The sequence below is a fragment of the Dermacentor silvarum genome, chromosome 3, assembly GCF_013339745.2.
Source record: "Dermacentor silvarum isolate Dsil-2018 chromosome 3, BIME_Dsil_1.4, whole genome shotgun sequence".
Taxonomy (NCBI): domain Eukaryota; kingdom Metazoa; phylum Arthropoda; class Arachnida; order Ixodida; family Ixodidae; genus Dermacentor; species Dermacentor silvarum.
This window is the reverse complement of record NC_051156.1, coordinates 204715489-204787577: the sequence shown is the minus strand read 5'-3', so window position 1 is coordinate 204787577 and position 72089 is coordinate 204715489. Positions and strand designations below refer to the sequence as shown.

Genomic DNA, 72089 nt, shown 5'->3' with positions numbered 1-72089 from the left:
ACGTTGATGCGGAAAAGCGTCAAGAAGGTACTGGGTATTCCGGTCACGGCGAGCACGGACAGGCTAATGCAGCTCGGCGTTCATAACACCACCCTCGAACTAATAGAGGCGCAACAAGCGGCGCAGATCACGAGGCTTTCGGGCTCCAGCGCGGGTAGGCGCCTCTTGGATGCGGCGGGCTTGCGGCCGCGTTACAGTCACAGTGAGGCGGTTCAGCTGGACGAGAGCTCCAGAGGGACCTACGTCGTCGGTCCCTTCCCTAGAAACGTTCATCCACAGCATAATGCGGGCAGGCGAGCAGCTCGTGCCAGGACGATTTTAAAGACAACGGTCGGCCTGGAAACCTTCGTGGACGCAGCTCAATATGGGCGCTCCGGTAAATTCGCGGTCACTGCGGTCAGCGAGAAGGGCGAGCTCCTATCTGCGGCCTCGGTAGGCGCTGTCACGGCCGACGTGGCAGAGCAGGTGGCGGTAGCGCTGGCGATGCAGGATTTTAAAAGGCCGTATATCTACACTGACTCACGCGCGGCCGTCAGGGCTTTCGCTTCGGGAATGGTTGCGAGACAGGCGGAGGCGCTTCTGAAGAGCAAGTCAAGAACTTATTCTGACCCCGTGCATTACATTACGTGGTTCCCCGCTCACATGGGTGACAACGTGCTGCCGGGCCGTCCGAATCCCAATGAGATTGCTCACCGCCGTGCGCGAGAATTCACGCGCCGCGACGGCGGTGAGGCTTCATTGGATCCGGAGGAGCTCGGCCACAGCGACCCGTTATTAACATTTCATGAAATCGTCTCCCACTATAAAGAGGAACGCAGGCGCTTCCCGCCTCCACACCCAAATCTATGTAGAGCTCAATCAATCACGCTTAGGATGCTTCAGACGAGGTCATATCCCTCGCGAGGTTTCCTAAGCAGGATTAATACAGAAATTGACCCACAGTGCCCGGATTGTGGGGAGGTGTTTAGCACTCTAGCACATATGCTCTGGCAGTGTCCTGCGTTACGGGATACGTCACTCACCAGCGAACAGGACTGGGACGAGGCCATCTCAAGTACGGAACTCAAGTTCCAGTCCATGGCCGTCCAGAGGGCCCGTGAAAGAGCGGAGAGGCTTGGCCTCCCGATTCCGACATGGGAGCAGCCAGCGGCGAGCCGGGGGCCCCAGCGGGTCTCCACCGGCTAGTCCCTCAGGACCTCAATAAAAGTTCATTGTCTGTCTGTCTGTCTTGGAGAACCCGCACCTCCACCAAAATTTTACGGGCAAAGAGGTCTAAAATATATTTACAGGATATTTACAATGCGGCCACTGGCATACAAAACATACAAGATGGAAAACAAATTCGTGCGACATCACAGAGTGTCGTCGTCTTCCGTACTGTCCTCAGCTTCGTCTATAGCAGCGCTTGGTAACAATATGATCAGTGAAGGTGGCCAGCCATGTGGCAATGAGCATTTATGAACGAAACGCTTTTTTCATTCGGCCCCCGTATCCGATTCGGCAGGAACACGGACAAGTGTCCAAAGTTTTGGTTTATGAGAGTAAGGACGTTTACGGCTCTGACACCCGGGATGCTGATACTTTCCTCCAAATACTTCTTGTCATAGGCCGAGCGAAGGACACTAAAGCGTAGTGTTGACTGTTTGGACACCCGCCCCTTTTCGGAAGCAAAGGTTTTAGGCACGTGGCGAAGAGTTGATCATGCCCAGCGCACCATAAGATCACTTTTGAACTTTATGTGTGAGACGGGCTTAGACGGTCGTCTCTAGGACCTGTGCAGTGTGCAGTGTGCGAAATGTGTTTGTGCGATGACGTTTTGTGTGGACAACACTACTCCTGCGTGTAGTGTGTGAAAAGTGCACAACCGCGTATTGGACAACGTGTGTATGTAGTAGCTCATTGTACGATATCATAATCACCTGCCACCTACCTCTACCTGTATCTCCCACTTCCCTTTACCCCAGTGAGGAGTAGTAGGCTAGAGACACGCTCTCCAGGCCGACTTCTCCTCCCTTCTCTTCATTAAAATCTACTCTCTCTCTCTTCTTGTCATAGCTTACCAGGCACATCTACATGTTGCTGTTTGAGCTGCAACATCGGCAAGCGAGCCGACGTCTTTCACCTCTCATAGGAGTGCTTAGCCTTTACCCAGCACGGACGCAAGATTATGGGCACTCTGTACGCAGCCATCCGTCCCGGAAGTTTTCAGCAATTGAGGAGGTTAAGGAGGGGAGCCACAGCGCGGAATGAGGATCCTGGACTGTGCCAGAATCTCTCTGCGAGAAGTCTTTGTCCGCTCAATTTTAACTGGCCCTACGCTAGTTCCTCTTTTATCTCCCATTTCTCCCAAGAACATCATGGCCAAGAGGGCAAGTCACACCCGTTTATTACAAATAAAACTGTTACAGCGACACGGGATAGTAGGCAAAGAAAGCTTTGCTTTACAGATCACGTGGCGGAAGCAAATGTCAGAAGAAATATGACATTTACGAGAGTTGCCCGTAAAATAAGGTCCCCGAAGAGCTGCAGTCGCGAGGAACGCTGTTACGCGGGATCCGGCGACACTGGCGTCTAGCTTCGTTCCCGCTCTCCCAGTCCCCGACCCGCGGCGAGCTGTCTGCGACGCTCAGTCTTGGCTTGGCAGCTGTCAGAGTTGGAGCTCCCACTCGCTTCTCCCGCCGGGTGCGAATTACGCTCCGCGATTCGTTTTTGTGCGCAAAAAACACTGCGCCGGTGGACTTTCATTGCCAACTGTGTGAAGTCTACGGGGAAAAGTGTATGGTCGTACAACACATGCGCAAATGGTGCAGAGAATTCAAAGACGGACGTACAGACGTCCATGACGAACAGCGTTCTGGACGGCCGTCGGTTTCGGACGAAACGATTTCTAAAGTGGAAGAAACAATGCTGAAAGATCGAAGGGTGATGGTTCGGGAGCTCTGCGAGATGATCCCTGATGTCAGCAAGACCTGCAATGAAAAAATTTTGACAGACCATTTAGGGTATGCCACGGTTTGTGCAAGGTGGGTCCTGAGAATGCTTACGGAAGACCACAAACGGCGACGTGTTGAAGTGGCCCGTGAATTTCTTCAGGCCTACGAAACCCACGGCGAGGAATTCTTGGACTCTATTGTCACTGGGGACGAGACCTGGGTCCACTACACGACACCGGAAGCGAAACAACAATCCGGTCAGTGGAAACATCCAGAGTCGCCAAAGCCGCGGAAGTTCAAACAAACACTGTTTGCCGGCAATGTGATGGCGAACCTCTTTTGGGACAGGAAGGTGTTATTGTTGTGCGAATTCATTGTTACCAGTACAACAATAAATGTGGACCGCTACCGTGAGACGTTGAAGAACCTTAGCCGCGCGATTTCAATTAAGAGTAGAGGCATGCTCACGAAAGGAGAGCGTTTCCATCAGGACAACGCTCGATCGCACATCGCTCGTGTAACAAACCATCTCATCAACATAATTTGGATGAGATACTCTCACACATCCGCCCTACAGCCCAGACATAGCCCCAAATGACTACCATCTCTTCCCTGAATTGAAGAAGCACCTGGGTGGGAGTGAGTGAGTACGATCTTTATTGAGGTCCTGAGGAGAAAGAATTAAAGCGGGGCTGGAGGCCCCGCCAATCAATCCGGTTGCTCCACCCAGGTCGGGGCCGGTAGACAGAGTCCTTCGGCGACGGCCCGGGTGGGACGCATTTCAGAACCGGAGAAGAGCTAAAAGAAGAGGTGTTAAGCTGCCTTCACGGCGCGACGGGAGAGTTCTACGATTTAGGCATAAAGAAGATGGTGCACCACATGCAAAACTTCATTGATCTCAATGGCGATTATGTCGAAAAATAGGGGAAAGTCTAAGCTCTCCTAAAATGTAATATGCAATGCCAATAGACATGTTTTTCATTGGGAAAAATCATTGGGAACCTTGTTCTGCGGACAACCCTCGTATATTACACCTACTTCAACCTGTTCTCTTAAAGTCACCAGCCAGTTAGGAAGTTGGGAAAGGTTTATTTAATTCAGCGGTCATATACAAAGCTTCCATTAACGCAACAAAATTCAATTCAACACAACACCGCTTCGTGTCTTTTCTTTAGAAGAAGGGCCATAGAGTGGTGTGTACACGTTTTCACTGGATGTGGATGACTTATATTATGCGATTCCTCATGAAGGAATATTATGTGCCATTAGGAACAAGGTTGAAGACTTTGGTGAAATTAAGTTCAATTGTCTAACTGGAGTAAATAGTGAGCGGTTTCTAGAACTTCTGAACTTTTACCTTCAATCCACCGTAGTTATTTACGAAAACCAACAGTACGTACAATGCCAGGGTATATGCATTGGATCGTCGCTCGCTCCCAGTCTATCGGATATTTTATTGCGATAGCAATTATATGGACACTCAAAAGCAGATTTCTGCCGTCGGCGTCGCCGTCGCCGTCGCCGTCGCCGTGAGGTTCCGTATGACGTCAATGGAGATGAAATCGTGGCCGCGCGCCGCCGAACGCTGTATGTGCGAGTGAAAGGGCGCGAGGGACGCGCTCTTTCACGGGGAGTGAACGCACGGCGGAGAACAAACGCGCGTTCTGCGCCGTGCTTCCTTAAGGGCTGCAGAAGTAGGCGTCTCTTTCCTCCTTTACAATCACCATATATGTAGAGCAAACGCGCCTTCTTCCGATGCGCGAGAGGCCGTGGGGGAGGGGGGGAAGGGGGAGGGAAGGGAGGCGACGTTTAGCTGCGGCACCAAGTGCCTATTTATATCAGAGGCTCCGGCAACAGTCACCAACGCCGCACGCATTTTGAGCGAACGCGGGCAAAATGCCGACGGCGTCGGCAACAGTTCGGCGCGTTGCCGGTGCTGCTGCATGTCCAAGTTTATACAGCTGATAAAGCTAATATCATTACTCCGTATATCTCTCTACAAATTTGCTATCGCAATTTTTCTTGGCATCTTTGACAAATTTGTGAATAGCATTCTGTATCAGTCATGCGCTCCTACAGTACTGATGTACGTCGACGACTACCTGGCGGTCCTTAACAAGGTGCCACACTCAAGGCTAGATGAGGCGGTCAAGTGAAAATTGCATTCGTTTCTTGGATTTGAAGCTCACGTTAAGGAACACGCATGTGGGTTGAGAATACCAGCCAAGGTTCGACAAGCAGTTGATATCGTATGAGTGGCCACTCCAAATTAGCAAAAAGAAGAGTTGCAATGGCGTCTCTAAAGGAAGCACTAAATAAATCTTGCGTTCACAAAGTAGAAAGCAGCTTTAACAATCAGCTTACAAGGCTGAGCTAAGCCGGTTTCCCGTCTTATTTAGTTGCTAGCGTCTGCTATAAGCTTCTTGAAAAGATTGAACACGTAAGAAAATGTCACAGTTTCGCCCTAAGGGCGAAGCAATGAATGCGATAGCAACACAGCAATGTCATACGAAGTAAGGTGAGCGGCTTTGGTAGCAACAACACGCAGAACTGTTGTCGACGCCATCGGCGTTTTGCCCGCGTTAGCTCAAAATGCGTGCGGCGTTGGTGACTGTTGCTGGAGCCTCTGATATAAATAGGCACTTGGTGCCGCAGCTAAACGTCGCCTCCCTTCCCTCCCCCTCCCCCACGGCCTCTCGCGCGTCCGAAGAAGGCGCGTTTGCTCTACATATATGGTGATTGTAAAGGAGAAAAGAGACGCCTACTTCTGCAGCCCTTAAGCGAGCACGGCGCAGAACGCGCGTTTGTTCTCCGCCGTGCGTTCACTCCCCGTGAAAGACGCGCCCCTCGCGCCCTTTCACTCGCACATACAGCGTTCGGCGCGCGGCGACGATTTCATCTCCAAATGACGTCATACGGAACCTCACGGCGACGGCGACGGCGACGGCGACGGCGACGGCGACGCCGACGGCAGAAATCTGCTTTTGAGTGTCCATATAATTGCTATCGCAATAAAAATGTCACAGTTTCGCCCTAAGGGCGAAGCAATGAATGCGATAGCAACACAGCAATGTCATACGAAGTAATGTGAGCGGCTTTGGTAGCAACAACACGCAGAACTGTTGTCGACGCCATCGGCGTTTTGCCCGCGTTAGCTCAAAATGCGTGCGGCGTTGGTGACTGTTGCTGGAGCCTCTCATATAAATAGGCACTTGGTGCCGCAGCTAAACGTCGCGTCCCTTCCTTCCCCCTCCCCCACGGCCTCTCGCGCGTCTGAAGAAGGCGCGTTTGCTCTACATATATGGTGATTGTAAAGGAGAAACGAGACGCCTAATTCTGCAGCCCTTAAGCGAGCAAGGCGCAGAACGCGCGTTTGTTCTCCGCCATGCGTTCACTCCCCGTGAAAGACGCGCCCCTCGCGCCCTTTCACTCGCACATACAGCGTTCGGCGCGCGGCGACGATTTCATCTCCAAATGACGTCATACGGAACCTCACGGCGACGGCGACGGCGACGGCGACGGCGACGCCGACGGCGACGGCGACGCCGACGGCAGAAATCTGCTTTTGAGTGTCCATATAATTGCTATCGCAATAAAACCAGATGATAGTAGGAGGTTACACGGGATCCCATGCTGGCACAGGGTGTTCCACAACCTCAAGAAGGTTCCGCAAAGGCACAATGTTAATCTTGTCTTTAGTGCGCCATGTAAACTGGCCAAGATATGCCCTTTCGTGACCAAAGCAAAACCAGACACATGCTCTAAGAAACATGCAGCGCCATGAAATCCCCCTAAGCTGCAAACAGGTACATATTAGGCAAACGGGGCGCTGTTACAATGAAAGGGCGCGAGAGCACAACTGGGCCGTAAATGACAATGCGGGCGGTCATTTGGCTGAACCTTGTAAACGTCACAAATGCCGTCCGAACCTTTATGACATCACGGTTCTGTCACATTCCGGAGATAGTTTAGAAAGGGAGATGCTAGAAGCTTTTTACATTGCGGGGGCCGAGGTTATGTGCATTAGATGCCCGTCAGTGTCACTTGCCGACGAAGAGAGAGAATTAACGTCTTTATTAGGTAAACGAATATTGTCTTTCTGATGCGATAGGGAGTTCATGACATCATGGTGGTGCAATCTATTTCTCATGTATGTAAACCTTATTTCTTCAAATAAAATTTAGTTGGAAGTGTACTTCCTGTACACATGTGTACGCATCTATCGACTCGCGGGTATTGCGTGTTTGAATCATTAGTACCTCATCGCTTAGCTGATATTCCATTGGTTCGGGTACCTTATAATACAGGCCGATTCCCAAATCCAAACGGCAGACGCTTTGACGAAGGGGTCTGGTCATTAAAGTTAGCCCTTCATCAGCTTTAATCACAACCGCAAGATTTCGGAAGCAAATGGTTCTGCAGAGAATACTCTGGGCCGTGTAGCACAAATGCCTCGGATTGTAACCACGTATTCGCCCCTGGAATCTATGCCAAACGAGAAGACGAAGTAGCCACTAGCAGGCAACACAGTCTCATGTCATCATAATTTGTTACATAATCAGGCCTGTCTAGTACCCTCCCCGATTTGTTCTGACTCAGTGAAGAGGATGGGCCAAGAATCGGGTGGCCAAGGGTAGCCAATCATCATCATAAGCATCTTGTCTTGTTTCCTAAACGTTGACTCATACCCACTACGGGGGATTGGCCAAGAAACAGGCGGTTTCAACTATGTTTATGAGAAATTTAACAAAAACTTAATCTGCATAGCAGTCGTTAGAAAAATGCTATTAAGAATTTTGAAATAAAGTAATTTTGTCATAAAGAAGTGAAATAATAGGAATAATTAATAATTCTACAAATTCAGCAAGGTACTCGTTTTGTATCTCTAATGAAATTGTAAACTGCAAGAAAAGCATCCCTGTGACTGTGTCCCAGTGAAGTCGCCCCAAAGGAGAGAATGGTCGGTGAGGTTAATAATAGGCCAAGTTTTCGAAACGCAATTTCTAAGATTTTTCTTTCTCTTAAAAATCGGCGGCACGAAAGAATGAAAAAAAATGCTCAATGGATTCGGATTCATTGCAAAAAGAACATAGAGGGAACACAGCGAGACCAGACCTGTGTAAGTAAAAATTTAGAGGCGGTATACGGCATCTAAATTTTGTAATGGAAACTTCCAATTGCATTGAAGTACACCAATTATTATTCCATGAGAAGCAAATATGGTGGAAATCAGATGACGACTTTAAAATAGATTTTGTGGAATTTTGCGATATAGAGAAATTTCTGTACATGGCCGCGGTGACATAAGCTGATGTCGGCAAAACAGATATGACAGGGCCATTAAGTGATGCTCGTGCGAGTGAATCAGCCATTTCATTCAAGTGAGAACCGCGATGTCCCGGTACCCAAAGCAAGTATACTTGCCGCAAGTACGAAGGAACCATTGAACAAAATGTTCGCAAAATTTTCGAATTTGACGAGGCTGTAAGTGCTATGCATACAGACAGTGAGTCAGTCACAATAACAGATAATGAATCGTTATGGGGAATCTTTCGTAGGGCTAATATAACCGCTATTAGTTCGGCCTGAAAAATGGGTGTGAAGTCGGGAAGGTGAACAGAGTAAGACCATTGAAGGGATTCAGACCACCGCCACCTCCACCGTCATCGTCGTCGTCATAATCATCATCACATCCAATAGTGTACATCTACATATCACGAACGGTCAAAGGCTCAAGAACATGGACGACCGATACCGTCTAGGTTCTTACGCGGGCGGAGAACCCGGCTGCTTATATCTACCAGTACGCTATATAACAGACAGGTATGTGATTTAGCCATCGTTGATCTTGAAATACGTTGATTTAGTGAGCGTTCTGGCCAAGCCTAATGCAGTCAGCATGCAATGACTTTGCCCGTACAGCACGCGAAACGAAACGTCAACTAGTAATAGGAAGCTCCCACGCGCGGGAACGGAGAACTGGTTTTGCTTGGCGTACATTATAGTGATTTCGCTTAGGTGTGTTAATTTAAAGAAAAAGTTGGAACCTACAGGCTGTTGCGAGATTTTTCGTCCATATGTTATAGCGGTGTCACACGGCCGCTTTCGATCGCAACCAAGCCTGATCCGGATCGAAATCCTCGACGGTGATTGGCTCTTGCAGCGTTGTGCCGACGGGGCCGGACGCGAGGCCTACGAAGTGAGGCCTAACGCTCGGGGCACAGAGCACCGCAGAAAGACGACTTCCTTGTACGGTGACCAAACGACGACTTACTGTATTCAACTCGAGAGGAGTGGGAATACAGTCGGGTACACTGCTGTAACAGGCTTGGCCTAATTGTCATACAGCAGTGAGCGCAGGGTGGCGCCAGTGATCAAGTAATTTAAAACCGAAACTCAAGATACATCACCTTTCCCTTAAAAGAAAGTGTGCTATCTCTCCTCGCTTAAGAAAACCATGAGTGCTAAAAGACAACACAAATGTCTTTTGGAAGACAATGCAGGAAATGCATGCAGCTATGCACTGAATAAAGTTCTAAAAATCTGAAACAACTTATGGACGATGTTAAATAAACGTAGTGGAAATGCTGGCACTCTACATTGCAGTCTGTTTTATACCCTGGAAAGAGCTTGAGACTATACATCACGGTAAACACCGTAACACTCCATGTGTTTGGTGGTGGACTGGATGCATCCTTATACATTAGAATATTCATAATGGAAATATCGCTCACATGTTCCTGACTGAGTTGTATACTCTGGAGCCTATTATACAATGGAAAAAACAGAAAATAGTATTTCATTTATTGCGAAAGCATTATATATATGGCTCATGAGGCGGAAAAGCTTGCATAGTTGTCGGCGTGACCACCGATGGCGAAGCCGAACCCACGACCCGTGGTGGTAATTAAGGTGAAGTTAATTAAGGCGCAGTAATTAAGATGTAATTGAGACACTCGAACTCACGGCCAATGGTGGGAGTCGAACCCAACCTTTGGTGTTAATTAAGACACGGTTAATTAATATAGGGTTCATTAAGGCAGGCGAACCCACGCCTTTGGTGCGATTCGAACCCACGACCTTGCATTGCGGCATAATTGTTCGTCATAATAAGGTTACAAATGGGGATTATACAACCATACAGAGGGAGCTCCCATAGTCAACAAACTTTACAGGGGACCTGCCGTTAGAAATGAGTAGGATATAAATACAAAGCAGCTATATGCGAACACACAAGCCACCGTATTAAATGATTCACTAGCTAACACTAAAATATTTTAATAACACACAGGAATTAGTAATAAAATGGTAACGGTGAAAGATTATATTGAGTGCAAAAATTTACGGAGGTTTGACGTGAATGTGTAAAAATGAGAGAGTATCTTAATATGATACGGTAACGAGTTCCAAAGTTGCGTGGCTGAAAAAGTAGTCGTTTACCATTATTAGCTTTAGGTTTTGATAATACATAGCTGTTGGTAGAAGCGAATCGGGTAGACGTGGAGTGAGGATACTGGCTGTTAGTAACCATAGGGAACGGGAGCTTTCCGTTAACAGAGTTATGGACAAGTATCCCAAGTCAGTATATTTAGTTACTTTCTGTAATGATAAAATACCGTTAGAGCTGAGCAATGGAGATGCTTCTGATGTATAGCTGCTACGTGTGATGATGCAAACTGCTTGATTTTGGGTACGCTGCAGTGGGGGATAAATGAGCCGGATACGTGTGCCCCCGTGATGATATGCAACAATTAATATCGTATGACTGAAAGCGTAGTAAAGGGCGATGAGTGCCTTCACATTAAAGAAATTGCGAAGTTCAATTAATATTCTAATTCTATAAGCTGTCTTCTTTGTTAAGGATGAAACGTGCTCATCAAATTTTAGGTGTTTAATATGACACCAAGAAACACTGCACTGTCAGTAGGATAAAGTCTGCTGGAAGCAAAGGTTAGCGATGGAGACCCTGAGATAATTAGCTTTTGATTAGCTGAGAAAATGACGACGCTAGATTTTGTAGTAATAATGTGTAGTCTGTTTGGTCGGCACCAGGTTACAATGTTTGCCGCATTGTAGTTGGGCTTGCGCATTAATAAATGAACACTTTTGTCTGAAGAGAAAATGGCCGTTTCGTTGGCGTGTAAAGGATACACGTCAGATGACTTTAGACACTGTGAGAGGTCATTAATGTATATTAAAAACAAGAGAGGTCCTAATATAGATCTTTGCGGTACACCAATGTTAGCTGTTTTAGGGCGTGAGTAAGTCCTAGATTTTGATACAGTATATTCTCTGTCTCGCAAATAGTTACGTAATAACCGCAATGCGGGGTCAATTATACCAATAGAGTGTAATTTAGCAAGAAGTACGTTATGAACAAGTGAGTCGAACGCTTTACAAAGATCAATAAATAATGCACCACCATAATTTCCAATGACAATTACTTGCCGAATCTTATATCTGTTCGAAATAATAATGCTAAATCAGTTGAGTATCCCTCCCTCAACCCAAATTGATTCCGTGAACCCAAATTGATTGGCTTTGTTCATGCTACGGGATCACGAGTCCCTCGGAAGGTTCAAGAAGTGCCGGCCAGGCAATAACAGCGTCGTGAGGGGGATCAGGCCGCGCCGGTGAATAGATGTGACGTGTAGACTGACGGTCTGCGGAAGGAGGTGATTCCCCGGCAAGCTAACCGAAGAGCTCATTGAGCGTCTGCATTTCCGGAAGAAGTTCCTTCTTCGAGATTTGCTTCGAGCTATGCCGAAATCGTCCAGTTCAAGACCAGCACGGGTGCACTTGTGTATATAACTGCCTTGTTTGCAGAATATATTTTCACGGGGAGCGAACGCACGGCGGAGAGCAAACGCGACGTCTTCCGTTGCGCGAAAGGCTGTGGGGGGAGGCAGGGGGTGGCGACGTTGTGCTGCGGCACCAAATGCGTATCTTGTGACCGGGCGCAAGGGGAAGTGGAATCTCGCAGGTGAAAGGAGGAAAGTGGGAAGGCAGCGCCAGGAGGGGGGGGGGGGAGGGGCGGCTTCTATTCTGCCAACAACTGTGCACTTGTACTTGGCGTTGCTGTGAGCGGTCGCGCGCACCGTATCTTAAAAGCGATCTGCACACAGCTCCTACCTCTGTATGCGCTGTAATGTTTGCCGCTCAGTTTCCATTGAGAGATAGACCGCACGAACGTTCGCTCGCTGCTGCAAGCGCGCTTGCTTACGCCACCGTTTTGACAGTGGTTGTCTGCGGTCATCGAGTGTGATCTATTCATGTTTGCTTGTGTGCGCTGACACTATGCTTGTTCATTAACTTATAAGCGAATGCGTCCAAGTTTATACAGCCGATTTAACTGCTATCCTTACTACGTATAGCTCTCTGCTAATTTGCTATCGCAATTGATGCTTAGCCTTTCGGGTGAAACTGCGTCTGTTTCTTTTAGACTCCACATTTTTTATAGAAAGGCTATAAGCGCAGCGAACACGGCGTTTTGCAGATGAGTTCCAAGGCGAGGCGGATATTGCCGCTGATAACGTGAGATTCAGAAGCCGAATTAACAAAAATTTATTATAATTTTTTAATACAATTGTTGAACTGGCGATTATGAAGACACTCACATTTTAACGCACCTTCATTTTTTTACCTTGAAAATCGGACCTAAATTGAGATATTTATAATCGAATTTTAACGCTATAGCGTTGAAATTCGATTAATCCGATGAATTGCATGATCAATTCGGGCAATATCGAAAGTGAGCGCCGCGGGAGCGCAGAAAAGGCGGCCCCGCTGTCATATCAGGCCAAAACGCCGTGACGACAAGCGCGAGGAAATAGCAAACCGAACGTATCGGCTATAGTCGCGGCAGCTACTGACGCGTCACATTTATGCCTAGCAAGGATGTGCGGCTGTGTGTCGGGTTTTGATTTACTGCGGCATGCTAACATTCAAACCTCGCCGCACACATCTTGAATATCTCGAATTAGGTGCGATTTTCAAGGTCTAAAATATGGGTGGGCACGAAAATGTCACTGCCTCCTTATTTGCCATTTATGCAACTGTCCCCAAGGCACGAATAAAAATTTTAATCAATAAAATTTGCTAATTAGTCTTTTGAAGCTCACGCTATTAGAGGCAATGTCCGCCTCGGGTAGTAACTCTTCTGCGAAAACGCCACGTTCGCTTCGTTCATTACTTTTTTTTATAACAATCTGTATTGTCTGAAAAAAAAAGACTATATATAGCCAGCTTCACAGGTCCATACAAATTAGGCATTCTTATTCCCTATTATAAAAAAGTCGCCGAATAAGTATACTTAAAAAATCCTACGTTGCAATGAGCTGGACTTTCTTAGAAAACGAATGTAGTGCTCCCTTTTCCTGAATTGAACCACCGGAGGTTCGAGACTCGAAACAAAGCTAAGCTGGTACGTAAGCTCAAACGCAAGCAGCAAGCAGTAAATAAGCCTTCTTATAGTCAAAAGAAACCCTAAACAAGAAATAACCTTCCTACACGAGAACTTTACTGCTCCTACGGCTTTATAAATACAAAAAGCGCAGCAGCTCCCTTGTGAAAACATGGCGGGCTATGAAGAGCGGGTGGCGCCGCGGCACCCACCTGCATTTGCAGCGCACCTAGCGGCAGCCGCCGACACTTATTGCATGCGGTGCCACAATGGAGGCCGCGTTCGGCACACTAGCCAGTCTATTCTTGGCACTATAGTCAAGGTATTGCAGGACTAGTACCCGGGACAGAAAGAAATGGCGGCGGAGGAGGTGCGAACGCCATGTTGGGAACGCCGGCCAAAGCAGGAGTGGAATGCGCAGTCGGCGAAGGACAAATAGTAGTGGCAAGCAGTGAATCGTCCATGCTTGCAGTAGTACACGCAATCGTCCACGCAAGCAGAATCAGCAGTGACAGCAGAAGCAGCAGCCACGGCGCCGACGACGGCAAAAATTCGCTTGGAGCGTCCATATAATTGCTGTCGCAATAAGGAACCTCAGTGATAGTGTGGCAGTATGAATTGATGAAGTACCTGTATACATAAGCTCACTAAGTAAAAACGAGCTGCTGGGTTTTGAGTCCTTTGTTTAAATTCTGCCATTGAATAATTTCATTTACGTTTATTAATTAACGCTAATCTCTTTCCTCGCGACTTTACCACCGCTTCTCCGTATCAGGTATGTTTCTCCGTTTTGATACGGCACGTGCCTAACGACGCACGCACTAGGCCACATCTTTAGTGAGCCAGATGGCTGCGACGTGAAATGTTCAATGACGCACGCACAAGGCATACCTTTAGTCAGTCGGAACCGTGAAGCCACCGTGGCTTCAAGGAAGCGTGCTCGTCTCCTACCCGGAGGCCCGGGATCGATTTCCACCCAAACCGAAATGTACCAAATTTTTCTTTTCAAAGCCTTTCATTTCCTAGTTTATAGGAACCTCCCTGGGAAACTTGTCGTCAATCCCGGCATCTTTTGACGTGTGTTTGCGCTTTGCTCCGTCACCATTTTTCATACCCTCTCTCGGTGACACCGCTGACGCCGCCGCCGGATTTTGCCGTAATGGGGCCTATAATGCTTTCGAATTAATAAAGCTTTACGTGTCACTTTGTGCGGACATTCAGTAAGCACAAACTCGTGTTTCGACTCTTTTTGCACTCACACAAAGCTTCGCTGTATATATAGATTCAAACTGGATGGAACTTTGCATTATTTCCTTTAAAAAGGTACCATTCTAGTTTTAATGCGATAGCATTATATTCCCAATTACGCGAAAATCCGTCGGCGTGACCGAAAGATGGTACCAAAAATGGCCGATTTCGCTAAGAGGAAAAACACCTAAAAATGCTCGGACTGATTTCAAGCTTCTCAGGGAGGTTCCTGTCAACTAAGTAAATTGGCGGCATTGATAAAAAGAAAAATAGGAAATTTTGATCTGTATGGGAATCGAACACAGGCCTTGCCTGGTACGGTGGCTTCACGGTTCTGGCTGACTAAAGGTATGCGTAGTGCGTGCACTGACGCCCGTGGAGAGATTGACGGTGTGCGAACGCAGCCAAATCGTCAGCGACGATGCCTTCACGTGCGCTCTCTACTTCGACCACATCGTACGGGGTATTGTATCCATTCTGTCCAATAAGAACATTTCACCATTTGCGCTCTATTACGTTGTCGAACATTTCAAGCGTATAGAGTTTCATGCATGTCGAAAACATAAATCGAACACACTTCACCGAAGCGACTATAATTTCGCATTCGCACACGTAAGCAGTCTGAAGTGTCTCTGCCGATTTTTTTTTTCACAATTGCTTTTCTAACTTGTTATATGGACTCATCTTCAATTGTATGCTCATGTGGTAATATCAATTCCGAGGAAATGGCAGAATTATCGCATCTTCGCAATATTTAAAGGATTTAGAACCCGTTTTCTGAAACACCCTTTATATGTTTAGTGTGACTGGATCAATCAAGACTTCCAAGCCACAGCAATTTTATACTGCACACAACGCTCAATTATACCACTTACACCTTGTGCATTTTTAGAGAGCGGCCATGCCACTTATTTCAGCATATTGTAACCATTTTACCAGTTCCCCACGCTTACATATATTGGTCCACCACAGGCACTATCACAGACACCAATCACATTAAATCGATAGCACGATTTTGGTGTACAACTGCGAAATAGTAAACGTAGAGCTTGAAACTACGTTTTTTCTCACTCCAAGCGCATTTCTGCCGTCGTCGTCGCCGTGAGGTTCCGTATAAAGTCCAACGTCGATAAAATCGTCGCCGCGTGCCGTATTCTTTATGTGCGAGTGAAAGCGTGGGAGGGTGAGCCGGCGATCGCGGCTCTATCTCGCGCACGCAAGAGAGCGAAGCGGGAACGACGCGCACCGTCTTCTAGTCACGCGCACCGCTCCGGAGGGAGGGAAGGAAGATAGGGGGGGGGGGGGAGGGGGCGTTTTCCGCCGCGGCGTTCGAGCAACCGCGCGCGCCCGCCGGGCTGCAGGGCTCCGGGGGCAGGGTAGGGAGCGGGAGGCCGCGCACTACGCCGCCGCTTCCTCCTGGGCGGCTGTATCTAGAAACCCATCTGCGGCGGGCGGGGGCAGTCTTTCCTTGCTGCGCAGTGTTTTTGCGGCTTGGTTCGCGTTGATGCGAGCGGCGGGACTAAGGTCAATTGGCTCGCTGCTGCTGCATTACTCACTACAGCGTTTTGACAGCGAGTTTCCGCGGCCATCGAGTTGGATGCCTTCATGTTTGCTTGTGCGCGCGTGGCACCATGCTTGTTAATTTAGTTACTATGCTTATGTTTACAAGTTTATACGGCCAGTAAGACGGCTATTCTTACTTCGTATAGCTGTCCTCTAGTTTGCTATCGCAATCGATGCTTCGCCTTTCGGCCGAAACTGCGACTATTTAACAGCGGAGCTGTTTAAGCTCTTGGTTAGGCCGCGTAGTGCAAACAAAAACTGCGCCTGGCGATGACGTCACCGCGCGTTGCCTAGCAACCACTTCGTGGAGCAGCGTGTGATTCGCCTCCTCTCCGTGCCGTGCACATGTTGCCTTGACATGGGACGTTAAAGGGACGCTAAAGGCAAATGTTAAGTCAATGTGGAATGTTAAAATACGATCACAGAAACCTCGAAACCGTTGTTTCGTGCCAAGAAAAGACTTATTTTATGAGAAAATTGTGTTTGAAGCGTCCGCGTACTTCTAGCGCCATTCAAATCACCCGCCCTTCTGAGCGAGGAGTGGTGACGTCATGTTCTCATAGTGACGTTGTGCCGCCGGTATAGTAGAATAGGGGAAGTGTGATTACCGCCCGGCGGCTCCTATGGCAACCGCCGTCGCCGCCTTGTGATGCATCCGCCGGGGGGCACTCTCACTCGTTTATACGTCGAGCTGAGCGCCCGATACAAATTGGTCCGCGAGTCTCTCCCGCTTTTTGTTGGGAATTCTTGTGCAAAGTTATGTTTCCTGCGGTGCTGACAAGTGCTCAGGGATCAGCCGCCGTCAAAGTCACTGTTTTGTGCCTGGCTGCACGACTGGTTACAAATCGTGCAAAACGAAGAGCGGGCATCCACAAGAGAGAAAAAAAAAAGCACTTGAAACTTCGCAGGAGGACATGAGAACCATGAAAGGGAATGTGTATTGTGTTCAGTTACGCCCTTTCGTGTTAAATATTAAGTACAGTGGCTACAGTAGTTTCAAGTGTGTTAATCGGCTTAGTGCTTTCCTTGCTTTACAAGAATGGTGCTTAAAATATTTTTTTTATTCTTGGTTCTTCACTCATGTCTTCTCTCGGCTGTGCACAGTTGTTATTGTTTCTCTTTTGTGTATGCGCTGCGTCGAAATCGGTATTTATACCTCGCTTCAAGTTGTGCCCACCACGAATGTGACTGTCCTGACATTTCCTGCATGCTTGAAAACGCTCGTCTTCTGATACGCCGACACCTCCTAAAGCAGCACCCAGACCGGCGTGTTGCAGACGGATCGTTCCCTCCCCGTGTTCGTGGTCGAGGCTTGCCCCGTCGTGCTAGAGCACTGCTATATAAGTTAAGGGTTGGGTCTGTGTTGGTGCGCGAACGCCTATACCGACAAGGACGTGTGGACAGCCCGTCGTGTACATTTTGTGGCTCCTGTGAGGCACTTGAACATCTTGTTTTAGAGTGTCCCGCATTCGTTGAGCAGCGCGCATTGCTAATTAAGGAATATGGACTTATTGGACTGCAATGTGCGACCCTTGACGATTGCCTCTTTCCAAGAGGGTGTGCTTCCCGACGTGACCAGGCCCATCGAGCCCTGCTAACTTTTCTTAAGGACACGGACCTTGGCCTCCCGTTTATAGACATTATTTGTATTTTGTTTTGTTCTGTCTGTGTCTCTCTTTTCCTCTTTTCTTTCCTCATGTTTTCAATTCCTCTATTCCCTCCTCCTGAAAGAGTAGGCAGGCGTTGTGCCCCTCTCGGTGGCAGTTGTCAGCTTGCTCCCTCCCTATTTCCTTCTTGTCCTTATGTTGCATGTACACAAACCAAATAATAATACCTTTGCTTCATGCGCATTACCATTACATGAGGGCTGCAGTAATTTTGTCTGTATTGTTGATGCTTCATGATGCTACTTTGCAATGTAAGGGGCCAGAACCTATCAACTTGAGCACTTAAGTTTTGTTCCTGGTCGCGGGATCGAATCCCGGCCATGGCGGCCGCATTTTGATGGGGGCGAAATGCGAAAGCACTCGTGTACTTAGATTTAGGTGCACGTTAAAGAACCCCAGGTGGTCCAAATTTCCGAAGTCTCCCACTACGGCGTGTCTCATAATCAGATCGTGGTTTTGGCCTGTAAAACCCCATAATTTTTAATTTGTGTCCCCTTGTTATCCCCATTGAAACTGGGCAAGCAAAGGAAATAAGAATTCTAATGTTTTCATTATTATTTTAAATGCACCATCAGCATTTTTCGGTGTTCTCGTCAAATGTGCTCCTTTATTTATGTTCCTTCAACCGAACCTGTTTTCTTTTTATTCTTATCGAGTATATGGTGTTCTGTTTGTTCGAAACGAATTGAAATTAAAAGTTTGTTATGAGCGACGAGCTCGAAACTAATTATGTTTCCTCGTAACATTTATTGAAGTGACACATTACAGTACACGGCAACACAGTGATTGATAAACATTATCAATAATTGCACCATATTTCGCTTATAATATCCCAGTTTCCAAGAAATCGCGCAAACGTGAAAATATTGAGTGACCTAAGGCAACTTTCTATGTAACACAATCATGGGTGCATTCCAATTAAGGGCAGTTACATATTAAGTGAAATCCAATTGCATATTTCTTTAACGAACAACTCAGGGACTAAATTCATCTTTGCGAGCAAGAACAGTTGTTTTAGTTCAAGCGCGCGTTTATGGACAGCAATTTGCGCGTAAAATAAGACCGCAGTGAAGCAAAACTCGAGGCGTGTCTGCACGGCCTTCGAGGTGCCAAGACGGCCAAGATCTCGCAAGCAAATGACGTGTTATACGCGAACTTATAGGGCGCATATGTCGCTATAATGTTGCTGCGATCTTCGCGAACACGACCGGCTCAGCAAGATTTACCATTCGAGGTAAAGAAAAGGAAATTCGCATCGCGAATCTGGGCGCTTATCCGGCTAGTCGATCGTCGGGCTTGGTCGGGCGACGACGATGATGATGATGATGATGATGATGATTTATTGGCATCCCCTTTGAAACGGGGTGGCGACAAATAGTCACTTAGCCTGCTTAATTTAATCAGGTATACTACACATGTTCTTTATCTAGCATTTTTGTATACCCCCCCTCTCATTATCTTTCTTTTTCAAAAATTTAGCTTGTACCGCTGCCTATGATTTTAAGAGATCAGGTCGTATCCATCTTTTCCCTGCTTTTATTCCACCAGTACTCCAATCGTCTCTTGCTGATCTCTACGGCTGATCTGTTTATGTTTCCTTCCACTTTGAAACCAAGCGCTTCTGGGAGTTTCACGTTACCTACGGTTCTCGCTGGGTGGATCCCGTCGCATTCCATTAGGATGTGCTGAGTGGTCTCTGGATCTTTACTGCAGCATACACATGTCTCATCTAGTTCCGAATATTTGTTCCGATATGTTTTCGTCCTTAGGCAACCGGCTCGAGCCTCAAATAGCAAGGCACTGCCCTTTGTGTTATCGTACAGATTTTCCCTTCTAATTTCTTTCTTCTCATTCTTGTAAATCTCCATTGTCCTTTTCGTTTCCATTCTTTGCATCCATTTCACGGTCTCTATTTCTCTCACTTTCTTTCTGATGACCCCTGCTTGTCTATTTACAGTTTCGATTATCCTGTACTTGGTTGCCAACTTCCTTGACCTCTTCCTCCATTCTGTGTCCACGCTTTTCATGTAGAGATACTTGTGCACTTTAGCCGCCCATTTATTTTCATCCATGTTCCTGAGCCTTTCTTCAAAACTAATTTTGCTTTGTGCTTCTCTGACTTCAAAAGAGGCCCAACCCATCTCTCCATGCACTTCCTCATTTGTCGTATTACCGTGTGCTCCCAAAGCCAACCGGCCTACTGATCTTTGGTTAACTTCCAAACCCGCCAATATATCCGATTTTAAGCATATAATGGCATTTGCGAATGTTAGCGCTGGCACCATTACTCCTTTCCAGATTCCACGCACCACCTCATACTTATTGTGGCCCCACAGTGCTCTGTGTTTCATTAATGCTGCATTCCGCTTCCCCTTTATTTTCAGATTATCTTGGTGGTTGCTTGAGTAATTCTTTCCTTCGTTTACGTGTACGCCGAGGTACTTATATTGCTTCACTATGGGTATTACTTGCTGTTGAATTGACACCACGAAGTTACTCGTGTGTTCATTAAAGATCATAATCCCTGATTTCTCTGTGCTAAACTTAAGGCCTAGATTTGTCGCTGCGTTCCCACAGATATTCGCAAGTATCTGTAAATCTTTTTTATTGTCCGCTAGTAGCACAATGTCGTCTGCGTACATCAATCCAGGGACCTTCTGTTGCACCATTTGTCCATTACGCATGTAGGATAAATCAAAACCTAATTCGCTGTTTTCCAGTCGTCTTTCTATGCCCTTGACGTAAAGCGCGAACAACAATGGTGACAGAGGGCATCCTTGCTTCAATCCTTGGTGAATTCCCACCATTTCATTTCCTTTTCGGCCTTCCCATGCCACTTGTACTTGGTTGTCTCGATATATCTCCCTCAGCAGCTCCACGAAATCGTCATCTATGCCTTCGTATTGAAGAATATCCCACAACAATTCCCTGTCTACGTTGTCATAAGCTCCTTTAATATCTAGAAATGCTACCCATAAAGGTCTTTTCTGAGCTACTGAAATCTCTATGCACTGAGTTAGTACAAACATATTGTCTTCTAAGCGTCTGCCTGGCCTGAACCCATTCTGTAGTTCCCCCAATACACCGTTTTCCTCCACCCACTTCGACAGTTCTAATTTTATGGCTTGCATTGCCATTCTGTATATCACCGACGTTACTGTAACTGGCCTGTGCGAGCTCGTCTTATCCTTATCTCCTTTGCCTTTGTAGATGAGATTCATCTTGCTTTCACGCCATCCAACGGGAATATTCTTTGTTCTAATCACTTGCTCTATGGCATTAGTCAGCATTGCCTTGCTTTTTGGACCGAGGTTTTTGATTAGCTGTATTGGGATTTCATCGGGTCCTGCTGCCGTGTTGTTAGGGACATTTTCTGCTGCCTTTTTCCAATAAAAGCTTTCTATGCTGAATTTTGATCTCTCAAGCCTCTCTGTTGTTGCTGGATCTGGATCTACGCTTTTTCTCGTACCGAAGTTATGCCTGATAACGTCTGTGATGTACCGCAGCGCATCATCGCCTTCATAGATGTTACCGTCTTCATCCCTTATAGCCGTTTGCGAGTTTCTAGTTGGAGCTCCGAGTGCTTTTATATGGTTCCAGAATCTTTTTGGGGCGCCTTTGTCTCTTTTGTGAATGTTATGCACCCAACGTTCACTTGCGCATTCAATTTAATTAATTTAATGCGAGCGTGAGCGCCGCCTTGCGGCTGCATCTGAAACGCTCACGCGAGCGGCGGGGCCTTCGGCACACTTCCCTATTCTAGCCGCTGTACCGCCGGTGAGTAATAAATGCCTCCCGCAGACGGAGCTACGGTTTTAGGGGCGAAGCTCCTTAGGGTCGAGACTTGTCCCCCGTCGCGCCCTTGTAGCCACGCTAGTACTCACCGCTCCCGCTAGAGGCGCAGCTGTGCTCTCGTTTGACTTGAATGGCGTCCACTAGATGGCGCTTTCTCCTTCGCCGGTCGACACTCAATGCGCTTCGATACTGCTACCCTGCTACTATGAACACCGAAGAAGACTCGTTTGCGGCGCTCGCTCCACTCGCTCTTGGCGCGCTTCCTCAGCGCGTCTTCCACGGACGTTTGGAAGCCCAACATCATTCAGAAGTACGAGGCCAGGCGACGTCTGTCTGAGGACTTTGTCAGCAAGTACAGGCGCGGAAACGGCGGCACATACGTCCTTCGCGACCGCCCCGTGGCTTTGTACTTTACGGACCACAATGCCGTTATACTCAAAGGGAAACGTTCTCCTGAGCTTAACGTCATATATGACTAAAACAGAATCAGGGGAACCACCTCCTTGTGGTCCGTAGTGCTCTTGAACAAAATCATCATCTACCCCATGTGTAAATAATGAAACATTGTGTATACACTGTATCAATCTGTAAATAACAAAACATTGTGCATATACTGTGTATAATCACACCACACCCCCGTGTTTCTGTGTCACCTCTTTGTATGATGATCGAGTGGGCAAAATCTACGGAGGATTCACGGTTTACCAGATTACCTCCGGAGTTTCGCCCACTCATCATCATTCACTTCGTGATATGGCGATCTTTTTTTTTTTTTTTTTTTGCGGAAAACGCAGACGCGCGGCCAGAAACAGAGCCAACACAACCGACGGCAGTGCGAAAGGGAAAGTAAAGCCTGCGCCGAATTGCAAACGTAATGATCGCCGACGCTCGTCGCAATGGACCTTGTTGACGACACTGACGACGACACATTGGCTCGCGATACTGGGCTCGATTTCAGCGATTTAAGCTCCTTTGAGCGTGACATGCTGCTGAGGGCTCGCGCTGCCGGCGTCGTTGTGTATTACGAGGCTATATTTTGGGCCCCTCGAAAATGAAAGAAACCTAAATAAAAGTTAGGGAAACCTGCATCACCAAAGGTATGGCAGGTTTTGGCAGGTATGGCAATTAAACATAAATGAAAAGGGGCATACACCAAAAAAAGGTTTTAGAGAAAAGCCAATTAAGAAAAGAAAAGACGCGAGATACAGCCAAACTAAATGTCAAAACGTGATTCTGACCAACTAAAAGTTCGAGGCACCAAAGGTCTGCATCAGCATGGTGGGATGCGTCTCGACAGCGTTTATCAAAACATATTAAGCAAAAGCACTTGTATGAAAAAGGGGGAATGAAATCGAAAAGAGAAGGCCTTTAAGAAAGAAAAGACAGGTGTCCAAGGCGGCAAGGCAGGCCACCAAGAGCAGAGGTCAGGCAGGTGCGGACAGGTGGTTGGCAGGTGACCCAAAAAGTCCAGGGACATGGGACGTCTTTGATGTGCTGGGAAATGGCTGGAATCTGGGGTATAACTGAATATTAGGCCGAAGTTAAATTGAAACAGAAAAATCACCAATCAATATGATGTGCCATAGAAGAACGATGAGGAAATCAAAAGGCGTGGTCAGGGGGTTGAGTCGAATGATGATGATGATGATGATGATGATGATGATGATGATGATGATGACAAGTATGAGGATGAAATGCAGACATTTCGCGAATAGTATCCCCGGAAAAATGCTCCACCATAGTCAGCGCAACCAAGGACACTAAACAGCGAAAGCTGACTAGAGAGATGAAAGAGAAAACAAAACAAATGTGTGAGGGTGAGAGGGAACGAAAAGGGACGCACGCATTACGAAGTAAAATAATCAAAGAAGAAGCCGGGAAGGTGAAAGGGGAAATGAGGCGTTAAAGACGGATTAACAGTGCTCTCTTCTGTTGGCTAATTAGAAGTGAAGTATAGTGTGCAGGTGTGAGAAAAATGTCGCGGCGATCTTTAATTAAACTAGCAATCATGGAAGTTAAAGGGCGATGATTAGAGTAATGAAGTAGGTCGGTGCAGGTATCTCCGCAGGCACAGGTACTATGATGGGAGAGATGAAAGCGAAAAAAAAAAAAAAAAACAGAAAGGTAGGTGGGCATGAGAGGTAAGTAGTTGAGTGAGAGGTTTACGTGGCGGGAAGAAGGCGGGTATCTTTAGGACATTTGGCACCCAGTGGTAAAGTGCCGTGTCCGCGCTATCGCGCGACCAGGCAACATTCCACTGGGCGTACGAGGACGCACACATTTTAATTTTGATAGAGGCCTGTGTAGAAAGAATGAATCTGGAAATTCCATGTGATGCGGCGAAATTGGCGATGTTGTCAGCAAGTTCTTTGCTGTCAACACCCCGATGGGCGGGCACGTGAAATAAGAAGACAGGACGCAACGACATTACGTACAGGAGGAGCATTACGCCTGCGGCCTCGACACCGGCTTTTCTGAGCGCGAAAGCAGCAAGGACTATAGCAATATGACGTCAGGCGACGAAGCTGGTCACCGTCTAGGCATGCTGTCGCGCGGACCGTTTGGGCATCCCGTGTTATCACCTGGACGCGGCATTCTCTGCTGCTTGCAGTTTCAAGGGCGAGTTTAGCGAGCTAGTAACACCAGCGCAGCACTACGCGATAACGGAACTACTGAAATCTGAGAGCGCGCGGCGCAGAGTTGAGCGAAAACGAAACATTTACACCACCCATGTCGTTTTCAAGGGTAAAGCCAAAAAGTTACTTTTTCTAAGAATCTAACAGAAGTAGACAAGTAGCATTTTCTTCCGTCTTATAATTCAACGAAACGATCGTTTTTATCCGAGTGGTTGAGCACTAGTGACATATTTTTTTTTTTTGAGGAGTTCCATAAGTACCTGAACATGTCCCTGGGGAGTCTCTTATCGTGTCCTGCATTTACCACAATTTCTCGATTACTTAAGTTAAGTTCGCGATTATGTTGATGCCTTAAACGTTCTAGAGCATTACTCTATCACTTTAGCTTGACTTTTTATTTGCCTTTAGTGTCCCTTTAAGGAGAAGGAAGGAGAGCATGCGCGTGGCGCGCGCTATGCTCGGGAGAGAGAAAGAAAAAATGAAAGTGAGAGAGAGAGAGAAAGGAAAATTGTAGCAGCACCAATGAGGCAATGCGCAGAGCTGCTGCCGACGCCGTCCGCGTTTCCCCGCGTTCGCGCCGAATGCGCGCGGTGTCCATGACTGCACTCGGCGCCTCCGGCGGCGGGTCAACAGGTTTCAACCAGCCGCCCCCCAGCAAGTGTGAAGGCGCAGCTTGGCCGTGAAGTCACCGGGAAGATAAAGCTTGGAGCAGCCGCGACGGCGGCAGAATACTGGTTGACTCTGTGGCGAGTGCATGTAGTCTTCACATGAGACGACCAAAGAAGATCCGGACACCCGAAGAAGAAGCCGCTCATCTTGAAGTACGTCGCGCGGCCAAGCGAGAATCTGCGCGTCGGCGGCGAGCCGATTCGGAATACCGTGCCTAGCAGCACTTAGCGAGCGTTTCCAAGCAAAACTTAGCCAAGCCTAGTAAAACCTGGAAGCAGCTAGGTCGATCACCAGCTCCGCTGTTTACTCCAGCCTTGCACCACTAGTGCAAGCTGCCCACATTTTCTCTCTCTCTCTCTCTTTCTGTGTGTGAGGCGCGCAACGCGGGTTGGTTGCCTCCTTCCATTTCTTTAGCCGATCTCAGGCAATCCCTGCTGTGTGCTCAGCTGATCTCGGTAGAAATCGACTTGATCAATTAAAATGAAGCGAATTTTATTCAAATCACCTCGCAAGATAGCCTTGAAAGCCTAGGTGGTGTTCACATCGCAGGCTTTCCCCTACGTTCTCCCACCTTCCCACTGGCGGAAGCTTCGTCAGAGTAATGAAAATCAATCACGGAGGCCATCCTTCCGGCGTACTGCGGGCGCGGCAAGTGACTGTTGACGCCATGACCACCATTTTTGTGTTTTTGTGGAAATGCATTTGCATAGCAAAGTCAAGTTGACCCCGAGCTAAAGCTTGTAACTGTTGGATTTTCTCATGGTAATTGTCCTTTTCTTCCACCTTCTGTGCGCAGGTGCATGAAAATAGGGTGGTATATTTCGCCTGCGCAATTGTGCTTCTCCCCTTGGCCGTGGTCACCAGCGCCCTGTCTTGGTACTTCTACTTCTTCCCCATTCATCGCACGCCATATGACATTGCGTTCAAGAAGTGGGCCGCCGTCTGCGACGCGCCACACTGTGCAGAAGCCGCCAGGTGAGATTTCGAAATGTGTGCCGAATTAAATCTAGCGCTTGGTTTGAATAGATAAATCTAAGCTCACGGTTAGAATATTGCGCTGGATGCACTTGAAATACATGTATAGGTGCATAACTTGCCCTTTCCATCGAGAATGATGCTAAAGTAGAGCCTGAGCTCGAAAATGAGTTAAATGGTGGCTGATGTGGTAATCGTTTAACATCAACATATGTCCGCAATAGCTTTTTAAAATGGTGCTCTAATAGCAAAGTTATACAGCCGTTTGATGAACGAGCACTCTGCCGGCGCTGTTTCTCAGCCTGCTTCGCTACTCTCTCCCCCTTGCCGGATACCCTCACCAACTCTTCGCAGGGCAGTGTGAGCTGCGGGTCGCGTCAGGCACGCCGGAAGAAAAGCTCCTCCACTGTCCGCCCCTTATCGCCCTCCGCGCGAAGCTGGCTGAATGCAAGATTCATAAAATGCTCAGTGGCGCACAATGGGCAAACCAGGCTGTTTCATGCAATAGTTACTAGAGCAAACTCTGGTGCAAGTGTCTGCGGCAGCTGCAAGTTCAGCCAGCGTCTGAATGATGGCTAGTACGTGGATTTGCCTAAGCTTCGCCCTTCTTACTTCAGACGGCTTTGTGATTTTGTGAACTAATCACTTTAAGCAATGTACTGTGTCACAAGAGGATTTATTAACGGCAGGCGTTAGGCGAAATAAAAAAATAATTGGAGGACGCTTAAGCTTGGCCTCCAAGAGTGGAACGCGATAGCGTTATTGGGCCCCGTCCGCATCGCATTTTAACGCGAGAGCGTTAAGGGCCTCGTTAAGGGCCTCGGCGGGTGCACGGATGTCAGCGTCCGTGGCGGAAAAATAATTCCCAACCATCCCGGCCGCGTAGGCCCGCCACGTGGTGTAGGGTTTTGGTGAACAAAAATTGAATTTCTCGCAGTGAAATCTGTCACAAAAATGGTAAAGTACGACTTAACCACAGCCTACAGACGTGGTGGCGTCGGATTGAAATTTAAATGCACGAGAAAACATAATTCTGCTACGAGGAAACTCAAACACAAACCCATTTTCCTGCATTTCTACCATCCCAACACGGTGCGCTCGGGTAATTTACTTGCCAAAATGCTATCCAGATGGCGCTCGCATCCTCGCCAGGTTAGAGAGCCTACATGCAAGCGCTGTTTTAAAACAGCGCTTGCATATAGGCTGTCTACGCCAGGTCAAATTGTGACTTCGACTGCCTAATGCGTTTTGGACACGCGCGCGCGTCGGGGCAATAGCAACCAATTAATGAAATAATAAAAAAAATGTGGTTGATCACTCTTATATAGGAATCGGTATAGAACACGAAAGTGAAACGTGTCTTCACAGAAGTAGTGTAATGTTTATTGCACATTGATATATAATGTCTATTGGTGTTTTGTGGCTAAAGCGCCCTTAGGCGTTGATGCACCCACGCTGACGCCTGGTGGCACGTCTCCTCCATCACGACTACCAACGTCGATGACCATGAGCAACCGTCGTGCATATGGAAGCTGCACTACGCTGCACACGCTAGCACAACGCGAAAGACGAAGCACGTAACTGACACACTAATACAACGCGCAAGACAAAGCACGTAACTGAATCGTCACCGAGTCAAATCAGCGCGTACAGCGCGTCGTAATTGCAGCCTCCGCGATCAACTTCAGAAACATTTTCAGAGCTAATTGCGGAGGCCACGCTCCGCTGTGCTGAGTACGGTGAACGCCACCTAGGTGGCGTTGGTAGTGCTTCTTGATGCCAGCGTCCCTTCGAATGCTGGCATCGAGGCTACAGTGTACTAGAAGGGGCAGTGCAGCGGGCGGAGCCAGCGGCCCATAGGGCGCCTGACGCCGCCGGTGGCGAAAGAAGCGGCGGCGCTGCAATCGCCCACTCTTGAATGCGGTTGCTTGCTTCGTGGCTGGGAAGTGCTTGTCAGGGGGTGTTTCTCCCGCTTTTGTCTAAATGTGTAGTGCTAAATCGCGCGAGTGGCTCGTAAGCAACGCTTAAACCATTGCTTCGCCCCTGGGTGCAGCACAGGGTATTCGCGAAGTAAAGAAACGGTGAAGTTTTCACTGTTTAAAGCGCCCGCAGACCCGGAGCGAAGAAGCGTTTGGGAACGCAATTTGCATAGAGGCGATAAGAGGCTTACACCGGATTCCGCAGTGTGTGAGCTACATTTTGAGCAGCGCTTCATTGTTAGAGACTATGTGCATTGCATCAACGGCACGCAACTAGCTACGTTTAATTCCCCTGTCACAGCGACCAGCCGATTGCGATTATGTACAGTTAGAATCTGCTCGCTCGCGATCGTAGACTCGTCTGTGCCCTCAAGCTCTGTAAGCTTAACAAACTCGATCCTGATTGCTGAACGTGTCGAAAAAGTTCTTTTGGATGGCGTTCAGTAGCGACGAAACTGCCCGTATACTCTCGAGAGCGTGGGTACATTCAAAGCGACGAGGATAGACTCGCTATAGTTATTTCAGAGACTGCTTTTGCTTCTGTGTCAAGAAAAAAGAATAAAAAGCAGCACGCATTGTATTTTTTTATCATAAGCAGACAATACAGACTAAGTAAACTAAGTGCTTACGGGCAAAAATCTGAACAACGTTTCCAGCGCGCGCCAAGCATACACGAGCGTCGCAGTGGATACGAGTGTCGTCTGCTTCTCTTCAAGAGTGGTCGATCGCAGCGCCGCCGCTACTGGCGCCGCCGCGGGAGCCACGCGGAGAATGCCGCCCGCTGCACTGCCCCTTCTAGTACACTGTATCGAGGCGTCGTAGTGCTGAGACCACCGAAGCGTTCACTGTCGGTGCGCGTTATTGTCATAATGCAGTACTTATCTTTTCTGCTCGTAGGCGGCGGCACCGCCCCGAGCAAGAGCGCGGGTACACGGAGGAGTGTTAGATATATAAGGCGCGTCTGTGTACCTCTCTGCAAAGCGTTTGTGGCGCAATGGGTTAAACGCTCGGCGATCTATCGTCGCGGACCGAGAGGTCGTGGGTTCGATTTCCAAATTTTTCATGTTTGTGGAACTTTTTCTTCTGGTTTCTTTCTTTGTATTATGTTCTATGACGTATTTCCGTGACGGAAATACGTCAGTGAAGTCCTGGTGGTCCCCGGCATAAAACACTTTCGTGTTAAAAAAGTGCTAGGGCCTTCACACTTTAATATAAAACGCCTTCTATTGCCCCTGAAAAACGTTTTCCCAGCAATGCATTTCTCTTTCGAAGTGAAGCCGGCTTTAAGGGGATCAGTGTAAGCTTGGTCTTTGTAAGCTGGGTGGCGTCATCAGGCATTGTCGGAACGGCGGTGGGCAACGTCCGGCTTCGGAGCTCCAGGTTTGAAGAGGGTATACCCCCGGCACCTCACCACTTTGATAAGGAGATTTATTGCCGGCAAGCGACAGGCGAAAAACCAACGCAGTTTCGAGGGAACTAAGGTTTCGGCTCCATGAGCTTGTGATCTGCGCTCGCGTCCTGTATCGATGATAGCGTCCCTCTGATGCTTGCTTCCTGTTCTTCTTATTCATTACAAGTGTTATAAATAATTAAATTAACACCATTAAAATTGTCCTACGGCAGGATTCGAACATAGAACGTCTAGTACAGAAGCCTTATTTGGAAACAATTACGCCACGCACGCATGTATCTTCAAGTGGTTTAGGACACTCTTGTGAATTTCTCACGGGCAATCGAGCGCGTTGAGACGCATGGCGCCTCGATTTGGCCTTCTTGATAGGCGGAACCGCTGTAATTAGTAGCGATTGTCTTCTGCAGAGTCTTCTGCATTAATACAAGTACATATTCAATTTAACTTCAGGACAATGAAGGCAGATGAAGCATAATAAAGAAAGCAACAAGTACGTATCGTGTCACTAGCACGAAGACAAGTCCATGCACTAACCATCATTCCAATGGTTGCTCAGCGATCGCAGTGTTAGAGTAGTTCCCTCCAGTAATTATTGCAGAAGTCTATGTGGCGAGCCTCCCACCATTCCGGCAACAGACAATCGGCTCTTGTCATGTTTGAGCTGTTGTTCCACGACGACCGACCAATCGACAGCTTTTACCCCTGGTTTTCACCCTGTAAACATCACGACGTGCCAGGGAGGAAGGAAAAACTAAGAAGAGGCCCTGGCGTCATTATTTGTGTGGCTCACGGACGCCTGAAGTTGGCTTTACTCCACCATATAGTCGGGGCACATGTACATCCAGTGTAAACATGGAGCCAACGGAGACAATTGAGGCACAAAAGGGTCAATAGTATCAAATCATACGACCTTATGCTCCTCAACCTTCATGCTTGCCAGGTGGCATCCTTTTACACCCAAAAAGTGTGTTTTGTACAATTACTACAGCTTCGTAAACACGCAACAGTGCTCTTCTAACTTGTAGCTGGCTTCGTTTCACCCCGCTATCCGCAGAGAGATGTTCGACATGGACGGCGCCATTGGGGACGCCGCCGTGGCCGCGTTGCTGTGCATGGGCGTCACCGCACCGCATCTCACCGGCATCGGCGGTGGTCTGATGGCCGTATTTTATAACAAGTGAGCCGGATTACACGCACACATGGTCATGACAACTTGCGATGACACCCGCTGCATGTTTTTCGCAATTCAGGAAACTGTTATGAGCTCCTCGGAGGGCGCGCTTCCAGTCATCCATTTCGGTGATTCGAGTAGCTTTCTTGGTTAAGACATTATTTGGTCTAATTTCCATAATTATTTGTGTAACTACTACATCGAGTAATTTTTAAGCGTGTGACTTTAGGGTGAAAGCAATCTAGAGAAAAAGCATTTATTTGTTTGAAATCGCCTATTTCTTTCTTTCGGAACTTCGGATGCATTTCGTGAAACAGCCTTTACAATAACAGATAAATGGTAAACTGACCGAGCTTTAAACTATTAAATTTTAGCAATGCACAAATTAACAAGTTCAACAGAAACAGGACGGGACATTCGCTTGACCACCCTCTTTCTGTTGTCTTTGTTAGCTTGTGCACTGCTCAAATATGGATCCCGGTATAATGCCGGGACGAAAATCCCAGCTAACTGTCAGTCCATCGATGGCTGGAGTGCATCGTTTTTGACATTTATCGAGCTGGCGACGTCTTTGATCCCCTTATCATATTGTCGCCGGAATAGCGCCTCTCGTGGATAAGAAAGCTTGATGGGGCAATGATGACTGGGGGAAAAAAAACGAAAAAAAAAAAAACGAGGAAAATTATACAGGATGGTTTGTAGGTTTTAGTCGTCCCTCTTCATTCGCTCTTTCCTAACTATGAACCCATGCCAACTCGCCCAGTTCTCATACCGTCTCGGTGGTATTATGATCCTACACTTGCGCCACCATTGTTTATTGCGCGGATGTGAACTGTTTCTCATTCCTCGGTCGCACAGAGCTCTGCATCAACGCGGAAGTTCCGATTACGAATGCATTGCGACTTGTACACGCGAGTCTTCTCGAAGAAATAATAAATCACTGAATTGTTCTCTGTCGGTCTCAGTTCTACGATGAAAGTTGAAGCCTTGGACGCCCTGGGAGTGTCCCCGAGAAGCGTCACACCGGATATGTTCTCAGCCAATGCGTCTGCCTTGAAACTCGGTACGTTCTTCAAAACCAGAGGGTTGAGGATAAGCCTGATAATGTTTGGAAAATGTGGAGCACTCGCCGAGGTGGCTCAGTGGGTGCTGCTGTGGCCATGGGGGTGATTCCTATCTGCAGCAGCTGCATACCGGTGGGGATGGACTGCAAAGGCGCTCGTCGTTGTGCAGTGCCCCACATCAATTCAGTTTTGAATTTTAAACCTGAAATTTAGTAAGAATCGTATTGGATGACCAGAGAGTAACATATATATATATATATATATATATATATATATATATATAATACCTATATACCTTTAGTGTCTTTCCTGGGATAATGCACGTTGGGTAATCATATGAAAATTAGCAAAGGAGCAGGCAGCGATGCATAGGATAATGGTTGGCATGAGGGTAAGAGCTGTACACAGGCGACAACGTGGGTTATAGAAGTGAACCGTTGGCAGATGATATTGTGGGACGGAGGGTGGCGGGGAGACCTTATCTTGACGTACGAGCGCTGGGGGTTTTGGCACGACCAAAAGAGGACTTGGACATCAATTTACTTTTCTAATATGCAACTTGTTGTCGCGAAATGAAAGCATATAGCGTTATGAAAGAACACGTTTTCGGTCTCGAGTGGTTAGTGTTTTTTTCTTTATTGTCCTTTTTATCGCCGCATTCTGTCCTTCCAGGTGCCAGCGCGGCGATCGTGCCGGGAGCGCTGGCAGGAATGAAGGCTCTGCACACCAAGGTAGGGAAGCTTCCCTGGGAGGACGTCTTCCAGCCAGCCATCCGCCTGGCCAGGGAGGGTTTCACCATCGGATCGCACCTAGCCGACGCCCTTGCGAACAACGAGAATGTACTGAACGTGTCGCCTGCCCTCAGGTAAGAAAACGAGAGGTTTATTTAGCTATTTCGCGAAATTCGGATGAACGTGAACGTTAGGAGCACGCGTTTCAGCACGCATAAGAGCTGCACTGCATTGCAATTGATAGGGGCATGAACGCCCCCTTATATAGCGGGCGGTCGTTTCTTTCTTCGCAACGCGTATGTGACATTGATTAGGAACCTTATTTTAGTTGAATGAAATCGAACTGTATCGTTCTAAACAACAGCCTAACTTTTCTGTATGAATGTTTGTTCTCTCGTCACCTAGTCGCGCTTCAATCGCTGCTTCCCTAAACGCGCTTGCTAATGTCGCTGACAATGGGTTCTTCGCTTTCCGCCCGAAGCTTCGCGGCCGATTTGGATCGAAGTTGCAAGGAACGTGGCCTCCAAGATCGGACGGTGCACTGACGCAATCACAGCGCCCACGCTAATGCCGAACTAGGGGAGGAGGGTGCGCGCTATATAGGGGCCCGCCTGCTGCGAGCGTCGTATCTACAATGTGAATATCCTTGTCAAGTGGTGCTGCTAGATTGATAGCAGTCGGAAGAAAGTTGCAGCCAGGATACTAGGGGTCGTTGCGGCAGTGTTTCAACTGGAATGCTTTGACTAAACTAGATACACTGTGTCGAGGTATGAATTGGCGTTGTGATTAGTTGATAGATTGCCCGCTTTCATGGACACCGAGATTTATGCGCGCTGGCAGGTTTTGCTCGGGCAGTCCCATTCGCGCAGAGAGAGCGCAAGTTCGGCGGTGGGCGTGACTGTCCTCTTCTCCGCACCGAGGCGTTCTCATCCGAGGTCTTTTCATGCGTCGAGAAGACTTTCGCGCACTTCGGTACTGCTGCTAGTACTGCTTGGATGAGGCGAGAAAAACAGAATATTGCGCGGCTATATGATCCCTTACTGACAAGGAAATGACTGCTGAAAGTGTTCGAGGGGCAAAACGCGTGCTGGCGGCTATTGATTCTCAAATGCGGTAATCTTGTAATGTGTAACATTCTTCAGCGATTCACGCAGGAAATCTGTCCGTCGGTCAGTCCGTCCCTAACGCCTAACACGACACGATCCATAAAAAAAAATGCCGCAGATCCGATGAGTTAGAATCTGTACACAGCGAAACTTTATGCGAGTGCATAAAGAGTCGAAATGCGAGTGCACGCGCGTCCGCAAATTACCCGCAAATTACCCGCAAATTACAAATTACAAATTACAAACACAAATTACACCGAGCCTTTTGTTAAGCGGAGTTGCTGACTACTAGAGAGTACGACTGACGCCTTGAACACATCGTGATTTCAGAGGCAGCACGGACACACGTACGTAGAGCAATTAGAATCCATTCTATCCGCAATAAACGTTTCATTCCTCATTATCGCGCAGCAGTGGATGCGCGAAGGCGAACTTTCCGGCTCTGTTTATTTCTTTCCTCCGCACGGCCGGCGCCGCCTCTGCTGAGGGTGGATGAATGGATGGATGGATAGATGCTATAAGCGTCTCCTTTGGAACGGAGCGAGGGGTTTTCGCCACCAGGTTCTTGTTATTATTTTGCCCAATGTCCTGCCTATCTTAAAGAGAGAGAGAGAGAGAGAGAGAGAGAGAGAAAAGACGCCATTATTCTTCGTCGCCAAACTTTCTGAATCTATATTGGGAACTTTGCTTTTGTACGCCTCCGTTGTTTGTCGTCTCACTAATTTTTCTTCCACCAAACTTCCAATCGCCTCTTACTAATGTCTATTGCGGACATGTTTACCCCGCTCTCGCTGAACCCAGGGGCTTGAAGGAGGCCAGATAAGCCTGAATCGACCGCTGGGAAGATATCTTCACATGCTAATGAAACGTGTGCCATCGTTTCCTTACCTTTACCGCAGCACGCACATGCTTCTTCTTCTTGTTGCACCTCGCTTTATAAGTGCGCGTTCTAAGGTATCCTGATCTTGCTTCGAAAAGTAAACAGCTTCCCTTTGAGTTATCATAAATTTTTTCTTTCATGATGTCGTTTTTGCTTCTGGAGTAGTTACTCATGCAGGTTTCTTTTCCATTGCCGCCACCCATGAGATTGTCTCAGCCTCTCTGAGTTTGCGCTTGACGTTCTTTGGTGCCATGTTACTTGCTATGACGATCGCGTACTTGCTGGTCATAGGCGTATCTACTGGGGGAGGGTGGGCACCTGCTCCCCCCCCCCCTCCACTGTCAAAAAAAAAAAAAAGTGGGGAGGGGAGCAAAGTATGCCATTAGCCCCCCTCCACTCCCCCTCCACTCCCCCTCCCCCCCCCCCCCTCCCCCGCCCCCACTCTTAAAAGTGGGCACTTTCGGCTGCACGCTGGAAAGTTCAACAAAACTGCAGCTGAATAAAAATTTTATTTCGTACTAGAGTGGCCACGCAAGTAATGCTTTTCTTTACTATATACGTATCCCCTGCTTGGGTAGCGAGGATTGTCTTTTGTTCCTCCTCGTGACGCGCTGTAGCGGGCGACGCGCGTGATTCGCCATACACGCTCGCATTGCGGAGAAGGCCTGGCACTGGACAGTTCCCGCCAAAACAAATTTCCGCTTCCGCTACTTGCACCATGCCCAGTTTTTTTGGGTCCGACTAACCGTATTTCAAAACCTAATGGGCTTGCCATATTTACCCTGCGGGCGAGAGGAGGGAGAGGTCCGGATAAAGTATTATAATGAGCCGCGCCCAACGATTGGTGTGCCTTTTACGACATGAACTCGTTGGATTATCAAATGCTATAACTTTTGAATCTCCATCGAGAGATAGCTTACATAGCGTTGTAGTCTCAGTATCTTAGCACCATGAAAAATCTAACCAAACCACTTACAGGTAGAACTGTTGAATTTCATTGTGTAATCAAGACTTATCGTAGATATTCTCGTGAAAGTGACCTTAGTCGAACGTGCAGAGCCATTTCAATACCAATAGAACACTCAACTGGAGCTTTTATAAAGGCATGTGTCACTTCTGATTTTTCGATTTAATTTTCAGACCATTTCTAAATAAGAGCTATACTGCTACTCGTTTCCCGGCAGGAGCAAGAACAGCAGACATTTCATATTTTGAAGAAATAAAGGCCACTTTTTAGTGACTTGTACCGAAAATTTGGACTGTGTAGGTTGCTTAGGGCTCAAAAAACAGTTACTGAATACTCGCTTTCTTCCATTTTTTTATGCGTTACACACTGGCATTCAGTTGTCCCCCCCCCCCCCCCCCCCCCCCTCCCCCCAGTATCCTCGGTAAATTATGCGTGGCGCGGTGTTTTAAATCTGAGCTTTCTATGTACGCACTGCAGGAAAGCCAACTTACACAGTGGAAATATCTGCGCACACAATAGAACAACGGCACATGACATGCGTATCGTAGAACACTACAGTTTACATTCGCAGTTGTACCGATAAGAACAATAGGAACTGCAATGCCACGCTATCCGGACGAACTGTATATATCTGCATTGCATTACGCGCGTCACGCAATGCATTCCCGGCCGTCACCATGGGTAGGCCGCGGGTGTAGCGCACGACAGAAGAAGAGGCGCGCTGCCGTACGCGAACTGCCGTACGCGAACTGAACCAAAGGAAGCAGCCTCTTTGTGGTTTGTGACTTTGAGGACCAGGTATAATGTTTGATGTGTAGGTAAAGTTCAAAATAGATGAGTAATTCGGACTTTCGCAATAGTTTACTTATGCAAGCACTCTAGTGTGTTATGAGCCTGTCTAACGAGTGGGGCAGAATTGAGCCCACTGCCCTTACAGAACTATAAAGGGCACGAATACAAAGTTTAGTGAAATTTGGTGGTACGCTATGAAAACTGTGTGCGAAGCTAAATGAGGTTGGATCAAACGCAGTGTGTAAAAATATTCTTATTCAATAGTTATAGCTTGTGATATGGCGACTCTCTGCTATATATACACTTCCCAGTGTCCCGACACAACTGTTGGTTATAACAGATTTGTATTTCGTGGAAAGGGGAGGGAGAGGGGGTCATAGTAAGTGCCCAATGTGCGACAAAATTTTTGCGTTCCTGGTCTAGTTATAAGCGTTGCAAATAATTACTGAGCCATCGTGTTTTCCCCCTATTTTTCATGCGTCATGAGGCGTTACTAGTTGGTTTCAGCGATGTCCTCGGTGAACTAAACAATACACATTGTTTATATTTGACGAAGATAAAGGGCGTGGTATAGGCCTATGTAAGTAAGCTTCAAAGACAGGATACATGATGATATTTGCAGCAATGTACGCAAGGAAGCGATCCGGAGCTTTATGTGTTTTACGAACAAAGCAGAATTTATCCCCGCTTCCCTGGAAGAACTGTGAACTCAACCGCTATCAAACTGAATGAAATTGGCGTGGGCAAGGAGAGGGGGGGGGGCGCAGAAGAGTAGAGAGGGAGTACACAATTCATTGTAAATGTTATGGCTAAGTAACATGTGTTAATGAATTACTGGGTTTTTAAACATGTCCAACAAGCGGCGCTCCAAAGCATTACATGCAGACAAGGTTTCAGACGGAATTGTCAAATACGGGCAACTTTTAGAAGCCATGCGATATCATTACAAGAAACAAACTTTTATTTAAACTATTCGAAAGAAACAGCGTCGCTGGAAATTTGGTTTTAATTCTCCAAGGTCGCGCATATCTGCTGTCTTTCTTTCTTGTGAATATTGGAAGACATTTACGTTGATTGCGCTTTGTTGTGTAAAATCTCTACAATACTTATTAACTTAACTAGCGGTACATTTGTGCTGTATAAAAACTTAAACAGCCAAAAGCCAAATTGTCCTTAACAAATGGGTATTCTTTATGTGCGCTGCTCTGCTGCTACTGGGCGGGATCAGGGACTTCTGGGCACTCACGGCCTTTTGTCCCTGCATTGTATACAGATTTTATTTAGTGTCAAGAAATAAATGCAAATTCAAATGATTTTCGGGTCCCCATTGCTCACTATGTGTGATTGAAAAATATGTATTTGTCTGTTAAATATACAAACAACGGAGAGACTCAATTTCAGGCTTTTTCACTTATTGTACTATAGTAATTCAATATATATATATATATATATATATATATAATCAGCCTATATTTTATGTCCACTGCCTCTCCCTGCGATCTCCAATTACCCCTGTCTTGTGCTAGCTTATTCCAACTTCCGCCTGCAAATTTCCTAACTACATCATCCCATCTGGTATTCTGCCGACCTCGACTGCGCTATATATATATATATATATATATATATATATATATATATAGAGAGAGAGAGAGAGAGAGCGAGAGTCATATCGTTTGCGGTTTTCCTAGGTATATATCCCTCAAAAGCTGTATGCACTCGTTGCCTATGCCTTCCGCTTTCAGAATATCCCGCAATATGTTGCGGTTTACGTTGTCATACGCTGCGGTAATGGCCAAAAAGGCCACATATAGCAGTGTCCTTTCGTATCTGGATATTTCAATGTCACTGAGTAAGGAAAAAGATGTTATCATCCAGCCGCCAACCTATTATGAAGCCATTCTGAAGTTCTCCCGATGCGCCATTATTCGCGGATGCGCGGAGGCGAGCGTCATCTCGTGGTGCTGCCAGGAACCCAGCGGCGCGCGCGGTGCGCGTGCTTCGCTCTGATTGGTTGGCCTATCCTGCAAGGAAACAAAACTCCAGGGTAGTTCCTGCGTAATCTTTTTGGGCACACATACAACCACTGCATTCACATGGGCCTGTAGAAGTGGCATATCTCTGCAAGAGCTCGTAGGAAACGGGTAGAAAGTATGAACAGCCCCAAACGAGCCCCTTACATCGACCTTTTGAACTACGTATCTAGTGCTGGCTTTGTTAGCGAACGAATAAACCTAACTCGCAGGACTAAGTGCGCCATTTCAATGGTAAATATTCAAGTTGAAGTGTCACTGCCTTTGCAAACACACAATAAATGCTCTATTTAGAGTGCAGCAAGCTGTAAGAAAAGTCCCGTTGCGGATTAAAGAAGATCTATGCGTTCTGCTACGCGCGTTTTCGGGCCATTGCCTGTTCCTTTCCACAGATTCAAGGTGGCAAGGAGCGGAAAGAAATTGCGCGAAGCCTGAAATATTAACTTGTGCGAATATTTACTCGCTTATTAGTATAACATAGTTGTTGCTCAATCAGGCATTATCATAATTATGAGCAGTATGATCGAGACATTAACTACACCGAACACAAAACTACTAGTCTGTTATCCGCGTGCCTGCTTGCGGCATGCTTATTTTCATTTTTTAGAAAATGTATTTATTGATGAATATCTTGCAGGTCTTCGTAAAGCATTCGGTGAGAGGGAAACTACGACTTTAGCAACGTAAAACAAGCGCTATTTAAGAATTAAAGAAATAAAGCATCAAGGTAACAAAAGCTTTATTTGCACAACGTAATAGCGCGCAAGATCAATACAGTCAATGCTTCAGGTACAATTGAGATGAAAACTAACAGGAAAAAGTACACGTGGTAGGACACTAGTGAATATTATATGAAGATCATCGCACAACAGAGTATATGCGAACAACGCGGCAACTGCCATATCGATTTCTCAATAAAATGCTGAAAGAAAGAAAGTAGATAAGAATTATGAAGATAAAGATACTTATTTCTACAAGTATGGACCCCTTTCGGTGATGCAGGAAGTGGTTGAATAGTAAAAACCAGTCAAAAGACGAAGGACAGGGAAGAGACGTGGCACACACGACGACTGGACTAACAACTGTCGTCGTGTGTGCCACGTCTGTTCCCTGTCCTTCGTCTTTTGACTGGTTTTTACTATTCAGTATGTACCAACTGAGCCAGACTGCTACTCTACAGGAAGCGGTTCTCCAACAGCGAGACCGACGCCCTGCTGCGCAGTGGAGAGAAACTCGTCCAGAAGCAACTCGCCGAGCTGCTTACGAAACTGGCTCGAAGCGGGCTAATATATCTCGACGCGGGCTAATATAAGAAAGCGCGAGAACTTTCATGTCCCGAAGACAAACCCATACAATCTCTATGTACGTTCAAACGCATCAAATGTAATGTCTGTCCCTTCGGCCCTACCTTAACCGCAATTTGGGCGCTCACGCAGTCACGCGCGCCAATTTTCCTCTAGTACTTCACTGTGTGAAACTTTATCACAAGGCGATTGTAGCACAGACCGCGCGAGCAGCAATGTGGGCACTGCCATCGCTTTGGCGCGAGACTCGAGCTGAGTTTGTTTGCGCCGTGAGTTCAGACTGTTCGTTCTTAGACCCTTTTAAGCGCTTGTGAAGTATAAATTGATGTCCCCATTATGAAGATAAAGATACTTGGTTCGACAAGTATGGCCCCTTTCGGTGATGCAGGAAGCGGTTCTCCAACAGTGAGACCGGCGCCCTGCTGCGCAGCGGAGAGAAGCTCGTCCAGACGCGACTTGCCGAGCTGCTGACGAAGCTGTCCGAAAAGGGGCCGGAGTACCTGTACAAACAGGAACTCGCCGATGAGATCGACACGAACATCAAGAATGCAGGTAAAGCGCTTACGGAGACATATTTCACCGTATTTACGCTGTTCGCGTTCAATTTATGGGCTGCCTTATACAGACATGTCTCACTTCATGTTCCTATAGACTCAAGTTTCAGCGTTTTGGGCTTTCTTTTTCCAAAATTACGCACACATTTGTTGCAGTCAGTATTCTCTGGGGACTTCTTGTAACCCGTTAAAGCGGGGGGAGGGGGGGGGGGGGTCCGGTCTCAGAAAAAGTGCAGTCTAACATAGCTGCGAGAACCAACTGGTAAAACGCTACCCTCTTGTGGTGCGACCGGGTGTTACCGATGGTAGCATGCGGTTAGCTGTTCGGGAGATTTTCGCATTCCTCCCTCGTGAGAGCTTTTGGGGGCAAGGACATACGCTGGCGCTATCTTCCGGGCGCGCACTTTCGACATAGTATAAGGCATAACACGGTGCACTCCTGATATAGTTTGCCTACCTGCGCTCAAATGAAGCACCGCGTTGCTCTCCAGGACAGTTTTGTGTGTTCCTTCATAGCAAAGGAAGTTAGTAAACGCAATATGGAATGGTCATCTTCGAACTGCAAACCTGGAACATTGCATATACACCTGACGTATCTTCGCAAAATACAATCCATGGACACTGAGTTCGGTCATCGCAATGCAGTCCGCCGAGCTGGTTCTTTTGCGTGAAAGAAGCCATGAAATTGATTCGTGTTGTACACAGTACGCAATAGCAGTTAATGTGTCAGTGCAGCGATCGCATGGATTCTCATCGAGTAGTTGCATGCGCGAGTGTATGTTACCGTCTGATATTTCCATTTCTTTCACACCTGTACCGCCTGCCTGTCTTGTTTCTTGGTTGTTTTGTTTTAGATGGGACGGATTTTTGCAAGATCGCTTGTGAAAGATAACGCACTTCAATTCGTTCAGTTGGACATATACAGGCGGGCATTACGAGCATCACAATCTAAATTTACCATGTAGCTGTTTAAATGGGTAGTAATAGATGTTTTAAATATTGACAGGGAAATTCCGAAATTGAAACAAAGAGTTTGGGAAGACCAATTTTCTATAAAAATCCATAAACTAGCATCACTTTTGAGCTATTCGCTTCCAAAATGCGCTGAATTATTCATTGGCGTTGTATTTACTGTATACAGCATACTCTCTGAGGATTCCTGTATGGTGTGAAACTTTGAACAAGAACGGAAATATATTTCGTGTACACTACAATTTGGGGTCGCAGATGTCAGTATTTTCTCTAGTCGTGACATTTTCGCTATAAGCAGGCGTGACTTCGCAACTCCCTAATTTCAAAATTGCAACATCTAATAAAGTGAACAATTGAAATGTTAATTAGTGAATTTTTGCTGTAGATGCTAAATTGAATCTTGATAATTGACATTTAGATGCTAAAAGTGAATTTTAGCTGTAGTGAATTTTGTTTATAGATGCTTACAAAACAAGCGCCCAAGCGCAGCTCTGAAGCATTTATGTAAAGAGCGCAGGGGCAGACTTTCTCATTTTTTAAAGTCACAATTAGTTTGCATGCGTGGTTCTAAGCATGACTGAAACCGAAAAATAACACTTCAGTTATTTTTACGTTTATCAAAATTTCTGAGGATCGGGTCATGTCGCGGTAACCAGAACAATACTACACTCAAACCGAAATAAATGGGTGCCAGGGTAACTCTGAACCGGTAACCAGGACAATGATAACCCGATCTTCAAAAAGGGGAATCAAGATAAATCAATTGTCTAGTGTTCCGCACTAACCGCAACTGAAAAGAAGTCGTTCTGCCGGGTTGAGTCCGTGCTTAAAATTACTACTGCGTTTTTAAATAATAAATCTACGCGCAGAGTGAAACATTAAGAAGCAGTCGATACATACTTACATTTAGATGGTTTGTTCAGGTCTCTTGGTGTCCGCACAGCATTCCTCTCGTTGACGGCAGCCAAGGACCTCTTTACAAGCTTAAGCTCATCGTCTGACTTCAGGTAGCCATGGGAGTAGCCGTCTTCATGATGATGTAACTCTTGGAGGTACTTTTCGATCCCCTTCTGTCGGTCAGGAGGTTCGCTCATCGTTGCATTCCGCGCTTTCACAAGCGAAGCAAAACAACGCACGCCGCGAATATCATACGCGCGCCAAGTTCTCGATCACGTGAATGAGAGGTACTTTTCGATCACCTTCTGTCGATCAGGAGGCTCGCTGATCGTTGCATTTCGCGCTTTCACAAGCGAAACAAAACAACGGACGCCGCGAATATGATAAGCGCGCCAACTTCTCGCTCACGCGGCATGAGCTGATTCGAACTGAGGCGCCGCACACCGACCGCGCCGCCAAACAAAGAGAGAGAGAGAAAAAAAGAAAATGTTGATACGTCATCGAGGCGAGGCTACGTAATCGAGGCGAGGCCCCGCCCCTGCACGGATTTGTTGTGAAAACAGTCGCACCCAAGGGCGTTCGTTCCCGACGCGCGCTCTCTATCTCTCTTCAGCTATGGGTGATAACGGTCGCTTCTAATAACGGCGCGCCCGCTATGGATAAGGCGAGAGTGGCGGCTCAACTGCAAGCGGAGTCGAGGGCTCGCAAAGCTGCTGCAGCACGGCGACGCAGGCAACAAGCGGACCCGGAGTCTAGAGCGCGGGAAGCTGAAGCAAAACGGCAACGCCGGCAAGCGGACACGGAGCTGAAGGCTCACGAAGCTCGCGCTTGAACCGAGCATCGGCGCTACCAACCTCAGGTAGAGAGCGCTTCCGGCGTTTTGCCGCCACTTCCCGCGCTCTCGCCGCCTCTGGGTCCGCTTGCCGGCGTCGGGGGATTCACGGTTAACCGAATGATCCCCGGTGCTTCGCCCACTCATCATCATTCACTTCGTGGATATGCGGTGATTTTTTTTCGGCAGGGGAGAGGGTTTCCGAGTCGTTATTTTCCCCTCAAAAACGAATCGCCGCCGACGCAGAGCAGTGCTCTACGTCTCCGTCGCGAGCACGGTGACGGAGCCCTGCCCCTTCAGTAATGACCAATCAAAAATTAAGAAGCCGTCGCTAAATACAGCCATTTTACAAAGCTGAAGCTGGCGCAACAGCAGCGTCTGCTAATTTGTTTACATGCGTTCCACGTGTGGCACATCGAAAGATCTGCTGTGCGTCTCGGTGGTGCTCAAATGTGCGACATGGACAACACCGAAGGCCGAACTTGCGATTCATGCACATGTTTCGCCCCCACGTGCTTCTTCGGCGCCGATCTTTGCGCGCTTGTTGCTGTCTCCGCTTGCTAAGCAAGAACAGCAGTAGAAAACGGCTCAGCATCAGGAAAGTAGACCCGTCCCGCGGTACAGTGTACTAGAATATAAAGGCTCAGCGGCGCCCACTAGCTTCTGGGCAGACTAGAGCAGGACGCGCTAGCGTCTCCCTTCGATACAATATGTATATATATTGTCGTGAACATATATAGTTTCGTCATTTTAGAAGCACACATAATAGCTTCGCTGGTCGTCCTTCTTCGCAGAGTGGAAGGGAACTAAGTTTTTTTTTTTCTGTGAAAATGTTTTGCAAGGAATGTTTACACTCAAATGTGCTGTAAATACAAGGGCCCCACGATATATAAATATAACTAAACAGGAAATAAGAGAGGGCATTTCATAATTGAGCGCAAATAGAATGAGAAAAATATTTGCTGCATTAAGCGTCTAGGGATCGCAAAAAAAAATTGTTGCATCTAATACACAGAATGACAGGATTTAGTGGAGGCAGCAAATATAAAGAGCCCAACGGCATACGAATATGGCTTAACAGGAATCAAGAGAGCGCATTTGATACTCGAGCACAATTAGCATGATACATTATTACCACGGTCCCTATGGACACGTTCTAATGTTAGATCAGTTGCCTTGCCACGAAAAAGAAAACATTTATAAAGGCAACAATGGCGCTTGTTCAGAAAATTTACACAAGCAGCAAAGCAGAGTACACTGGGTTATTGCGATAATGGCTGTGTTTGTTTGCTTGAGCTCCGTTCCACTAGTCGGTGCCACCCACCCGGCCCCCGCGTAGGTAATTGGAAAACAGTGAATTAGGTTTTGCTTTATCTTAAAGCTGTAATGGGCAGTGGCTGCAACAGAAGGTCTCTGGGCGATGCATGCTGACGACATAGTGCTACTAACGGCCAGTGCAAGAGATGACACAAACTTGAGACTATGTGTCGCAATGCAGCAACAAATGTAGGTCTTAATTTTCGCACAAAAATAGGGAATTATGATGTTTAATGAAGAGATGAGTAATAACGTGTCATCGATTCAGCAGCGAGTCGTCTTCATGGTCGAGCGATATGAGTACCTGGGTTAATACATAAACGAAGTAAAGAACTACTCAAACATCCACCAAGATAAACCAAGGATGAAGCGGAAGCAGAGCGCAAGAATAATAAAACATAGGGCAATTTCGGGTTACAATAAATATGAGGTGTTGCGAGGAATTCGGAAAGGATTAATCATGCCAGTGCTAGCGTTAGCAAATGCCATTCTGTAGTTAAAATGAAAAAAAAAATGTTTGGGGCTGGAAGGTAACGAAATATCGCTTGGCTGGTTGGCTTTGGGGCCCTACGATAAAGCCACAAATAGGCAGGGCAGGGTAATATTGGTTGGGCCTTTCATGACATCCCAGAAGCGCTTAGGGAAATCAATTATGGAGAAAGGCTCAGAAACATAGGTAAATGGGCGACTAAAGTGTATCTGTAGCTCAAAGGCATGGGCACGGAATGAAGAAAACGTTCAATACCGTTAGCTGTCAAATACAGGGTAACTAAAAGTGCAACTAGACAACTAGCAGTCTTAAATTAAGCGATACAAACAGAAACAATCTATTTGATCCAAAAGATCACGGAGAAGACCACCGAGAATCAGAAGTATGGCACGAAACGAATTAGAAAGGAAAATCTGTAAATCTGGACGATAGCACAAAGAGCAGTACCTTGCTATTTAGGGCCCGAGGTGGTTGCCCGAGGAAAAAAGCATACCGGAGCACATATTCGCCACAGAATGAGGCATGTGTCGGCTGCAGCAAAAATGCGTACACAACTCGTCACGTAATAACGGAATACCAAGGTATTCCCACTGCGAGACACGTAGTTAGCGTCCATTTTCCTGAAGTGTTGGGATTCAACGAGGATAAAAGAATTAACCGGTCAGCAGTCGATATAAGCAACAGACGTTTAGAGTAATGGTGAAAAGTAAAGCAGGGAAGATATTCATTGAACCGGATTGGTTTGTGGCACAGGCAACCGTACAACGTAGATATACGTGCTTCAAGGTAGAGAGAAAAGATTAAGGAGTTATAGGCAAATTTTTAGACTTATACGCATCTACAGATTGCCCGATTAGCTGAAGAAGGTTAGGTGACTATTTGTCAGGGGCCAGTTTCGAAGTGGATGCCAATAAATCATCATTATCGTTCATCTGCCTTGTACGCACGCCTCTGGTAAGCCGGTAACGCGCAAACGGTAAGAAGTTTGCAGGCTAACTAAAACTGTCTAATGTTTCTCAGCCGTTGTCGCACTTTTTCTGCAGGCGGGTCACTCACCAAAAGCGACCTGTCGGAATACCAACCCGTCTGGCAGAATCCACTCTCTTCCAAGATGGGGTCTCACTGGCACATCCACTCGGCTCCCATTCCAGGCGCCGGCGTTGTTCTAGCAATCGTCGCGCACTCGATAAACATGAAGTGAGTTTCAATATCCGTCTCGCGAGGACCGGCGTTCCTCGATGCGAAAGAGCAACAGTCCGGATATGCATATAAACAGCGGTTAGGCCGCGTAGTGCGAACAAAAAAAAACTGCGCCTGACGATGACGTCACCGCGCATTGCCTAGCAACGCCTCGCACCTGTTGTGCGAGGCGTTGCTAGGCAATGTCTCGTCATCTCGTCATCTCGTCTCGTCGAGTATATCTTTTACTCGACGAGACGCGGATGCGGTCCATTCGGGGTGACGAAGCCGGCGCGAAATGCAGCGTGTCGCATCATGACGCCGGCTGCAGCCGGGGCACGCCGACGATCGCCGGATACGTCGGCCACGCCTCGCGCCCGACGGTAGAGTTTTGCGCTTTCGCTAGCGTGGCTTCCCCGTGCCGAACGCGCTCGCACGTCAACGCTAGGTCATACTATAAAGTGGCTCGGGGACGTTTGGCTAAGAACAAGTCATACCAAACCAAGTTAAGCAAAGGAAAACAAAGTTAAAGCTATAGGAAGGGCCATGGCCATCAGCTTCGCTGTTTGGCCAATCTTCGCACCAATTAGTGTGAAGCTGCCCCTAATTGTTTTCACTTGCGCGGCACTATAGTTGATTTGCTTAAGAGGAATTTTCAGCTCGTGGTCAACTCCTATTGCGCCTATAGAAATGCATGTAAAAAGCAGAAATGCTTTTCTGAAAATAGGCGCTGCATCAATTTGAATGGGATTTGCTGCATTTGACAGACAAAGTGGAATTCTAGTGCTTGTTCGACAGGAAATTTCGATTTAGGGCTTGGAATATTTTACAAATATTGTCGGAAATTGATAAGTTTGAAAAAATAATATAGAAGCACGTAGTGTACGAATTTATAACTAGCACCGAAACAGATATCAAAGCTCTGTAAACTGCCTTTGTCAGAGCATCTAAGCGGACCTGTTTGATTTTTGTATATCTTAATTGAATTTATTACGATGTTTACAATTTATTTCGCAAAAGTCTTACTTAAATATTAGTGGTGTAGTTTGGACTAATGTATTATATGTATGTTCTGTCCGCTTGAGACGTGCTATTAGATGCAGTTTTCAGAATCGCGAAACCATTTTTCATTGCAGAGTGAAAGAGTGGTAAACTTGATAGTTTTCAATGTTGCAATTTTCCATAGGTTTTCTTTAAAATTGATTCCCTAGATGAAGATTACGTTTCGGCTGTCACTAGATATTAAGTTTTTCTGCTAAATGCACCAAGCTTCATGAAATTTGGCGTTGAGATTGCCAAGAAAAACACTTTCTCCCTTCCCATGTATTTCTCCCTTCCCAGGCCTCTAGCTAAATTACAGCTTCGTCGGTTCAGAACGATTTCCGTGAGAGTATATCGTGGAAATTCCTGTCAAAGCACACGCACCCGCTGCACCTGACAAGGGCCCGGCCGGCCGTTAAATGGGATTAAAAAGTAAAGTTGGATTAGTAAATTGCATTCCCGCAATACCAAAGTGGCACCACCCTAATGTGAAAGGAAGTATGGCAAGCTAGAAAATGGGAACGCCAAAAAGACAGATGGCGCCACTGCTCTGAATACCCCGTGCCAGTTTGTCGTGACGTCACAAATTTTGTCAGTTTCATCAGCTTTTCATGCGTAAAAATGACACAAATACGAGAAAGTGCTTTCTAGTCCACGCCGCCGTCACGCTGAACTTCCTGCGATGAGATTTGGGCGCGAAATTGAAGAACGGGAACATTTCTTTCATTTTCTTCAGTACTGATCAGTGAATTTCATCAAAATTGGTGAAAGTAGACACTTGAAATAGTGATTATTTAGTTTACACTTACGTATTGCTGTTTAGTCGTCATTCATGATCGTGGAGCATTAGCGTGCGGGCGATTATCATCATAACGCAAGTCTATATCATCTGCAACTATCGTTCTTAACAATAGCTAACTCCACTGCGAAATGTCCAGGAGCATCATAATGTCCAGGGTTTTATTTTACGCCACCAGGGGCACATTATTATTAGTTTGACTGCGATAAAACAGTCACACATAATTGAGTGAAAGACACTGGGGCATGGTAGGAGGAGCCACCGAAGCGAATTATTTGACATTATATAATGTTTTCAAGAAGCTTAACAAGCCTGAACCAAGAAAAAGAAAGGGTCTACGCAGTTCGGTGTAGCTCCACCAATTGGCAGCCAGTCAATTCGTGGAACGGAGCCAGTTAGCGCGGAAGGCTGCTGTGAGTGCGGGCGCGCTTCGCCATGAGCGTGTGATGGTACATTTATAGAGGTTGTTAAACATTTACATTTGTTCTATAAACGTTTACAAGTGTATGTTTTTGATTGCCGCACGCTTACCCTTCGACATTATATGGCAGCGAGCGGTCCCTTAGCCGTGGTTGGAAGGAGGTGTACCCCACCATGTCTTCTGCATGGATACACGAGTAAGTGGACAGTTTTACATCAGGTACTCTTATCGTACGCGATGTACGTTATGGAATTTAAACTATCAATAATTAAGCTTTTGGTCTGTATAGCGCCACGGCAACAGTGGTGACAACGAAGTTGACGTTCGCATTGCTCGCGAAGAGAACACACTGGGCGCACGACCGAGCGGTCACCTTGTTAGATGTTCCTCAGCCGTTTCCCACACGCCATTGACCATGACCAGTCCAGCTCCAGCAATAAACTAGGTGGCTGGTCTTGACTCAACGGCTTGAAGACGGTTAATTCATGGTGCGCGCTGTCATATCCTGGATGCGCAGTGGCTGTGGTGTTGTGACTGCTGAGCATGAGTGCGGATTCGATGTTCGGCCGCAGCGGCCGCTTTCGGCGATTGACGGAAACACAAAGAGGCACTGTCAACATTCCTAGCCTTGTCTGCCCATCGGGGACCACTGGGTAGCTTAAGGGTATTAAACCACATGATTTATTTGTAGTATTGTGCCATGAGTCGCCCTACCCGGCTTTATGGGACACGTGGTACGATGGCTAAGCTAAGGCGGGTGAGTCTTTAAGTAATGTGCATTTTAGCGAGAGCACTGATACTCTCTAGCACGTTTATTGAGCTATACATCTTCAAATAGTGCGACAAATTAGACCGATTATCAACGTAGTTCCCTAGGAAGGTCTTGAAACAGGCTTGTGGGAAACGTACAGTGTAGAAGGCAAATGTATTCTGTGGTATAGACTGGGAGCGGATACTCTTCTCGAGTGACTCCAAATATGGACTCTGTGTCCAGATGCCTCGGGCACCTTCCGCCGTTCCAATATAGATGTGCGGTAAGAAAAAATGAGTAAATTATTTTATCAGTTAGACGATGGGGTGACTATACTGAAATACACCATGTTATTACCATACATGCCCTGCTTTTCTGTAATAACCCTTCTGATGTGTGGAATAGAGCCAACTGTCAGAAGAAAATAAACACCACTCCTCGCCAAAGTATGTGACGTATGGATCGATAAAGCCATTAGGACCGCAGCCCTTGAAACGTGCATTTAGGCTACGTAAATTGAATGTACCTTTGAATATAGGTGAATAGGCCTCTTAAAAAGAACACGTGTGGATTTCGTTCTGTTTCAGTTTGTTCTGGAAACGTATTTGGATTGAGATATTGTCCCTCACTTCCCGTTTTTTTTTTTCATACAGATTCGCGGAGGCCCTGAAATTTGCCTTAGCTAAGAGGCCGGAGCTTGGTGACACTAAGGAAATGAAAGAGGTGAGTATAGTTCGAATACTTTGCACGCACGCACATACGCACACGCGCGCACACACACACGCACGCACGCACGCACGCACGCACGCACGCACGCACGCACGCACGCACGCACGCACGCACGCACGCACGCACGCACGCACGCACGCACAACCACTAACGAAGAGGCTCCAAGACCACTACGTTTTGTTTCTTCAAGATTACTAAATATACTTTTCCGGTCAAGTGAAAAAAATTAAATTATGGGGTTTTACGTGCGAAAACCACGATTTGACTATGAGGCACGCCGTAGTGGGAGACTCCAGAATAATTTGGACCACCTGTGGTTATTTAACGTGCACCTAAATCTAAGTACACGGTGTTTTCGCATTTTTCCCCATCGAAATGCGGCCTCCGTGGCCGGGATTCGATCCCGCGACCTCGTGCTTAGCAGCCCAACACCATAGCCACTAAGCAACCACGGCGGGTACGTACCGCTCAAGTGAACCGTCTACCCACCAACTAGTGAAAAAGAGGGCTAATTTGTATCTGCATTACAGAGGCAGGTCGACATGGTGAAAGAAGGAATTAGATTCGCACAGGAATATTACGACGAGGAGAAGCCCCTGACATCGGCAAACGATTACGGCATCAAGTACGCCCCCCACGAGGACTTGGGAGGCGCGCAGCTGACAATTGTGGCACCCACAGGCGACGCTGTGTCTGTCACGTCCGGACTAAACGGAATGTGAGTTTCTATGGCTATGACAATGTCAAATTCATAAAAAGCAGAATGGAGAGCATGTGCTTGCGACTGTTTTGTGGTCCTGCACGAGAGCAGCTTCAACACTCGTCTCTAATATACGATTATCGGTCTTTTCTTTTGAACTATACTTTGTCCGTTTTGATAGATACTTGCTACGCGCTCTTTCGTTTTGGTGTAGACCAGAACTTCGAGCGCCTGTGCGGCCGCTACGTTTTTGGTGTGGTGATGATGACGATAATGGTGAGGGGACTGTGGAAGCAGTGCGGGCGGCAGTGGCCCACAGCAGGTTTGCGGTTGTGAGTTGCCTGCGAAGGGTGGTTCCGAACGCGCTGCAGCCGTCTTGTCATCTCTGATTGCCGATAAGTGTATCTTCTTTAATGCTGTCACAAATCAAATGATAGAAATATAGCACTGAGATAATTTAGCGAGAGCGCCCTGTGGCGCCGTCTGCTTTAACTGAGCTGCCGCGTCGACGGCTTCACTTCATTTTCAATGCCTGTCGGGCAGTTGCTCCAACGCTTTTCTGCGAGATGTGCTTAAACATGTGTTTTTTAGGGGGAGCTTGAGACATTGTATGAAAAGTACTAGACGACATCTAGAGCGCTATACTGCTACCCTGACGGCATACTTTTTTTTTGTTAAAGGCAAGTATCACAGTTTTGCTGCACTCTACCGCAGTACATTAATTCTGTTGCATTATTACCCTGCTTTCTCATCTCGATCGTTGTGAGCTCTTAGCTTAACACGATTGACATAAATACTATAAAGTTATTTTTTAATGTTTTGGACGCTGGCACGCAGTAGCTGAGAAGCTACTGCGTGTTTACGTAAGGCTCTCAGACGAAGGAAGTATGAGCAGCATTTACTTCACACTGACAAGGGACGCACTCAGCAACATAACAAATTAGTGGGTCAGTGCAGTGTGAACGAGATAGTAGTATTACCTTTCATATCGCGGGAGCAGACAGTTACACGCGTTTAATTAATTTCTACCCTCCCAGTCTATACAGAACACACAATAATTTGCGTATCGATGTACGACATCGCTCTGTTAGGAACGACTGAACATGCATCTCGTGTAGCTGAGTGTGATCATCACACTATTATAGCAGTTCAAGCACCCACACATTGCGCGAAAGAACGCAAAAAAAAAAAGAAAAAAAAAATGAAGTGAGGCATTGACGCGTAGCAGCACTGCTTCTGTGCGCAATAATAATATGCGGCTTTCTCTTTTAGCAATAACGAGCACCGGAATGCGGCTCATTTATGTGCGTGAGAAATAAAACATACATCACCCATCAAGTTCCGCGAAGTTTTGTTTATTTGCCGCAACAGGACAATCGCTGCGCAAGTTTAGAAGTCGACACGCGCGCCTGAACGCTGTCTGCTTACCTTTCTTTCGTATCCGAAACTCAGTTTTGGGTGTATGGGTCGACCTCTGTGGACTTTCCTTACGGAAAGCGAACGGGAAAGATCGACATCATGCTCTGCCAAGAAGATTTTGCTGTCTCAACCGTTTAGTTCTTTTCTAACTTATTTCTGCCCGTACGGGGGGAGTCCCACGTACATTTAGCCAAACATTAAGAATACTGCGAACGCCACGTAGCTGCACAGGACCAAGGTAATGTTGTTTGCCGTCGCTTGGAAATATTCGGATAATGTTTAGCATTGTACCTAATTATATAATTAGTCTTAATTAATTAACTTCTAAAATATTATAATTAGATGAAAATCGTCAATGAGAAAATTGTAGAGCAACATGAAAAACTCCCGATACAGCTTTCTGTTGCTCAGTACGTGCTAATAAAAGTGTATTTTCGAGCGTGAAAGGAGCCCGCGAATACACGCAACGTGCCCTCAGTGGCCAGTCGCGCGGCTATTTTGCATGTACTTATACAATGAATAATGGTACCACCATTATCCTTTAGTGTCTCCTTCACTTAGTACCCATTTCAGACCCCATTTGAGTGGTTTTTGAGTGGTAATTGTTTTCGCTGAGTCATTGTCATTTTTGCTGAGTCATGCTCATGACTATTACTTGTACCAGGGTTAATCGTTTTCGCTGAGTCATTGTCATTTTTGCTGAGTCATGCACATGACTATTACTTCTACCAGCATCCTGTAGTGTTTCCTTCACTTAGTACCCACGTCCGAACCCATTTCAGTGGCTTTTGAGTGTTAATATTTTTTCGCTGAGTCATTGTCATTTTTGCTGAGACATGCTCATGAATATTACTTCTATCAGCATCCTGTAATGTTTCATTCACTTAGTACCCACGTCCGCACCCATTTGAGTGGTTTTTGAGTGTTAAACTTTTTCGCTGGGTCATTGTCATGGCCTACATGACACGCATGTCATGACATATTTGTCATGACCTATCACTTATGTTCGTCATACACTCCTGTCATAATATATGAATTTTGGTACCTACCAAGTTAACGAAACGACCATGAGCACACCAAGACGCAGGCGGCTTCTTCATGACCTACATGACACGCACGTCATGATATTCATGTCATGGCATATAATTCATGTTCGTCGTATACTCTTGTCATAGTATGCCAATTTCGGTACATACCAAGTTAACGCAACGGCCATGAGAGCACAAAGTCGTAGGCGACTAGATAGATAGATACGGTCAAAGTCGTAAATGTTGGCCAAGAAATGCTTCGCATTTAATAAGCATGCGGTAAAGTGACTAGTATTTTTCTGTTCGATGCGATTAGCATTTTAATCATTGCTGTTTTTATTGTGATAATGCCTGGTGGGGTGGCAATTTACATAGACCAATCAAACAGAAAAAAATTGCATAATTTATTTAGGTTCAAACCGCCGTTACCCACTAGGCACGGGGCGCGAGCTTTCGCGCGTCGGCACGCGTACGTGTAGTTTGGCCTTTACTGTATTTTGCTTGTGCTTTTCGTGCGGACATTTTGCACGGCCAGCTGGTCGCACGAACATCTTTAATCTAAGAGAATTGAAGGTAGAGCTGAACTCGTGCAGTGCTCTTTAATGATACTACATGCTTCTCTTTGAACAAAACGCGATAGCATTCAAAGATCCCTGACTGCTTCTCACACTTCCCGACAACTGCACCTTATGCAACGTAATGGTTACCGGGAAAACTGGCGGCGAACGCTATACAGGAAGGCGAGCTTCCTGGTAGAAACGCGGCCTCTTGCGGGGCCGTTGGGCAATGCCGGAGACAGTGCGCATCCGCGCCAAAAAATTACATAATTTTAGATGCGAAGCAGCTTATGGTCGGGGCTATGTCCCTCCCTCCCTCCCTCCCTCCCTCCATCCATCCATCCGCCGTGCGGCGTACACACTCGCACTGCGCATGCGCATCCTCCTCCCCCTCCTCTCCTTGTATGTATATGTATAGTATATGTACGCCAAGCTCCGGCTTCCGGAAGCCGGAACCGCAAGCCGGCTTCTACTTCCGGTTCCGCTTCCGTTTCCACTTCCGCTTCCGGTTCCACTTCCGCTTCCGGTTCCACTTCCGGTTCCAGTTTCGGAAGCCAGCTTCCGGCTTCCGGAGAACGCTTCCGGCGTTTTGCCCGAATGATCCCCCGGTGCTTCGCCCACTCATCATCATTCACTTCGTCCTCCTATTCTCCTCAACGTCAACGTCTCAGCGTCAACGCCAGAGTCAGCGCCGTGGACAGCGCCGCGGAGAAGAGGGCTCGAGCCGCTGCCACGAAACGGCAGCGGCGACAGGCCGATCTGAAAACTAATGGGAACTTGAGTCGACCCCATGGCTGCTTCGTATACTACTCAGGGTTCCCCTACCGGAAGATGTAATTTTTTTAGGTTTCCGTTTTTGTTTCGTACTTTTAATATTTCAGAAGATTTAACATAAAAGGCATGCGCTGTGGGTGTATTGTTTTACGACATTTGTTTGTGGATTGTCATTCTCAAAGGCGTGGTATATACATGCACCTAAATATATTCAGAGGGCCTGCGTGGTTGGGGATGATTTTCTCGGCCGCGGACTCCGGCGCTGACGCTGACGCCGGATTTTCTGCGACACGGGGCCCTTTATGCTATCGCGTTAAAATATGGAGCGGTGGCAGTGCCAATTACGACGCGAAAGACGAAGTGCGGGACGCGAAACAATCTTGAAATCCCTCTACCAGCTACATGTGCTGTCAGCGCGTGTGGCATACTTTCCTTCATATTTCGTTCAATTCATAAATTACGGAGACTATGCGGCCCTTCTGATAGCACCATACAGAGATGCTAGGATTAAGGACTATCCATAACGACGCGAAATAACAATACCTTTGTTTTCTAAATATATTGTCTTACACCCATATATGTTGTCTTACGCCCACTCGAATAAGTTTGGACAGTAACAGTAAGCTGCAGTTCATCCGCACTATGATAAAGTGGCGCATTTGTAACACTTTTTCGCACTGGCGTCTGAATACTAAGTATCAGATATTTACATCCAAATGAGGTGATACAGTTGTGCTCTAAACATTCAAACATTTACTTAGAATGCATAAGGTGAACTGAGAATTCCATAACACCTCATGTTATGTATTTGCACATCACACTTAATAAAATCATTCAGAATATCAAAATAACAACTTTAATATCATATTATCATAATACTATCATTTTTTCATAATGTCGTTTACAAATCTAACTTCATTATGTTTTTATTGTTCCACGTTTGATGAAATTATTATAGGTTATTATTTACGGCCGGCGAATATGAGAGCCATGGAATGTGAAGCAGTTTTTATCGTTGTCACAATTCGACTTTCGGCATAATACAGGTTCGGGAGCGGCTTCCAGACCACCTCCGGACTGCTCCTCAATAATTACATGAACGCTTTCGCTAAGTCTGGAAAGCAGTTCAACCTGGACCCATCGCCAGCGAACCAGTTGGGCCCCGGCAAGCGACCCATGACGTCTATGGTACCCACCATAATCACCAAGTCCGCCACACCTTCCGCGCTCGTGGGTGCTTTCGGCGGCAGCGGAGGCCTCCCGGCCATCTCGGCAGTTGCGAAGGTAAGAAGTTGTAGTAAGTGGTTGTTTATCAAAATAAAGAAAATAAAAAAAATTACGGCATAACAAATCTCACGGTGACTGTCGGCGGTAATGCGTTAGATTTGAATCAATAGAGTGACACAATGTATTGCCACCTTCGAAGCGAGTTATGTATATGGGTGTGTACTGGAGCTACACTCCTCTCGCGCGCTTTCCTAAGAACAAACGGCGCCTCCTAGCGCCTCCGCCGCAAAGCCTGCGCGTAGCCTCCGCAATGCGTGGCGCGCCGGTGCGTGCGAACGCAGAAAAACGCGACGTGCGGCAGCCGGGCTCTTCTCTCGAATTACTTTCTACGAGCGCCGCGACATCTTAGTGGCATTGCCGAGAAGTACGCGCGTGGGCTCCGAGATGAGAAGCACGGCGCGCCGGCGTCTGCAAACGCCGAGAATCGTGCCGCCCTCGCTTTGGCGCGCACACACTGGCCCATATTTTGTGACCCTATAGGTGGCGAGAGGTTCTTTGAAGAGCGCCACATACCTACGTATTCTTGGCGTAGCTTGCTAAAGCGTTGGCCTGTGGAATCCTTGTAGACATATGCCAAGATGTTCACGTATGCCTGCTGTACTCCTTGATTACGCAATGCATCTATGACTGCTGGTATCTCTACTGAATCAAATGCCTTTTTCATTATCTATGAAAGCCAGTTAGAAAGGCTGATCGTACTCCGCTGATGTCTCGACTATCTGATGACATGGATATGATCCATCTTAGAATATCCCTTCCTCCAGCCTATTCTCTAGGTTGACTGAAGTCAAGTGTTGCCCTGATTCTATTGGAAATTATCTTGGCGAATATTTTATACAATACAGAAAGCAAGCTAATGGGTCTATAATTCTTCAATGTCTCCCTTCTTATGGATTAGTATAATGTTGGCGTTCTTACAGCTTTCTGGCGCACTTGAAGTCGTGAGGCATTGCGTATAAAGGGCCGCAAGCTTTTCAAGCATGATATCTCCTCCATATTTGATTAAATCGACTGTTATTCCATCTTCTTCAGCCACTTTTTCCTTGGTCATGTATTGCAAGGCCCTTCTAACTTCATCGCTAGTTATAGAAGGAGCCTCTGTATCCTGTTCATCACTTCTTTGAATGAAAGTATCTTGGCTGCTCTGGGCACTGTACAGGTCAGTCAAGAATTCTTCCGCTGTTTTTAGTATGTCATCGAAATTGCTGATGATCTTACCCTGCTTATCTTTCAGTGCATACATCTTGCCTTGTCCTATGCCAAGTTTTCTTCTGACTGATTTCATGCTGCGCCCATAGTTTACTGCTTCCTCAATCTTTTGCACGTTATCATTTCGAATATCCCTTACTTTCTTCTTGTTGATCAGTTTTGACAGTCAGCAAATTCTATCTGATCTCTTGAGTTTGATACTTTAATGTTTTGTCGCTTCTTTATTAGGTCCTTTGTTACTTGGGAGAGCTTACCTCCTGGTTGCCTTGGAGCCTTATCTAATAATAATAATAATAATAATAATAATAATAATAATAATAATAATAATAATAATAATAATAATAATAATAATAATAATAATAATAATAATAATAATAATAATAAACAAATTAAATCGATCAAGATGTAATGTTTCAAGTTGATGGGTATACTGGAACCGTTTGTGAACAGCAAATGACCTCACCAGCAGGAGGCATTTTAATATACGCAAAGGACGAAATGTATGTACAGCCATGCACCTTGACTCGCAAGAGGACAATGCCACCGACTGTGGGGATGTCTGTGCTGTACAAACGAAGCACGAATTTGTGATATCCACTGTTTATATATCTCCAAGCACACCTAAGTGTGATATTGAGAAGTTCATGATCACGCAATTTGTACGGGTTTATCGGGGTGACACTACCCCTGTTATCATCGTTGCAAACTTCAATGTAGACATTTCAAAACCGGACAAGAAATTGTGGCACTCAGTCTGTGCTAGAAGAGTTTAGTTTGAAGTGCCACACCAAGCCAAGTCACTCAACTACTGAACAACAATCGTGTATCGATTTAACTCTCACCAAGATTCTGTCTAAGGTTGTAACCGAAGTAATCACTGTATATCACTGTAATCACAAAGCTATCGTCACTGCCGCTACCAAATGATGTAAATAAGTGCATATACCCTTGCCTAACCCTGTGTGATGTCAGACAGCTTCGCTGGTCACGCACCTTCACACTGTGGAATGGTTCCTAAATTTTTGGAGCTTTTTGTCACGTGACGCTTCCGCTCGTACTTCAAACGTCAAATGCGTGGTGGACAAGCGTATTTCATACCGCCTTCATCGGTATGCGGCCGCAGCTGCCGGAGGTGAACTCGCGACTTCTTGCTCAGGAGTGGCTGGTAACCACACTTATTGAGGCGAAAGCCTTTATATGCCTCATGTCACCGTTTCAAGGCCGTTTCAAAACCGCGTCGTCGACACGAAATGGTCCTCTTAGGATCATCATCATCATCATCATCATCATCATCATCATCATTAGCCTACTCATGTCCACTGCAGGACGAAGGCATCTCCCTGTGATCTCTACTTACCCCTGTCTTGCGCTAGATGATTCGAACTTGCGCCTGCAAATATCCTAACTTCATCACCCACCAGTTTCCTGCCGTCCTCGACTTGCGCTTTCTTTCTCTTGGTATCTATTCTGTAACTCTAATGGTCCGCCAGTTATCCATTCTACGCATTACATGGCCTGCCCAGCTCCATTTTTTCCGCTTAATGTCAACTAGAATATCGGCTATCCCCGTTTGTTCTCTGATCCAGACCGCTTTAACGTTAGGCCTAACATTTTCCGTTCCATCGGTCTTTGCGATCGTTAACTTGTTCTCGAGCTTCTTTGTTAAGCTCCAAGTTTCTGCCCCATATGTTAGCACCGGTAGAATGCAATGACTGTGCACTTTTCTTTTCAATGACAGTGGTAAGCTCCCATTCATGATTTGGCCATTCCTGCTGTATGCACTCCAACCCAATTTTATTCTCCCGTAAATTTATTTCTCATGATCAGGGTTCCCTGGGAGTAATTGACCTAGATAAACCTACTCCTTTACAGACTCTAGAGGCTGACTGGCGATCCTGAGTTCTTGTTCCCTTGCCAGGCTATTGAACATTATTTTTATCTTCTGCATATTAATCTTCAACCCCACTCTTACACTTTCTCCGTTAAGTTCCTCAATCATTTGCGGTAATTCGTGCCCGTTTTTGTTGAATAGAACCATGTCATCTGCAAATCGGGGGTTGCTCAGGTATTCGCCGTTGATCCTCACTCCTAATCCTTACCAGTCTAAGAGCTTGAATACTTCTTATAAGCATGCAGTGAATAGCATTGGAGAGATTGTGTCTCCTTGCCTGACCCCTTTCTTGATAGGTATCTTTCCACTTTTCTTGTGGAGAGCCAATGTTGCTGTGCAATCCTTGTAGATATTTGCCAAGATATTCACGTATGCCTACTGTACTCCTTGATTACACAATGCCTCGATGACTTCTGGTATCTCTACTGAATCGAATGCTTTTTCATAATCTATGAAAGCCATATAGAGAGGTTGATTGTACTCCGCAGATTTCTCGATTACATGATTGATGACATGGATATGATCCATCGTAGAATATCCCTTCGTGAAGCCAGCCTCTTCTCTTGGTTGGCTGAAGTTAAGTGTTGCCCTGATTCTATTGGAAATTATCTTGGTGAATATTTTACACAATATTAAGAGCAAGCTAATGGGTCTATGATTCTTCAAATCTTTAACGTCTCCCTTCTTATGGATGAGTATAATATTGGCGTTCTTCCAGCTTTCTGGTACACTTGAAGTCGTATAAAGGGCCGCAAGCTTTTCAAGCATATCTCCTCCATCTTTGATTAAATTGACTGTTATTCCATCTTCTCCAGCAGCTTTTCCCCTGGTCAGTGTCTTGTAAGGCCCTTCTAACTTCATCGCTTGTTATAGAAGGAGCCTCTGTATCCTGTTCATTACTACTTCGAATGTAAGTAGCTTGGCTTCTCTGGTCACTGTACAGGTCAGTATAGTATTCTTCCGCTACTTTTACTATGTAATTGAAATTGCTGATAATATTACCCTGCTTATCTTTCGGTGTATACATTTTGCCTTGTACTATGCCAAGCTTTCTTATCACTGATTTTATGCTGCGTCCATATTTTACTGCTTCCTCAATCTTTCCCACGTTATAATTTCAGATATCCCTTACTTTCTTTCTTTTTATTGATCAATTTCGACAGTTCAGCGAATTCTACCTGACCTCTCGAGTTTGACACTTTCATGTTTTGCCGTTTCTTTATTAGGTCCTGTGTTACTTGGGAGAGCTTACCTACTGGTTCACTTGGTGCCTACTTCAATTACTGCTTCTGAGATCAGCCTAGTTGCGGTTTCATGTTGTCTTCAGTCTTCCTGTTATAAAGCTGCATATTTGTTTGCGAGCACCAGCCTGAATTTGTCTGCTTTTACCCTTACTGCGTCTAGGTTGGCCTGTTTCTTCTTGACTAATTTTATTCTTTCTCTTTTCAAATTGAGGGAAATACTAGACCTTACTAACATATGGTCACTGTACTTTACCCTACCTAACACTTCTACATCCTGCACTATGCTGGGATCGGCAGAGAGTATGAAATCTATTTCACTCTTCGTTTTCTCCATTAGGGCTTTTCTAGGTCCACTTCCTGTTGTTGCGCTTCCTGAAGAAGGTATTCATTATTCGGAGCCTATTCCTTTCCGCGAATTCTACCAACATCTCTCCTGTAGTGTTCCTAGAACCGATGCCGTAGTTGCCAATTGCTTGCTTACCAGCCTGCTTTTCCCCCACTTTTGCATTGAAGTCTCCCACGACTACAGTATACTGCGTTTTTACCTCTCTCATTGCTAATTCAACATCTTCAGAAAACTTCTATTTCTTCATCGTCGTGACTGGAGGTTGGGGCGTAGGATTGTACTACCTTCATTCAGGATAAGAGGCGATAACGCACACAAAACCGCGATTAAAGGTGGAAGAATGATAAAGCAAGTGAACTGAAGTTATAATGGGTATACAGATGGGTGAATGAGGCGAATTATGGGGTGAATGATAGTGAGGATGGATAACCGGTAGACCATTCGTGTTCTAGAATGGATACGAAGAGAGGGGAAGCGCACTCGCTAGGTGGGGTGATGAAGTGAAAGGTGGGGGCGAAAACTAGGTGAGGTGATGAAGTTAGGAAATTTGCAGGCGCAAGTTGGGATCAGCTAGCGCAAGACAGGGGTAATTGGAGATCGCAGGGAGAGGGCTTCGTCTCGGAATGGACATTAATATGATGATGATGCTGATGGTGAATTAAAGGGATTTAGTTGGGGGCTAGGAGTTGTCGCGGCTCGAGGTGGCGTTTAGGTCAGGCATCCACCAAGCCCATTGATGAGGACGTCCGGTCACTGTCGGGGCGCGCGCTGACGTACTAGGAGTTTTAACGCGATAGCGTTTGTCGCAGAAAACCCGGTGTCGGCAAACGTCGTCGGCGTGCGATGTCGGCGGGTGGCAGAGAAAATCATCCCCAACCACCCCGACCGCGCAGGTCCTCCACGTGGTGCAAGGTTTTGGTGAACAAAAATTGAATTTCTCACAGTGAAATCCGACAGAAAAACGGTAAAATACGACTTTACAATTCGGCGTCGTATTCGCCGTCGGATTGTTTACCATTCGGTGTCGGATTGCAATTTAAATGTACGAGAAAACCTAATTCTGCTACGAGGAAACTCGAACACAAACCTCTTTTCGGGCATTTCTACCAGAACTATGCAGACGCGCGTTCGGGTGCTTTACTTGCTAAAATGATATCCACATGGCGCTCGCATCCTAGGCAGGTTAGGGAGCCTACATGCAAGCGCCGTTAAAAAAGCGCTTGCATGTAGGCTCCCTAAGGCCGGTCAAATTGGGACTTCGCCTGCTTATTCGTTTTGATTGGTCCCCATGTCGCAGAAAATACGGTGTCGGTGTCGGCGTGAACGGCGTCCAATAATGCTATCGCGTTCCACTCTTAAGGGCGAAGCTTAAGCGTACTCCAAGTTTTGATCGCATTTTTCCAGGCTGAGATGTACCAAAGTCTAACGAAAGGAAGTGATGAGAGAGTGAGCTAATATACTGAAGGGTAAGCGAGAGTGAATTAAGAGTGAACGAAGGTGAACCAAGAAGTGATATGGTGAATCAAGAGTGAATCAAGCGTGAAATCAGAGAGAATCAAGGGGTTAAGAACTGGGGGAATGACTTGCAAAAATATATGAGAGATTTGAGGGTCGAAGTGTGAGTGACTCAGCAACAAAAAGTGCAGCGTCACGGTTCGAGATTGGTGAATCATAGGAAGGGTGAATTGCAAAAAAAACATGATGACTTGCAAAAATGACCTTGTGGTTTCAGAGTGATGATGACTCGGCCAGAAAAGTGCTGAGTCACGGTCCGAGTTTGGTGAATAAAGGATGATAAGTTTTGTGAAATAAGGACGTATCATTGAGTTAGCGGCGCTCGGGCTCCCGCCTTGAAGTCGTCTTTGTTGTAGCATAAGGGACCTCTAGTAATTGTTACTCGAACTTACGACGTTTGTAGCCAATAGCTCTGTAGTGTCGAGCTTGCTGCAGTTCTTAGGCGGATACCGTCATTACTAAATTATTAGGCATTCGGTGTGTGTAGTCGCACCGAAACAAGTCCCATGTTCCCAAATGTGCTCTGAAGTTAAAGCTGTTCGTAAGAACAGACGGGAGCCAATCGTTATCGTAAACCTATTATTAACTAAAACAGCCGGCCAATAACTTGCAGCTCTTACCATTAAAAAAATGTACCTGAATTAGGCCTTAGATCCTTGAACTACTGCTGCGAGTTAGCTGTTTGTAATCGAATACGTTCAAAGTGGTACTTCTGTTTTGGAGCAACCGAGCAGGACAATGCTTTCTTCGCTGCTGTTAAAAACAATCTTTACGAGGTATTAATTTTGCTAATCACTTATTAATTACAGCTTATCAGCTGCCTTGAAGAGTACTCGCTGATTCGCTGTGTGTGGAACGACACACGCTTGCAGCCCACATTTCGATCAACTACGCCCAACTCGGTGTTCGCTGAACACAAGACGGAGGACTTCGACCCGGTACGTATGCACTATAGCAGACGTTTCATGTCAAACTTCACAGCATGGCACTGTGCGCACGCTTCACCGTGCTTAGCATGTGTTACATGCGTCCCGCTCAGACAGTATACACTTCTTGAGAAGAAGCGAAGTTTCTCTACTGCACATTACCTGGCGACAGTGCAGTCAGTTAATAGGCATGTTATGAAGTTCGCAGAGATGCAACGAAGTTCTCGAAAGCAGCGAGAATTAGTTATAGTAGCGCCCATAGTTAAAAAAAAATCCGCTAGAAACATCCATAATGATTGTGAAAGACAGCTCATTAGGTTCTTCGAAATGGTTTGAAATTAGGCTGAGTTGCGGCTTCAGCAAGCAACTTTCCCTCGCAGGCATCCCTGCTTCGCAGTCTGGGCAACAATGTCACAGAGAAGACCATCCTGGCTGCAGCCACGGGCATCATCCTCGCGAAGAGTGACTTGCTCTTCGCACCGAACGACACGAAGCGCGTGGATGGTGGCCGATCGGGCGAATGAGCGAAGTCAAACTACTTTGGCGATGGTGGAATAAATTTATATATATATCGTTTGATTTCGTCACGTAGGATCTTCCTAGCGAGCCATTTATTGAAACGGAGACCCTTCTGAGAGCTGCGGTGAATGCAAACAGCTTTCGGACCACTAGCACGCGTGTTCACAGATGGGTCGGGCAGATCACTCCCGAGGCAATTTGCTATGATTGAGGAAGCAGGCTGAAAGTTAAATTACTAAGGAAACGCTTACTAATTTCCGAGCCGGAAAGCTTCGTACTTAAGCAGAAATTCGTCCTGATCCGGGGATCCGACCCGGGACAAACGCATTTGTGGGGTGGTCGCTCCAGCGTCCAAGCTATAAACCAGGAGGTCTCAATTATTTTTTACCGTTATGAGGTAGACAAGCGATGCGCTCAAAATTCTAGTTATCAGGTTTCGACACATTATAACTAAAGAGCAGTGATAGCTTTCATTTGTACAACATGAGAGACGGGTCGTGGCATTTTGACTCTAGCCACTTTCGCATTGCCACCGAACAATCCGTGCCCAAATAAAAATGACGCTTTGCGCCTTTTACGTTACACTTTAGGACAAAGAAAAGGGGCAGGTGAGGAGCTTGGATGATAAAACGCACAAATAAACCCCTGGCCAAACATGTTTAAAATTTATTTGGCCTTATGGGAAAGCTCTCTTCGTGAGGATGCTATTATTCATTCTTTTAATTCGTCCCCAAAGGTTTCTGTTGTTTTATACAGTCTTAAGATAGGTACTAAACACCATCTGAATCTCGGTCAACAAGCATTCGCCTCCATTGCAAGTAGCCTACCTTCCTACCTTTATAGATACAATCATATCATAAGAAGCCAACAAACATAGACACCAATTGAGGACAACTTTGGTGGTCCTTGGTGTCATATGATTTATAAAAATCGGGCCCCTCGATTCCTTTTCTTCTGGTTCTTTATCATCATCATCAGCAGCAGCAGCAGCCGATATATATGTCCACTGCAGGACATAAATAGAAAGGTAGGAATTCTAACATTCAACAGATCGAGAGGAGTTCGTACAAAATTAGCGTGAGCTGTTTCGAATCGAGGACAATGTAAATCTAAAAAGCAAACCAGATTGAGAAATGAAAACTCTGGTGGCGTGTTAGTTGTCATTCGTACACCCATTACGGTGTTCGCATCGCAAGACCTCCAAAAGGAGTTTGTTTATTTTGTTTGTTTATTTGATACCCACAGCGCCATAAGGCATTACAGGGGGGGGGGGGGGGGGAATACTACATGATTACAAGACAGAACACAAGCTCAATTTGCAGTAAGTACAGTACAGCCTAACCAGCTAGTAGGAAGTACACTCAATACACAACGTAACGAAGATTGACAAAAATGTACGAAAAATTCCAGCGGGTAACATACAGTAAGACGAAAACAAATACAATATGTATACCGCACAAAAAACACCCATCATCAACTGAACAACTCACTTGACTCTAACAAAGGAAAAAAAATGAATCACCACCAACAGCGACAACGATCGCTGAAGGCAATCGATTCCACTGGGAAACCGTTTTGGGGAAAAAAGAATTACTGAATGCTGCTGTCTTACACCGGTACTCCCGCACTTTGTAGATGTGATCGACTCGTCCAGACACGTAATGAGGTGGAAAAATGTAACTGTCACGAGGAATACAAGTTCGAGATAAGTATATATCATGGAAAAGCTTCAAACGCTGCTTAGCCCGGCGTGTGACCAACTGTTCCCATCCTAAAGTTTGCTTGCAGCGCGTCATGCTGAAGTTGTGGCTCTTAACAATGTTTCCCAGGACATAACGGGCGCCCATGTTTTGCACTTTTTCCAATTTATTTTTATCGAGGGCAGTGGGCGGGTCCCATACGCTACTCGCGTAATCAAGTATCGACCGCACGCATGATTTATATAGTAATTCCCGCGTGGACTGGGGAAACTCACGCGTGTTTCGCCGCAGGAACCACAGGGATCTACAAGCCTTAGCTATCGCATAATCAACATGATGGTGCCAACACAGAGTTGGCGTGAAAAATACGCCCAAATACCTGTACTCAGAAACTATTTTTAAAACCTTCTTGTTTACAGTATACGAAGGCGAAGCTTCATCCTTCTTTCTAGAGAACGTCATACACATTGTCTTCTCCAAATTAAGTTGCATTTGCCATTTTTTACACCATGTATTTATCTTGTCCAAGTCGTCTTGAACTGCGCCGCGATCACTTTCGCAGTTTATTGCTCTATAAACGATGCAGTCATCTGCAAACATTCTCATCGACGATTGTACGCCCAGGGTGATGTCATTAATATACATTAAAAACAATAATGGGCCCAGTACTGACCCCTGAGGGACCCCGGACGTCACATTGGTAGTGGATGACTGTTCACCGTTCACGACGACGTACTGCTGCCTGGAATTTAAGTATTCTGCGATCCAGTTAATAACTTTCGGGTTAATTTTGTATTGGGTCATTTTCTGCAATAATAAATTATGGGGGACCAAATCGAACGCTTTTCTGAAATCCAAAAAAAATGCAGTCAATACTGGTTCGGCTGTCCAGCGCGCATGCTACCTCATGAGTAAATTCAATTAACTGGGTCACACAGGAATGGCCCTTGCGAAAGCCATGTTGGCGTTCATTTAACAAGGAATTGGCTTCTAAGTGCTTCATTATTGATGAGTATAAGACATGCTCTAAAATTTTGCAGCAAACGGCTGTTAACGATATAGGACGATAATTTGAAGCAATTTCTCGTGGTCCCGATTTGTGAATAGGTACAACAGCAGCCAATTTACAATCACTAGGTAAGGCACAATCGCGTAAAGATTTTTCGAAGATTATTACTAAGTACCGAGACACTATGTGCGCACAGGATTTCAAGAGAGCGTTAGGCAGTCCGTCAGGTCCAGAAGCTTTTGATACATCTAGGCGCTTTAGCAGGGTTTCAACTCCTTGGCTATAAAATACAATATCGTCCATCTGAGTCTCGCCCGGAGAAGGTACAGATAAGCGGTACGCGTTTGTTTGCGTACCTGAGACGGAAAAAACAGAGGTAAAATATGAATTAAAGCTCTCAGCTTTTACAGCAGCACTTTCAATGACGACACCATTCTGTTCCAGAGCAGGGATTGAAACAGAGTCCTTTTTATTTCCTTTCACATATTTCCATAGTTCCTTTTTATTTTGTTGAAGTCGTGATTGAAATGACTGAAAATATGCAGTTTTCGCAGCTGTCGTAGCACCTTTTAATTGAGACGCAATTTCCTTAAGCTTACGAAAATTTTGAATAGACGGATTGCGCAAATGGTGGTGATAGGCCCTTTTCCGTTTCTGTGCTAAAGCATGTAACTGTTTTGTAAACCATGGCTTGCTTCTTTGACGCCTTTTAGATAGCAGCGAGGACGGCACGTGACGGTCACGTAGTTCCAAAAACTTATCTTTGAAATTTGACCAAAGCTGCTGTACTGAAAGTGATTCTGCAAGTGTCTCGAAGACAACAAAGTAATTGTCAAGCTCGGCCCCAATTTCATCGGTATTTGCCTTCGCATAATTAAATATACGCCGGCTGTTAGTAGCAGTAGTATTTTGATAGCTCATGTTCATTTTACATACAACAGCTTCGTGGTCACTAATTCCTGGTATGACTACCGTGGACAGAACTTTATCTGGTGCATTTTTGAAAAATAAATCAAGAACATGATTTTCTCTTGTGGGCTCCAGAACAGTCTGCGTAAGTGAAAATAAGCTAACAATACTGGCCATAGCAGTATATAGCCTGCCAGTAATTCCTAAAAAGGCAGGCTGGCTGTGCCAATCAAGATCTTGAAGGTTAAAATCTCCAGCTACAACAATGTAGTCAGTTTTAATTCTTTCTAATTGGCTAGTAAGCTCCGATAATGTTTCTACAGAGGCCTGCGGTGGGCGGTAAAAGGAGCACACAGATAACGTTTTACCATTCCGAAGTCTTATTTGACACCATACTGCTTCGCATGTGCTTTCCCGCACTGTAGTTTGACATGACGCAACGCTTTCGTCAACCAGAACAAATACGCCCCCACCACGGTTATTCCGATCTTTTCTGAAGCATACAAAGTTGGCTGGGAACACTTCACTGTCTGCTACGCTCTCATCAAGCCACGACTCTGTTCCTATTACGACTAACGGTTTAACAGTTTCTAAGTAACATGAATTCTTGCTTCTAGATACAGAATGTTGTTTCCTGAAAATTTAGATGGCGCTAAACACAGTCACCACGCCTGCTTCTCCGAAAGATCAAGGGGTCGAAGCTAATACACAAATGCTCGTAAGTATAAAAAGCACCCATCAAATCTACCAAATCTACACGCTTCCTATATTGCCCTTTGACAGTCAACGAAGAGAAGTGCAGAAGACGCGGTCCTATTGGGCAGAATTCCTGTTTCGGCAAAACTGATGGAACAGCCGTCCGCCTTCGGCTAATATTACGCACTTGATAATAAGCATAAACTCAGGGGTGTTATAGAATACTCTTTAAAGAAACGGCGTTGACAGATTATGGGCACTGACTTTGAGACAATATTTGTCGCTGTTCCGTCGAGCAGATTGTAAATATAGTTGGACCCTGCATATTTTTCTGAATAAGGCTCATGTCCCATTTGGGGGTCATGACTCACAGCAATGGCTGTAACGGTGTGGTTGCTGAGCACGAGGTTGGGGATTCGATACTCAACCTCGTGGCGTCTTTGCCCAAGCAATGAAGTACGCTTAAGTTTCGGCAATATTGAAAGGCGGCAGACCTAATGACCCAAACAACTATTCGCCAACTATTCGAAGGGCCTCGAGAAAATTATACACTGTCGTATGCTCAATTTCTTTGATAAATTTGTTATAACTAACGCGCAATATGGAATTAGGAAACATATCAATAGAAACAGCCCTACTGTCAGTAAACTAAAACATAATCAAAAACATAGAATATCCATAGGCCTGCGGTATTTATACACTTTAGTAAAGCATTCGACTGCCTCAGCCATAACATTTTATTGGATAAACTGAAATTTTACGGAATACGTGGTAGCTCTTTATCTCAGTTTAAATCTTGTCTAAGTGACACATTCCAGAGCGCGTATGGCAATGGTCACGTGTCGTGGTTCCTAATGAACTGATTTGGCCTACCGCAAAGAAGCGTACTAAGACCGCTTTTATTAAATGTCTACATCAATGATATTGTAAACGTTGATACTAAAGCTAAATTATTTATACATGCTGATGACAACATGATGTCTGGAAATGATGTGCACCACTTAACAGCAGAATGTATTGAACTTCTAGAAAAGTTATCGAACTGGTCAAACAATTAATACCTAGGGAGGAGCAGTGGGAGGCTGCCTTGCGCAGCTCGAGGCCCGACCTTCAAGAGGCCATCCTGGAGTGGGCTGAGATGGTAGAGGAGGCCTACTTCAAGTAGTTCCTCCCGCCACCCTCTGTCCCATTGCCCCCTTCCCTTTAAAGAGGGATAAATAAAATTTTATTCATTCATTCCCAGTCTTGTCCGTCCGTCAGAGACCAGTAGGTCGCTTAAGGATATTAAACTAGTATTTGAGGTACTAGTAGTAGTGTGCCGTGAGTTGCAGTAGCGGGATTTATAAGCCACGCGGTACGACTGCTAAGTTAAGGCCAGTGAGTGCCAGGAGTTCCCTCCCGAAGGGCTTGAGACAGGCTTGTGGGAAAAGCAGAAACGCCAGTGTATTCCGTGGCATATATTGGGAGCGGATGGCCTGGTTGAGGGACTCACAATATGGACAGTGTATCCAGATGCCTCGGGCGTATTCTTCCATTCCGAAATCGCTAGATGTGCAGTAAGGAAAACTGAGCAAATTTTTATTTCAAGAAATTCTACGTTGGGGTGTCTACTGAATTGCACAATGTGCTTGTCGTGCGTGCCTGCTTTTCTGTAATAACCCTTCTGATGTGCGGAATAGCGTTGTCATAGGAAAATAAATAAACACTGCTCGTCGCCAAATTAAGAAAGATACGCTTCGAGGAAACCATTCAGATCGCAGCCATTGAAACGTGAATTTAGACTACGTTATTTGAATATGTACCTTTGAGAATAAATAAATAGGCCTTCTCTTTAAATAGGAAGATTGTAGATTTGGCACCGTTTCATTTTGTGGTGGAAACGCATCTCTATTGAGATATTGTCTCTCGCTTTCCATTTCTTCCACAAAGCTTCGTGGAGGCCCTGAAATTTGCTTTAGCTAGGAGGCCGGAGCGTGGAGACACTAACGAAGTCAAAGCGGTGAGTAAATTTCGAAAATATCGCGCGCGCGCGCACACACACACACACACACACACACACACACACACACACACACACACACACACACACACCACACACACCACAGCACGCACGCACGCACGCACGCACGCACGCACGCACGCACGCACGCACGCACGCACGCACGCACGCACGCACGCACGCACGCACGCACGCACGCACGCACCGCACGCACGCACGCACGCACGCACGCACGCACGCACGCACGCACGCACGCACGCACGCACGCACGCACGCACGCACGCACGCACGCACGCACGCACGCACGCACGCACGCACGCACGCACGCACGCACGCACGCACGCACGCACGCACGCACGCACGCACGCACGCACGCACGCACGCACGCACGCACGCACGCACGCACGCACGCACGCACGCACGCACGCACGCACGCACGCACGCACGCACGCACGCACGCACGCACGCACGCACGCACGCACGCACGCACGCACGCACGCACGCACGCACGCACGCACGCACGCACGCACGCACGCACGCACGCACGCACGCACGCACGCACGCACGCACGCACTCACGCACGCACGCACGCACGCACCACGCACGCACGCACGCACGCACGCACGCACGCACGCACGCACGCACGCACGCACGCACGCACGCACGCACAGCACACACACACCCACGCACACACACACACACACCACACAACCCACACACACCACACCACACACACACACACACACACACACACACACACACACACACCCACACACACCACACACACAACACACACACACACCACACACACACACACACACACACACACACACACACACACACACACACACCACAACACACAACACACAACACACCACACACACACACACACAACACACACACACACACACACACACACACACACACACACACACACACACACACACGCGCGCGCGCGCGCGCTATCTTGGGGAACCTAGCCCTTAACAGCTTAAGTGTCTGCTAGTGGCACTCGCACCTCGGCGTTGGTGTAGCCTGGTGTAGGCGGGAAACCAAACTCGGAGGAGCGAGCGAACGGAACTGGCGGGAAACGCCAAGCACAGAGAAGCGGGCGAGGGAGCGAAGGTGGGCGAGGAGGGCGGGACGCGTAGCCTCCTAGCGGACGGCGCAAGAAGCGCACCTTACGCATCCCTTCGCCGCTAACGTGAGAGCATGCAACAAGTGCTGGCGCGCAGCTGACGCGCGTGAGCGAGCGACCGAGCAAGTGCGCGCCGGGAGAGGAGAAGCGAGCGAGGAGGGAGTAACGTCCCCCCTCCGCTGTGTTAGGCAGGCTTTCACTCTGGTGTGTACCTCTAATTAGCTTGTTTTGTAGCGAAAGCCACATTGGCCGCATTCTTGCCGTTTCGCTGTGGCCGGTGGCAGCACCGCGAGCTGAGCCGTTGCCTAGCAACCGCCGCAGCTGGCAGCGTTTCTTTCTCTGCGGTCTGACCACCCCGCGGCATCTTACCGGCCTCTGACACGCGTCTTTCGCCCGGCGAACTGCTTCACTGGAGAGGGTCCGGAATGCCAAGCGCGCGAAGCTAGCGTCGGAGACTGAGGAAGAGCTAGCCGTTCGGCTGGCAAAACGCATGGACTGGTCGCCTTATAATTTATACCTGGCTTATATCGATGAGTGTGTACCTAAGTATAATAATTACAGCTAAATGAAAGGCTAACCAAGTGAAACCAAGACTTAACCAGGCTAAACCAAGCTTTCGCTTTGCATAGGTGGGGTTAGCTGAGCTAAGCTGCATTAATTTTTTATTTTATTTAGTAATGTGCAGGTACTGGTACGATCTCGACCGGGTGAGGTGGGTCGTCACCGCAAGAACCAGGAGACGGTGACGAAGGCGGGCATCGTGATGATGAAAAGTAGAAAAGACTGTGTTCACTTCATTGGTACATGGTTGTGACTCTGTCCGAGTCTCGAGCGGTTCTGCCTAAAACGCGGGCCAGGACGGCCTTCACTCGCGGTCTTGTGGTAGCCGCTGTCTTCCTGGGGAACTTGTGAAAGTGTCAATGCCTCTTTCAGGTTGTCAAGTCGACGACCTTTTTCCCCTTCGTGCCTTGTCCTTTGGGTGCTCGTCTTTGCGTCTGCACAGAGCATAGAGGGGTGATGAATTCTCGGGGATGAAGGCGATTTTCTCTACATGGGAAAACAGGCGGGCATTTAGTCAAGAGTTCGACGAAAGTTCGTCTGGCCAGTTAGCATGATGATGAAGAAATTGCGGTCACTGATCAAGTCAAGGTGAAAACAGCACAGAGACGTTTCGGGACCTGTACGGGTTCCTTGATCACACTAAAATCGGGCAAGAGCCGCAAGCCGTTTTCATGCCAAAATGTGACGCCGAGAACGGGTTTAGTTGGCAGGCAGATTTCCATCAGTCATGTTGATACTGTTGTCCGTAGTTTGAATAAATAAATATTCTAACAAGAGTCGCGTCATCTGATTCTTTTCCTTAGCTATTATCACAGCGTTTTCCCAATGCGATTTCCGAATGCGAGTTACTGCGATTGTCGGCGTGTTGGGCAAATGCGTTCGATACTTTTTTTCTTGTAGGAGGCGTCCCTTTGGTGCTCCTTTAATCTTCTCGTGAATTTGCCGGTTTCGCCGATGTATCTGCAGCTCATCCTTCGCACGGACTCGTCTCAATCCATCCACGACATACGTAGGGTATCTCGGTCCTCTCTTCTCTCGGATAGCATTCACCGTATTGCTGCCACTACGAATTTAGTGATACGCGTTCAGTGGGTGCCTCGAGCAGCCCTGCCGGGTCTACTTGAAGCAGATTTGGCAACCCACCCTGAGAACATAACGTACCCACTTCCGCATTTTCCTGAAGACGCCTGCGGACAACTGTTCCGGGAAAAAATGTCACAGTTTCGCCCTAAGGGCGAAGCAATGAATGCGATAGCAACACAGCAATGTCATACGAAGTAAGGTGAGCGGCTTTGGTAGCAATATGAATTGTAGTAAACATGAGCTGATTAAGTAAGGAGGTGTGCTGCGGCGTAAG

At 46.7% G+C, this 72089-nt stretch overlaps 1 protein-coding gene across 1 annotated transcript; it reads left to right on the top strand.

Annotated features, from left to right (window-relative positions):
• The first annotated feature begins 13507 nt into the window (after positions 1-13507).
• Positions 13508-62725, top strand: LOC119445167 (scoloptoxin SSD14-like). The gene is made up of 12 exons (XM_037709491.2): positions 13508-13657; positions 25710-25888; positions 30333-30455; positions 31415-31512; positions 32186-32378; positions 39712-39875; positions 45429-45582; positions 49230-49299; positions 49836-50023; positions 54830-55067; positions 62085-62213; positions 62582-62725. Exons 1-12 carry the CDS (start codon positions 13508-13510, stop codon positions 62723-62725), a joined length of 1830 nt encoding a protein of 609 aa, XP_037565419.2.
• The last annotated feature ends 9364 nt before the right edge of the window (positions 62726-72089 follow it).

What these genes read in the sequence shown, in the direction of transcription:
- LOC119445167 (XM_037709491.2), top strand. Translation starts at nt 13,508, where the DNA reads ATGGCGGGCTATGAAGAGCGGGTGGCGCCGCGGCACCCACCTGCATTT. An exon ending in AACGTGTCGCCTGCCCTCAG is followed by an intron (nt 32,379 to 39,711) that starts GTAAGAAAACGA and finishes TCGGTGATGCAG; the next exon opens with GAAGCGGTTCTCCAACAGTG. An exon ending in AGACGGAGGACTTCGACCCG is followed by an intron (nt 62,214 to 62,581) that starts GTACGTATGCAC and finishes TTTCCCTCGCAG; the next exon opens with GCATCCCTGCTTCGCAGTCT.